The sequence below is a fragment of the Enoplosus armatus genome, chromosome 5 (assembly GCF_043641665.1).
Source record: "Enoplosus armatus isolate fEnoArm2 chromosome 5, fEnoArm2.hap1, whole genome shotgun sequence".
Taxonomy (NCBI): domain Eukaryota; kingdom Metazoa; phylum Chordata; class Actinopteri; order Centrarchiformes; family Enoplosidae; genus Enoplosus; species Enoplosus armatus.
The window spans coordinates 6,578,432-6,650,520 of NC_092184.1; the positions used below are offsets into that span (position 1 = coordinate 6,578,432).

The following is a 72,089-nucleotide window of genomic DNA, read 5'->3' on the forward strand; positions in this document are numbered from 1 at the left end:
TGACTCTCAAAGACAGACGCACACTTAGCACTGTTCAGTTCTGCTTCCTTACATCAAAGATGAACATAAATACTTGCCCCTAAACTATGTTTGCTTCTGAAATGTATTATGGGTGTTAATTGACCGTGTACGAATCCACTTCAAGGTGCTATTGACAAACTAAACATCTTGTCATGGGGGTCACAGCTTTACCCCTCCTTGAGAATAGACTACAAAATGCACACGCAGCTACTGCTGTTGATTACCAGCCGCAACACGTGGCCGGTTTTGTTTTCACCTTGTGAGTCTGTGTGTGGTGTTTATATGTCTGACTGTCTGTGGACAGATTTTGTCAACGCAACAGCGTCACAACCGTGAAAGATCCAGTCACGAAACTTTAGAGGTGTGTAGTTGAGATCAAAGTGCTATATTTCTATATGCACTTTTTATGTGTATCCTTGTACTGTTGGCAGCGGGAAGAACGTTACCCTGCCAGGATCATCAGGTTTTTGGTTATCAGATCCAATATTTTATTAAATCAGCAGCACTACCATTTTGGCCTATGTTACTCTTAATCGCAAAACTTGTTTTTGAAATAGAGATCGTGCCTCTTTAGCTATTGAAGAGGTTAATTGGTCAGAACTTATTTTATTTACATGACATTTATCATGTTATAAGGCTTCTGTATGGTGCTACTCACAGTTACTTGAATAGAAAATGAAGAGCTACAGCCACAAGTATTTGTCATTATTTAAGTAATAGAGTTTATTTACTCCCACAAAAGTGAGGGACTTCCTCTATAGGGTGCTGGTTGTGTGCAGGACAAGTCACTGTTAAAGAACTTAAGTCTCACATCACATTTATATCATCCTGTGTTGTTCACATTAGAAACGTTTTAATATCAAGTAAAGAATGGCAGAGATTTTAACTTCTTTCCCCAAACAATATACAAACAATTGTTCAGGTACTGCTTGCTTTTTTCCCTAACAGAGGTAACTGCCCAAGATAAAAGGAAAAAGATGCCTGAAGGCTAATATTCAGACCCCCCCCTTTTGAGTGAACTAATTAGTGTGATTAGTGTAGGGATTACTTGTCTGTGTGTCATTTGAGCGTTCCTGTTTCCCGTCTCGGTAGCTCTGTAGCTCTTTAGCTCCTCTGCTACTGCAGATAAGAGTACAGTGCGCACATAGCAGTCTCAGTCAGTCTAACCCACTGAAGCCTCAGCTTGGAGAGGCAATGAGTTCTGCAATTTGGGCAAGAATTGTAATTGCGCTGCTTTGCATCAACAGACTGATGCTTGCTGAAGGGTCTGGGTCCCATACAAACTCTTTCTGGCAGAGCTAAAGAGGCAGATATGCTATCTGGAAAAATCTGCAGGCTCTGGAGCTGAAAACAGTTCCCATACTGTCCCTCCTCGACTTGGCTAAAGCTTCAGGGTAAATGGCCATTTGGACTGTCTGGTTTTCCCTTTCTCTTCCTGGCCTTTTTACAACAACAAACACAAATAGATCAAAATGAAGAAAACAAGAAATGAAGGCAAATGATCATCAGTTGTAGGTTAAATCAGGCCATGTCTAATAAATCTCCACAAGACACTTTTGATTTCTTATTCCTAACTTCTAATAAAAGAATATACAGATTTAGTTTCTGGTCTCATCTTGCTGGGATCTGCATTTACAGTTTTGGCTGGGAATCATAAGTAAAAGTGTACATGTGAATGTGCGCGTTGTTCACACACAACACAAATCAGAACATTTGGAAGGCAACTCGGACTATTTAAATGAAACTCTCCAGAGATTTATGGGTCAATTTACAGCGCTGCATTTTCTTATACAGAAACAAAACAGATGTAACGCTATCATGATGGCTAATGGTTTTATTGAGAGTAGACCCCGCAAGCAAAAAACCTTCCAGCCTGAGCCTGGACAACTGCCACCAAAAATGAAGAGCAGCAGTGCAGTTTGGCAAGACATTTCTCATGACTACAGTAGGTGTGTTCATCAGAACCATACAGCAACGTCCCAGAGACCCCTGGAGCTACGGCCGTTGTGTGCAAGGTTGATTTAAGATGATTCCGTTTGTTTCCAGTGTTATTTCTCTGCATGGCATATTTGCTGCCCCACTTACTTGGATCAAAATGTCTGTGTGTTTCTTCCACATTATGTTGTATGTTTTTGATTTTCCAGCAGTCCTGACCCATGCAGAGACAAGCAGCAACTGCTGAGTGACTTAAAGCAGGAGGTGCACACAGGAAGGAACTTCTGATTGATTGAAATAATGAACAGTTCAGTTTGTCAATGTTAAAGCCAAAGGGTCAAAGGGCAATGCTTCTCCAAGAACAGACAGGAGTTGTCTTATCTGCTAAAAATCAGCCTGCTGTGGATCTGTTGCATGTGCGAGTTTGCTCTCTTTGAAGCTCTGCGCTCCCGTAGGTGTAGCATGGCGTGACTTGAGCCGAACAGGGTGAGGAGACCTATGAGGGGAGATGTTCTGGTTGTGGTTATCGGTGTGCTATGCTGGCATCCAGGCAGCACAGCATGTTGGAGAGATAACAGGCCTTCAGGAGGGAGAGCGGGGGAGAGAGAGTCAGACCATACACCTTTTAATACAATGTGACCAGGCCTCCACCCAGGTTGCGGACAATTGAAGTCTGAGCCAGTAATGCACATCTGTGCCTTATTTTATTGCTGTTCAATTTTGCGTCGGTATGCGCAGAGGGCAACAAACAAAGCACAGTTCCACCTTGTTCCCATATCCCGGACTGAAACCTCCCTACCCCCCCCACCCCCCCGCCTTCCTCTCTCCCCCTGTGTGGAGACCCATTTGGACACACATAGGCATGCATTACAGAGAATGCAAAGGTACAGATCTTATATTGAAGTAGCATTCCAGCGTAGCCCCCACAGGGTAGATGACAGGGTTTTACTTAAAAGAAAAAAGGCATGCAGGGGGAGACTTCAAGTCTGAAGAGGATATTAGAAAAATACATTGGAAAAAAGTCCCCTCTGGCAATCTTTTTTTTTTTTTTCACTTTCAGGAACAATTTTGTACCTTTCCTTCAGAGGGAAAAGTGTGTTCAGTTGAGAGGGGGCAGGAGGAAGGGAGGGATGCTGTTTTTTTGTGTAGGTCTGAAGTGCAAAGGACGTAATGAAAACCAACTGGCAGGCCGTCACTATCTATCTATCCTGGTGCAGGAGTGCATTGACATGGAGAGGAAAAACAGGCCCTCTCCTAATCCAGTCAGGCTTGCACGTCTCTTTTTCTTTCCTTCTTCTCTCTCTCTCTCTCCTTCTCTTTCATTTTCAAGATAGAAAACAGTTCCCAAACTGAGTTGATGTTTTTATAAAACAAGAGAACAACTTAGAAGCAGGATGATGATATGAGCTGATGTAAGCTAAGCTGATGTGCAGCTGTGCTACGGTTATAGATTTCTTGACACAAGATTCCCAACAACAGGATCAACTCAATTTCACTTGTTTTCCTCCAAACATCAAGCGCAAGACTTTGACTTTAATCTTATTTCTGCTTTTTATTTGTATGAAAACAAATCCCCCATGAAGACTTCAGATGTGTTGAGTCTTATATTTTACTTTGAATATTGAATCTTGGTTATCTGAAAGGAAGAAACACATCAGATTCCAGAACATAAAATACAAATGAACCAGGTGGGATTTGTAGTCCTGAATCTCTGTGTGTTTGTCATGCAGGGGTGCAGGACTACATAGACTAACTCCTCAGTTATGTTGCATCCCACCTGGTTGCATAGTGAAAGCGGTCTTTGGTTTGACTCTGAAGGTTGTCCTGCAGCGGGGGGTTCAGTCTGCGGGGCGATAACACTCTGAAGAGAGCTCTTTCACACCCACACTGCTTCCTAATCCACACCGCGCCACCCAAACCACCAAGCCCAATATTAGCTTTCCTGCAGCTGGCCAGTCCAGGTAACGAACATGAGCATGTTTGTTTGATTGCGTGTTTAGTGTTCCTGAGCTATGAAAGGCGTGTGGCTCTGCCTGTGGACATTTTTACTCTGACGCAGATTTGAGATTTGAAAAAGCCAGGAAAACGTCTCGTTCACACCATTTTTCATGTAGTTTCCAAAGGTTTGCTGTCTACCTTGGATGAGGGCACCAATTAATTATTCTTTTCATTATTTATTGATTATTTAATTTTGTCTTTTAATAGCAAAAAGCAGTGAGAAATGTTCACAAGCCCAAGCTGGCATCTTGCTTGTTTTGTCTGACTAACAGTCCAAAACACAAATATATTCAATTTACAATGATATGAAACAAAGAAAAATTTGTCAGATGTGAATGTTAGCTATTCACATCTGACAAATGTCCGGCAAGAATACTTAACACTATTAATCTATAATCAAAGATTTCTCTCACTTAACTAATCATTTCAGGACTTTCAAAAATTCAAGCTTAGTGTGGGTGTCAGCCCCCCAAAAAGGAAGAAACACAAGTGAATTGCACAAGCGTGGCTATGACCTCAGTTTTCATTGTGGCTGCATTAGAGCCACACACTGTATAACTCACTTTTACAGTGAACACCTTCTTTGGTATGAATATGAATGTAAGAGGATTTATTTGTCAGGCTGATGAATAGAGAGACTGGCTTGTCCATTAGCAAACGTCTGTCAAAGTCTACCAAAGAAAGCCAAAATCCTATTAAAACAACTGACCGTGACATTTAAAAGCATAAACACTCTCCAAACTCTAATGACTCAGACATGACATTAAAATCTGTTTGAGTAAAGTTGAAACTGATGAAATTGTTATTATGAATACATTAGACATTATTTTTATGCAGTCAAAGGAAGCACTGTGGTGCCTATTGTCGCTGTGAAACGTTTATGACTGCTGCTCTGCAGTTAAACGTTTGTTAACACTCCATCTACCCTTTTCCTAATCATCAGTCATTAGTAAAGTCCAACAGGCTCCTCTCATTAACCAGCCCAGGCTGACAGGTAGAGAGAGCCTTTCATTCTCTCCACATGTATTATTGCCTACTTTAATGAGCACTTAGGACCATCACCTCCACTCTGTGATTTATAGCATCTTTAGTAGAGATCAGAGACCCGGCCCTGTTACTCGCTTGTGAAGCCGCCAGCCTTTCCTGACACCCCAGGCCGGCCTGGGCACTGGGGAGACACAGCTGGGCCCAACATGGCGAGAGGTGTGAACTCCCCAAGCTTAATGAGCTGATGGGAGAGGCGGATTACAGAGGGGGTCAGAGGTGATGGGACCGGGGCTGCAGAGCCTGGTCTTAATATCCATGAGCCAGATTAAAACAGAAGAGATTAACTCCATCAATGTGTAGTCCCAGAGAATTCCTCAAAACCAAAATGCTCATTCTGGTACAAGCTGACTCGTAACCTGTGTGTGTCCGCCTCTACAGAGCCTGTGTGTGTATCACACTCAGAAATACAGCAACATAAAAACAATGAGAATGACCTATGCAGGATAATGAGGCATATCAGATGGGATTGTTGTTGTTGGGGACTGTTAATGGGTGAGTTCACCCCAAAATGAAAACTCATTATCCTCTCACCTTCACGTCCAAAAAGCAGGAACATTTTCCGAAAAGCAAAATCATTTCTCTAAACAAACATAGCAGCATAATCAATGTCCTCTGCAGCCAAACGATTGCACTGTGGGTCCAAAAGACTAGGTATTTATCTCATTATCTCCTAAATGTTCCTGACTCAACAGCTCTCTGATTACAAACAGACCGTACGGTGGCAAGCAAGTCTTTCATTTGAGTAAATATATGTGTGCAGCCGCATCATAATCAGTAAGCAGAGTTAATGCAGTTGTGTGGCTATTAAATGTTTGTATTACACAAGCTGCTTGGAGAGACTGAATACACAGGTTTTTTGTTTCATTTTTTAAAACTCTAAATGGATGATCTCGTTGTCTTGAATAGTTGTGAAGGGGGCAGAATTGGATCTATGAGGGATCATCTGTATGTTTGGGCCAATTAACCTCAGTGGAGTCTTGACATACATCAAAAACGAATGATGACCCCAACAACACATTTTATTTCTGAGATTCTAAATCTCATTTACAAATGAGACCCGCCATGACAACAGCATCAACATATAGTTACACACAAGAAAGAAACCAACAATATCACACAAACATTAAATGATATAAAATGAAAAAAGGAAGAAAAATAATGGTGCCATGTCCATTTTCTTGAAACAGCAACATGTCAAAGACTCCTCTACTTAAAAGACAGTTTCCAAAAACATTTTGTTTCTGAAATCTGAAACATAAACATATCTGTTTTTATTGTGTTTACTGTGTTCAGTCCGATTCTGCACTTTGAAAGGAAAAGTTTATTTTGACCTCAGAAGTCCACAGACTGGAGCCCATAAAGCAACGGCAGCTGCTTTGCAATATTAACAGGAACATTTTAGATAAGATTAAATAAAAGTAATTGTCTCAAAGTGAGTGGAGGAGCACGAGGCAGATGGTCAAACCGTTGACGTCACATGAAGCTTGTTTTGACAGTCACGATTCTTTGAGAGGTCAGGGTCGTGTTAGCCTCGCTCCTCTGCTGCCCTGACCCTGTGAGCAGATCTACACCTGGGGTGACATCAGTCATTATCAAAGCAGCCATGTTAAGACCCAGGGGGCTGGGATGACGCTACCTGTCTCAGCATCAGTTGGCACTCCGCTGATTCTCTCTCCCCTTGACCTTAACCTGTCCAGTATCACAGAGGCGAGCCTGAGCTGCCTGACTGTTCCCTGTTGTGCCATCAATCCACCCTGAGAGCTGGAGATTTCACCTGCCCTGACTCCCTTTCAACCAATTTGTCGCGGCTGCTCAGTTTTCCTTCATAGCTGGCACTCAAAACAAAACAAAATTTATCATCTTGTCTTCTTTCTCATGTTCTCTGATTCTGTCTATAAATCTCCACACATCTTCCCTCCATTCGATTATGTTGTTGTTTTTTGTTTGCCATGTACAAGTTTACGGCCTGCTTACTTTTAATATGTAAGGTTTAAAGGCACGGCCTCTATTTATTTTTACCATATAGATATTACATATGAACATGGTTGAAGAATTAGAAAACAAGCATGATCATGATACTGTATATAGTTTGTTTCACAGATTTGTTGAAAAATATTAAGGATAACAAACATATAGCAGCCTCAGAAAAAAGAGCAGTTTTTGTCTACTGAATTGAAAATGCTTATCAATCACTTTAAGAGTGACAACATGTTCCAGAGCTGCAGTTTGAACATTGTTAATTAGGAAGACCCCTTTGTTTATATGTGGATCACAAATTGGGACTTTAAGTTCACCAGAATAATTCAAAGAAAATCAAATTTGACATGTTCTCCAAGGTTGTTTGAGACGTGACTCCAGAGCGCCTCAGAACAAGAAAATGAACCCATCACATCACATAACATTGTTGTGCATTTGCAGAGGAAACTGTCAGTAAATGTGGCCAGTCGGCACAGTCCGCAGCATTGAAAAAACCTGCAATTTTTCAAGCGTGGACACACCAAATTTCGTTTCTCCATTTCACTGCACTCCATTTCATTTTGAGTATACAACTCTGCAGTGACCTCAGTCCATCAGGGCACAGAGGCAGAACGAGGGAGGAAGTCCAGCAAACTCATGCTGGGCTGGGACATTAACTGCGGGAGCACACAGGCCATGAAATATATGCCTCTTTAGAGAGAGCTTTTTATCCGTCTTTAACAGGGCTGTAAACTGCCTTTCAGTGCCCTGATCGGTAGACCACAGGCACAGTGACACCAGCTTCATCAGTCCTCACACCTCACACCTTCCACCGTCCGTCCACAGCGCTAGATGAAACGGGATACAGGAAGTAGATATGAATTCCACTTTGGGGTCGAGGGGACTTTTGTCCAGCAAGCCTAATTTGAAACAGGAGTCTTTTCAGACAGCTCTATCTGGCTCCCACTTGTACTGTCTTTCCAGTTGTCTCTGGGGAGCTGCGATTTATGGAGCAGAGATCGGAGCGCAGCCTGCGGGATGGAGCAGATTGTTCACGGATCTAGCTTGTCTCTCTGGCATGAGGGGGAGAAAAAAGAGGAGACGGGCAGAGCTGGGTGAGATAGCATGACTTACAGAAGAAAAAAAAAATAACAGAGATCATTATGAAGACATCAGTGTCTTTTCTTCACATCTGCCCAAGATTTCCTCACAGCCCATCCTGTTCCGGGGGAAAGTCACTCCTCTGGGGTTTGATTGAACCAACAAATCTCTTGTGTCTTGTCACTGATTAGATAGTGGTCATCATCGCGATGTGGCTGGAGACAAAACATGAATCCATACGGCTACATATAAAAACAAACACTCATGATATGTACAGTATATCAGCGCATAGACACACACAAACATGCACACACGCTTTCTGTGTTTACTCTTAGTACATTTTCCTGCGGCTCCACAGTGATTATCTGGTGATATTCTGCCGTGATTGTGCGCCTGGCCTCTGGTGGGGGCTGTGAGGCTCCACATCTAAAAAAGCGGAAGAGAGATAGATGGTATCTTCCTGGATGGTGTGTTTGACCAGTGCGACGCACAAACAAAAGTGATACTCCCGAGATGAGGGTGCTGTCTGTGTTGGGAGAGACAGCCAAAAAAAAGATGAGGGCTGCGGCCGCTCTATCACACCCTGACATCCTGTCCTCGGCCTCAATTCTGTTTGTCAAATTCTAATCTCCACATCCTTGCTCAGATTCCTGAAAACAAACAAGCATGGCGGCATGGTGAAATATCCTCTAGAGGATCGCACTGTAACACTTGAGGCCTCTGCTGATACCAAAGCGCTCTGTTTGTGGATTATTTTAGCACCTGTGGGAATGCCAATAACTTCCAAAGGCCATAATGAGATAAGTTTAAACATCCAAACATCTTGGGCATGCGCTCTCCTCGAGGTTGACAAATGTGCTCTGCAAAAGCTGCGTTCAGGAATGCATGCTGACAGCTTCATGGCCTTCTCTAAAAGAGAGCCGGCATGATGGATGGTGTTCTTCTTGTCAATGCCAGCTGGTAGATGTTTGTGTGTTTGCGTATTGACATCTATATCTATATGTATGTGAGTGTGTGTGTAGATGAGGGACATTGCCAGAGATTCCTTTTCTTTGCCCCTCTGACCTCTTCTCAACAGTTTTCTGATGCATTCCCAAGAGCTGTGCGCATCCACAGATTTACACCCAGTGTAACCAATTTGTTTTTATCGTCTACATCCTGACGAAGAAGAATGTTTTTAACCACTAATATGGCTGACTTAATAAATGCCTATGTACTTTTTCTCCTTGCTCTTGAGAATTAAAAATTTATTTTTAGCAACCAGTTGTTCAATCCTCAAGAGCACCTTAAAGGATAGGTTCACAGTTTTGCAAATGTATCTAATTACAATATTCAAATGTTCTTGTGTTGTTTGAAAGGTTTATTGGTTGCTGTCGATATTGGCGTCATGGTGACACTTTTAAATGCTCTCTGTTTGAAGATTTGCAGGACTATGTAGAAAATGTATGAAAGTCAAGTATTTAACCTTAAAGTAATTGTTTACTTCAAATCCAATGTGCTGGGGTACAAAGCCACAAAAACAATTCTGTGTCAACATCCAAATACATTATTTCCTAGTCTACACTTGTGTGTGAATCCGTTTCAATAACTCTAACACTCTGAATGATGTCCCACTCAGATCATAATGGTGCCCTGAGTCCTTGAACTGTAATGGCAAAAAGAGGAGCACCACATGCACAGCTCGCATAACAAAACAAGGAAGAGAGCTCATTGAAAAGTCAGTACAGAAGTTACTTGGCAGAGAAAAAAACATGCTGAATGTGGAATTCAGGCTCAGTTTGTGCGTGTGGAGGTTATATGACCAGACGGGGTGCGAGTGAAAGAGAGTGTGGTGACCTGTAACAGCTCCATGACTCCAGTCTGAGGCTTTAAAATGCACACGCCGGGGTCCTGGATTGAACCCACAGCAGACCTCACTTCTGTATAGACAAGGCAGCCCCAATGGGAAACTGATTGTTTATTTAACTACTGTTTTATGGAATACCTAGTGACAGGAAGTCCTTAAAACAGCAGCAGTTACTATTTATATAGTCCCTTTTTGGAGTAAACACACTGGCTTGCCCCTCCTCCCTCCAGCAGACACCCTGCCGTTGAGGAATGCACCCATTCACAAGCTGGTGGCCATCTTGGAAGCTTGCCTCTCACTTCCTGTTTCCATGGCTACACTCCAGTGCTACGGGAGATGATAAGCACTAACAGTCTCGGGTCCTAATCCTCTTCATCTAGCTCATTTTCTACATCACTTCATGCCATTCAGAACGAGCTGCAAAAAGCCAGTTAGCGGCAACAAGCGTCACATTTTTACACATATAATCCCTGGATTCACAGACAGAAGCAAATTTACACAAAAGAAAAGAAATGCAGATACATTTGTTTTATTTTCTCTTTAGTCTAACAGCCGGAACACTTCCAGTCCAAAGCTACATTGATTTGTATGCAGACTAGCAGTGACTACATATGAGGGCTAAGGTTATGCATGAGTCTGGTATACACATGTTTGTGTGCAGCTATGGGGCAGCTGTATTCTGATCTGCTCCTCCAGCGCTGCACCATAAATCACAAGGTCACCACGAGCCTGTGGGACCAGAGGAAACATCAGTGTTAAACAGGAATTATATTTCACTTCAGTCTCTTCCTGCTCCACTACTCCCCAGATACTCACTACAACCAACCCCTGAATGCTTCATCATGACAGCTTCACGTCAGTGCTGATTCGGTTGTTGGGGATGAGACCGGAACAACACTTCCGTACGGTTTGGGACTCCATTATAAATCTGAGCTTGGTGGAAGTCATACGGTGCGAGGAGTGCATAGTAGCAGAATCATTTTCATGGCTTCACATCATCCTTCACATCAGTACTGCTCAGAAAAATGACTGATTTTGTTACACTACTCAAAAAAGAATGTATTTGGATTACAGATATGTCTACTCTAACAACATAAATGGCAGCAGGTGTTCTACGTTTTGACACAGACATTTTTTTGTGCACAGGTAGTGAAGAGTAAAGAAATTGTTACATATATTCCAGCCACAGATACGCAACCAACTATGCTTTTGAAAAAATCATGCTTTTGTAAAAATTGATCAGTATCTTTGTATAGCAATTGTTAATCGGATATATCCATTTCTTTAATATCATGTAGCTTTGGACCCACTCGTTGTGTACGAGGGAGAATATTTCACATTTCATCATGTGAAATATGATGAAATCAGAGCAATTTGTGTTTTGTTACTCGTTAAACTTTGGCAAGGTCACAAGTAACTGCAAAAACTTTGTATTAAACTCTTTCAGTTCAGTTTGGCTTTGCTCTCTCCTTGGTTAGTTTCGTTCCATCCCTGTAGGAAAAGCAGTAGCTGTGTTTATGTGAAGGAATATATATTGTTGAGCTGTTGACTTTGGCAAAACAGTGACTGTGTGAACGCTGGAGTTTCGACAGTTTTATACCCTGTACAGTTCTCACAGAGGCTCGATATCAGACTGGAGAAAGCTAAGAGATGGTCAGAGGATGTGCAGGGTCACTGCGGTGTCAGGAGGGACACTCAGGATTGTTCGACATGGTAAAGCCCAGTGAGACGTGTGAATAAGTGAGATGTTACAGACTGATGAAATTCCCAGAGAGCCTACGATGGATAATGTGATCCCACCACAGTGATGCAGAAACCAGATGGAGAGGGGTGCCTTCAAATATCTCTTTCTCTCTTTCTTTTACACATCCATGAACACACACACAACCGCAGGCGCATAGCCGAACCTACAGAAAGACACAACGCACACACACACACACACACACACACACACACACACACACACACACACACACATATTGCACACACCTGTCTAAGTCATGAGATATACAGCCCTCCAAGGGGAAATCCATTTAGTCCATGTTGTAAAATATTGTGATTTTTCTCTCTCTCATATATAAGTTTTCCTTGTCTTATAAAAACTTACAAATAAATGGACATTTCTCTAATTGTCCTACTCCACACCAAAGCACTCAAGCTTTTATTCATGGCACCCTCTAAATTTTACACACAACATCTGCTTTCAAGTAAATTAAGTAAAATTGGGTGTCACATCTGACAATTAAGCCTTGGTATTTATTCCTGCCGACGAATCCACAAACCCTGCCTGGCTCAAACAGAGAGATGGTACTCCTGTTATCTGAAAGTGCCTTTTAATAGCACTGGGAGTCAGGTGTCCCTCAGGCCCCTGCTGACAGAGTCAACACAACCCAGGGCTGCTTTGCAGGTCATAAACACTCTGTTGACAGTGGTCGGAGGCTTATTATCCTCAGAGCAAAGGACAGCAAGCTGGATGTACCAACTCCAAACAACCCCAGCCTGCGGATTTAGAACACAAAGCCCTTGTTAGCAGGTCTCCTGCCATTTCCTCTCATTTAAGCACAATCAAGCGTCACACGAGGAAAGTCAGTGTTTTAATGTATAAAGTGTAAACTGCTGTTGTTTTGCAGCCTCTGCATGATTGTCAACAAGTAATCTTGTATAGGCTAAATGCAATGTAATCTATAGATAATTGATCAGGACTGATATGACTAAGGACAGAAGCTTCATATCAGTTAAATGTAGGCCAGAGGTCACTGCTGCTTTGTGTGCTTAGTGTTTTTGTTGCTTCTGCTCTCAGTGAGCAGCTCGCTGAAGCTGCTGTGGCTCAACAGTGTGGAGCTGGCAGCTCTGCACAGATAAGTGAGTACATACCCCAGGGGGCCAGAGACAGCCGAACCCTCAGTGGATGAGAAGTGTCTGTGCTGTCAGCTTTGGTTCCCAGCGTGGCCTCTTCTCCTCGGTCGCCCCTCCTGCCCCCACTGAGCCCCCCCCCCGGCCCTTTGTGTGTGGACCCTGCACCCTGTGGACTCGCCGCTCTCTGGCCTTTCACATGCGACTGTGTCCAATCACCCAGCTCACCCCCCTCTGAACCCAGAGCCTCCGTCTCCATCTCCAACCAGCTCCTGACCCTGAGAGAGAGAGGGAGAGAGAGAGAGAGGGGGACAGAGAGAGAGAGAGAGAGAGGGGAGAGAGAGAGAGAGAGAGAGAGAGAGAGAGAGAGAGAGAGGGAGAGAGAGGGAGAGAGAGAGGGAGAGAGAGAGAGAGAGAAATGGCTATCACTGAGTTGAAGAAAATGAATCACTTGTATTAAAGACGATGATGGTAAAAGTGGGCCGTACTGTCTAATGAGATGTACTTTATAAAGTGTTCATAAATTGTAACTTGTTATTGTTATTAGTGGTTAATTAGCCATGTATTAACACTTAAATAAAGCAGCAGTAAGACATGCCTCCACTATCAGGCCTGCAGATATACGTGTTAATGAATCATTGATAAAGGGTTCTTCCACCACAGTAATCCAGTTTGATAGTTTTTCCATAACTGTTTGACCAAGAAAGGGTATAACAGTTACTAACATTGAAAATAAATTATAATAGCTCTTAATAAATGTTTTTTGGCCTGGACGCGCTAATGTCGGGAGGAAGAGGTTGAACTGTTCGGTCTTTCTGAGAAATGAATTAAGTGAAAAGGATTTGTTACAACATACATATTAATGGCTACACAATATTAATGGTTTATTACATTAGTAAAACCCTTTGAAGAGAAAAAAGTAGAAAGTAGAAAGAAAATCAATACTTCACAATGACAGGATACTGGTTCAGAGGAACAAAGACAGCAGGTCTGTCCAACTCCTGTGAGTGAAAACAGAGTGGAGGCATCCGTCCTTCATCAGTCCTGTCTCCACCACCTCCTCCATGCTGTTTTCCCTCTCCTCCTCCTGTGTCAGACGTTTGCTGGTTTGTTGGCTTTGGCCCTGAACGCCTGAAGGCCCGTCCTGGGTCGACCCAGCCTCGGGAGGATTGGATCACACCTTCCATAGGAGTCAGCTGTCAGATGGTGAGCTGCACCTGCTGTCTGAAGCAGGGTGGGCCCGCCGCCGCCCGGCCAACGCTGGAGCACATAATTACTGCCTCAAAGATGATTACACTGTTTACTCATGCCCATACGCACAACAGATGCCTGTTTCACACTCGCAGCTCCCTCTCCCCCGCCTCTCTGTGAAGGCGTTTCACCTAGAGATGAGGAAGTAGCTGCAGCCAACCAACATTCAGCCCATCCAACCAACAGGTCTGATGCCAGAAATGACCCGTGGCTATTAGCTGTTCAAACATCCCCCTCCCACCTAACTTTTATTCAATTCAATGGGCCCAGTGAGAGATGGTTTAATCTACAAGGCACAGTATACTCCACTGAAAAAAACCTGCCTTTATGGCTTCGAGGCAGTGTTGGGATTGAGGCTGGGTAGACAGGTAGATTTACTCACTGTTAAGGAAGCTTTAAGTATAAACTATATGAACTGTGGACTTGAACTTGACTGTTTTTATCCTAGTCTAGTCTTCCAGCAAACAGACTGTGCAGTAACAGAAATAAAATCAACTTTGTCAGACATTCTTGAAGAAGCAAAGCCATGAAAACACTTACATTCATGCATGCAGAGGATGGTAAATCTAAACTCAGTTTAATTCAAAAATTTCATCTTTAGTGTAAAGTTTTTTTTCCACTTTTTTCAGTCTGACAGAAGTTTTCCTTTGTGCTCATGTCAGATTGATGTCAGTTATGAAGATTAGATTCTGGACTTTTAGTTAGTTTTGTTTGCATGGATTTTCTAATGATGGTCACCTGCCTGTATGATATAACAGTTTATTGTAGATCTCAAATAAAACCTTGTTATCTGATCCCTTTCCTGTGTCTCATGGCTGCTAAGTTAAATGATAACTGTACAGGTGAAATATTTATTTGTAGCATTAACCAAATTCACAAAAAACAACACATCTTTTTAAAAAAAAAATTATTTTGAGTTTTCACTGATAATATATATATATTTGTCTGTCTTTAACAAGTTATCCCTCGATCCTCGAGTATGTAGTATATCAATAAATCAATCCAAACTTCAAAGAAAACAATCAAAAATCACTTTCAGTTTTGAGAGGCACTGATTAACCCCCGTTAAAGCCCTTAATAAATGTGCATCTATTACACAAAGCGAAGCGTGTGTTCAGGTGGGGTCACCTTTACACCCACAGATAAGTGTGCGCAGTGGAGGAAGGAGGACGTTTTTTCTTTTCCTCGTAGATTGTAAAACTTGTTAATGCTCAGTCTATATGGGTGACACCCCCTCCTCCCTCCCTCCCTCCCCTCTCCAGGAGCCGTATTGAGCTGTGGGGCTGGGACATTCCTGGTTTGACGACCAGCTTCGCCGCTGCCATGATTTGCTGAGCAATTCGACACTGGCTTCAAAGATGCGTGTGTGGAGGAGGCAGCGGTAGAGACGGAGACCGAGAAGTTACAATAACGGGTTAGACAGACAGTGTGTGAGCTCACCAAGCCGGGACGTAACGCTTTTATTCCAACACGCGGACTCCAAACCTCCCGGGAGACAACTCTCCACTACCTCAACCCGAGTTTAGACCAGGGGGAGTTGTCGCACCTTGGCCGCGAAGCCTGCGCTGCTCCGCGGGTCTGAAAACTCTCTTTCCCCCGTCCACCTCCGGCTGTTTTCATGTTCCTCCCGTCGTCTCGCACTTTGAGCCCGTGTCTAATGGAGGGCCCCGTACGGATTTGCCTCCAGAAGAATGCGTTTTGCTGCTAATTCACCCGACGGCTCGCAGCTTTTGCCCCCCTGCAAGAGAGGTAAGGACGGCAGAGAGGGGAGTCCCCGGCCGGCTGGCCGGGAGCGGGTTGGGGGAGGCTTCGGTGTTGCGCACCAGGCCAGCTGGGCTCCTCTGGAAATAACAAAAGAAAAAGTGACGATCAAAGAAGCGGAGAGCTCCACGGTGCCGCTTCAGTATGTTTCCCAAACATTGCCGTGTTTTCTTAACTTTGTGTTGTGGTGGAAGTGGAGACCAGCGGCACGGAGTGGCAGCACAGGCTCCGTCTGTGGCAGGCTGGTACACGGAGACTAATATTACGTGTGTGCATATCCACCAATGGACTTCCTACATTATAGATGATATGTAGCTGCAATTGCATATGCATTACATACTCTAATTAATTACTTCTATAAATTACATTTAACGTCCATTTGACCTAATCACAATGACAACTCTTGAATATTGAAAATGATATTTCCTACATTAGTTTGTCTGAAGTGTCAGACTATGATGTTGTAGTATAGTTTGGACTTTGTTGACTTCAGGTGACATCAGCTTTTTTGTGTGTTTAAAACCACAGCATTATTATTCAGCGGCTGTCTGTTATCTTTATGCATTCTGACACAGCTCAGCTATGCTGTCTCTGAGGCAAATGAAACAAAAGAATAGGCATAAATATTAGTTTGGTAAACAGCTCTGGAAGGCAGCGACACTTCACTTAACATCCCAGTTGAAAACAGATGGCCTGTGGGCCACATTTCTGCTTTGAAAGATGAAAGAACATTTATAGAAATGGCAAATATGTTCCTCCCTTGACACATTGGTGTCACAGTCATAAAAGGTGGAAATGGACTGGGGATATGTGAAGCATTGCTTAGTTCTAAAGTTATACATTATGGATCCGCTTTAGGAGCCAACTTTCTTCCACATTTACCACTGTGCAAAAACATGGTGGCTTAGACTAATATTTGAAGTCTTTTTTCCCTCTCTCCAAAGACAGAGAGCCTTTATTGTTTTAGATAAATTCCCTGAGGGTGTCATAAATGGTGGTTTGGTAAATCCACGTTAATATTCTTTAAAATTTGGCACATGCACAAATGACAAAGCATACAAAAGCAACTGTACCTGCCTGCTTGAATGACGGCGTTTACTGATTGGGAATGTTCTTCTAACTGATTTTTGATTTGGGATAAAGTATTAGTTTAGGGTTATCTCACTTTTCTTTCAATGTGGGAAATATTCCAAAATTTACCACTTTGATTTGTCTATAAAAAAACAGCTCAGAACCGACAGAGTGTGCATGAGCTTATTCTGCTCAGGTCTTTCTGTGTTGTGATCTGCACCGCTGCACTTTGGAGCTTTGAGGATGACAACTAAAAACCTTTTAGTTTCTGAGTCATAGGATTTCTTTTGGATTTTTCACAGTAATCCACATTGTTAACATTGAAATGTAATTTTTTTTATGATGAATAAGTGAAGTTAGTTTTGTCCTGTGTTGCTAAAAGAACCTTTTTTTTGTAAAATACATCAAGCATTATACATGCAGGTAGAAATGTAAGAGGCACCATAAATGTTGAGCATTGTAAATATACAATATTCAGTGACAATGCAAGATGAGAGTTTTGCTCTTAAGTGAAAAGGATGAGTAAAAGTGATAGTAATGATGTGGCTGCCGAGACAAGTTCCTCACTTTTTTCCCTCAAGTCATTTCCTCTGTCTGCTGTTCACCCTTATCATCAGAGCTTCACAGGGACTTATGTTACATAGGGGTGACTCTCAGAAAACTGAACACTTAAAAGTTATCGAGAACAAAGTCTCAAATCCCTCTCAAATGCATGACATCCAGTCAGTGGGACACACATGGCTGCTCTCAGATAAAACACTTTCAAGTTCAAACAGTTGCTCGTGCATTGTTGCGTCGGCGGGGGACAAGAAGACACTTCCGATGCTTTTCAAATCCTTTCAGTGCTCCCCAATATTGGGTGAGCTTTTGACAGGGGCAGAGAGAGATTTGCTCTTTGTGTTCAGCTGACGGCGTTCACTTTAAAGGAGAAATCCTCCCTCAGGTTCTGATACTGAGTCCGCTCCAGGAGGGTTTTTTTAGTAGGGTGTTTTGTAGGTTATTTTTTCTGTCATCACTTTCCTTCAACCTGCCTCATTTTAACTTAATTCACTCCCTGATTTCCCACATTTCCTTGAATACCTTTCTCCCTCGCTCTAACTACTACTGCTTTGGCTGCATTGCATTCTGGTCCGTCTGTGGAGAAATTGGTCGTCCTTTGTTGCTGGAAATATTTCAACACGGCACCATGGTATTGAACAACAGAATAGACCAAGAAATCCAAGCTACATTACCAATAGCTGGTGCATTTCAAGCTGTGGAGCAGTGGAGTATTTTTAGCATAACGGACCGTGTTGTTACTCTGTGGGATTTTCCCCACAGTAATTCCGTATTGTGAATGTGATTGAATCAGACAACGACAGCCTCAGAATCATTTCAGTTCAGAATCAGCTTGTTTTTGTGACTCTTAGGGAAATTAATAAATCATTAGTGGCCCGGCTCTTATCAGACGGACCTGAACAAAGCACAACTTTGCCATTAGGCGAGTTCGAGTAATGTTTGAGCCATTAGTGTGCTCGCTAATGATAAACACATGTTGCTGTAGGAAAACTATGTTAAGTGGGCAATTTGAACGTAAGCATGTGTAATGATACCAGCCCCTGCTCTCATAATGGCTCTCTTGATTTTTCTGATGTAGCATTATAATCACACAACCACATGCGCTCCAACAATGACAAATTATTGTTGAATAGTAGCAGTTGAGGTAACACTTGGGTTACCATAGTAACGATGAGAAGGTAAAACCAGGAAGTTAGGTCACATATGAGTTAATATCATCGTGAATATAATATCTGCGGGTTTTGGGCTGTTGGCCAAACAAAACACGCAATATGAGGACATCACTTTGGGCTCTGGGAGACTGCAATTGGCATTTTTCACAGTTTTTTCATAGTTTATAAGATGAACAAAAATCAATTAATCAAAAAGAATTGTTGACAGAGGAAAATAATTGTTAGTTGCAGTCCTACTTTCTGCTGTTTTTTCATTTTCAATTTCAATGATGGATAAGTAGATGGATGTCTATCGGAGGTGAGTGTGGTGGAGAGGGTGTGTCTAAATGGGTGACTAAAGTATATTTTGAGCACCTCCCACATTCTCTTGTTTTCTAGGCCTTACAGATTTGAGGCCAGGCAGCAAGCCTCAGCCCTGGCCCTGAAGCAAATGAAAGTGAATTTAAAACCTAAATCACAATGTGGTCTGGTTGTTTATTTGGTTTCATGTTGTGATCTGTCATTTTATTGCTCCAAAGGATCAACCTTTGGCTGAGAAAAATGTTTTGAGAGTCATAAAACAGGAGAAAATACCAGCATTTTGAGTAGCCACCTTATTTTTCATCATCATTATCACAATATTTTGGCAGCTAGAATTAAGTCTTTCTAATTTTCCAAATCTCTGATGGCTAATCCATTTCAGCTTTTTAGTATGATAAAGTAGAATTTGGTGGACTGTTGTATGGTTGACGTTTGACCCATTAAGAAACTATTCCCAAACTAAAACCTGGCTTGTTTTGAACTCTTGACATATATCCCTCCTTTTACCCTCATTGCTCAGGGATTGAGTCATGCTGCAGCGTTTTCCCCATTTTCTAATGCTGGCCTTTCCTCTGCGAGCTTCAGCTCCCATTTGTCAAGGACAGACCCAGAGCTCAGACCTCATTAGATGGACAGAGGGGAGTTTTGGGCAGAATGCCAAAGAGCCCCCATGTTCAAGGAGCCAGGAGTTGCTGATTGACAACACCCAGCAGCCATGAGCAGGGGGTCGATGGGAAAGATGGGCAGGTCAGAGAAAGAGTTTGAGTTCTTGTGACTGCTGGGTTGGTGAGTGCACCCTGCAGCTGCAGTGCTAACAAAAAAAGGCTTTACTTTCCACCCTCCGTCTTCCTCCCTAAATGTATTCTAGGAACAAGCCGTGAGTGGAATTGGATAAATTGAAGCCGTGTTGAAGTAGCCATGAAGGCAGTAGCTGAAGGTGTCACCCGTGTTTACATGAAGCTGTCATTAGCAGCACTTCTTATCTGCTCTGAGCTCACACTGTCATTATTTTAACCACACAACGCATATGTCTCTTAGTGGGACACCCCTCCCCATTTCTTCCATGTCCCTTTTATTCTGACAGATGATCCAAACAGCCCAGCACTGACTCGCTTTACTATGCAAGCATGTTACTCCAGCAGGTTACAGATAGGCTGCGTACAACTCCTCTGAAATGTCAAAGGTGAGCGGACTGTAGCCCGATGTATACACCAGCTTTCAACAGATGGTCGTATTGAGTTTCTGAAAATTCAAAGCCTTGAAGGACCTGAAACTGGATAATGACTTTCGAGAGATTTTAGAAATGAAATGAGAAACATCGGGGCCTAATTGTTAAGACAAACAAACAGTTTTTGGAGCAGTAGAAACAGATGTTCCAGCCAGCCACCGAAATGCAGCGGGATGAAAGCGTACAGGCTGGAGATAGGCAGGGTGAGGAGGTCTGCTTCTTCTCTGAAGATGGTTTGTTTTCTGCTAATGTAATGGAAATACAGGCCTCAACTAAATATATATGTCTGTGTTCTCAATATGATAAGGGAATGTAAACTAATACCACACACAGCGCTTTGAGGAAGAACACACGGTCCAGGCGGGTAGAGTTAATACATGAAAATACTTCAACAGCAGATGGTTAAGAGCAGTTTGGACATACTTTGATAGGAACCACGATATTTACTGGTACTGTGGGCTCGGATCACATTTACACGTAGCTGGTAGACTTAAAGAAAAGACCGAAAGACTATGACTGGCTGCAAAGCACTTTGTTGGTCCTGAGCCCGTTTGAAGCACACTGCAAGTCTTTTTTAGCCTCACGGGTAGAAGTTTGTTACTTTCTGTACGTGCCTTTTATTATGTGCTCCTAATCATTCGAGGGAGTGCTTTTTGGCCTGTGTGGCTATAATATATGTGCCTTTAACATGATGCAGAACACCACATGTATGAGAGGGAACACAAAGTTCCCCAGGAGGGTTTCACGTGGCATTTCACACAATACTCGCCTCGCGCCAAAAACAACAATTTTTCTCATAATTGTCAAGTAAATACACGATGAGACCCATTGTTCCGCAGCCTGTCTTGTGTAGTTTTCTTAATGATTCCTCAGCCCAAGGGAAGATTTCAGGGAGTGAACTTCTGAACCGGACCCTTGCTGACAGCTCTAACAGCAAAGTATTTCAGAACATGCGAGGGGATTTTTTTATTTTTTTATTTTTTGCATCCTCAGCGTCTTCCTGTTTGCAAGATTAATTTCTTTTTCCCTTCCTGAAACTGACCCTACTAAATATGCCTGACTTAGTCTGTCGCCTCAGCGCGGGCCCCAAGAGTTGGTCTTTCCTTCTTAAAACTGTGAGCGACCACAGCTTTCTATTTCAAATGTTGAACCAATAAGTCACATCTGACATGGGTTTTCTGCGAACCAGAATGTGTGTGCTGTTGAAAAGCCAGCGCAAGGATCAGCAAGACTATATTAAGGCAAGACTAGTGGCTGGCACTCCCCTCCGGCTGACAAACAGGCTACTTGTTTGAAGGGCTGTTTTTCTCCCAGATCAGAGTGTGAGGCAGCGTGGGTACTGCTGCTGCCTGCCTCCGGGCCTGTGGTTGTGGGTGCCATTTTGGTCCTTCCCTGCTCCAAGATGCAGCCCCCTAGGGAACATTGGAACCCCTTATTTATAGAAGATATTCAAAGTGAGCGGAGGAATTCAAGTCAGGAGGATAAAACTTATGGTTGGCTCAGCCTTCTGCATTGTTCTGGCAACGCTTTAACATTGTAGCAGAGACTCGGCATACCGCGGGATGTATTTCGTTAATCAAGGAAAATAAATTTCTGTCATCTCTTTGTGGTGCTCTTACACAGTAGCAAACCTACACAAAGAATGCACTGATTTAGCATACGCCATGGTTTCTGTATTATTGCTGTGTTTTGCTGTTGTCATGAGGTTGTGTTTCTCTTGGCGCCATCAGAGCACTATGTCATCTGCCAAAAGCCCTTCTCACCTCCAACTCTGCAGCAATGAGCAGCCGGGATCCTAAATATGTTGGAGAGGTTTTTACGATTTGACCAAGTGCCAGAAGTGGAAACTCCGATGATCTGTGTGTTGACGTATCACCACCAAGTTTGTTTTGTGATCACTTGATTGCCGCACAACAAGCGTGGAGTGTTACAAGGCGAGACGGATAAACATTTAGACAAACTAAATAAAGCATTTACACACTCTGTTTGGGATTGTATATTTATCTTTGGGTCTTCAAACTTATGTAACGTACGTACAAGGGAGCTGGTTTGTTTGTTTGGGTTTTTGCAAGAGATTTGTGGATTTGTGTTTGTTTTTGTTCTGCTGGCTGGCTGTGGAGTTCAGGTTTTCACAGGCAAGGTTTTCTGTCCTCCTACACCCCCCCGCACCCCCCCCATCGCTCCATTATATTTACAGAGTCAATTTATCATTCTGAGAAATGGAAATAATCGGTGTGTACTTTCTTTCTCACCCCTCTCAATTGACAAAGAAAGAAGAGGCAAACACCCGAAAGCAGTTGAGTTTTATTTCTGGTTGGTTTTAAACACTGACTTAGCAAAACTGAGTTTCTTGTCAGCATTTATTTGGACACCCTCTCATTTTGTTTTTGTTGCACATGTTTGAAATTACATTTTTCAGTATATGTTTTAGTTTGAAAGTACTTTTGGTCGGCAGCCAGGGACCTATCAGGAGGAGACTGAACAGAAACTGTTGTCTGCGTCTTTGCTGCTTGTTGCCGTAGAGACACAGCCAGTGATGGAATCCAGGAGAGTTGGGGAGGGACGAGAGACTGCACAGAGGGGAGAGAGGGTGGGGACAGCTGGATCAGATCGCTTTATGCCCATATTTCACAGCCCACACAACAATGTTTCAAAAAACACAGATAGTGTCTTTACTCCCCCAGAGAAGGTGGACCTTTTCAAGGCATTTCTCAAACTTGATCATTTTTTCCTCCCCTGCATCAGTGTGTTTTCCCATCATCTCTGTAATCAAGGCTGATATTGAGGAATGTGAATCTGTGGCCTCCTCTGCCTTGGTGCCACGGCTGCACAATCCCAGCTCCTCTCTCGCCTGGCGTGATGAATCAGACTCTTGGCACATGTTGGAGATCAGTGTTATAACACACCCTGCGGGCAAGACGGCCTTCTTGTGCATTCCTCCTTTCCATCAGAATTACCTTTTCGTCTGAGCAGACGTTCCCCTGTGGGCTGAAAGGCCTGTGAAATCAGCCGGAAGGGCCCAGAGAGCTCTGACAATGGGGAAGGGTTGTTAGTTACATGCGCTTTGCAAAAGGTCTCGAGGTGGCCTTGTATGGTGGCGATACCCGGGGATCTGTTTCCAGTGTCCGAGGCCGCTATTGAGTTTCGCCCCTGTGGTTAATCCTGCTGTTCAGGACCTTGGGAAACAACCGTACCTCCCCACCCTCCTCTCCTTCCCCCTCACGGATTCCCAGGAAAAACAAGACATTGCAGAACAATCTCCAATTAAGATGGGTCTTACGTACTGTACCATTCAGTCCCCACTCTCTCTCTCCTCTCTGTCTCAATCTTTCTACCTCCCTCCCTTTCTCTCCCCTCTCAGCTCTCTGTTTGTGTCCTCGGCCAACAAGCCTGGGGGTAGAATTAGCGCTGTCTCCCAGGTCCCGGCCCTGGCACTTTGGGAGGTTCGGGCTTTGGTGAACATAGATGTTAGGGGGGAGGAGGGGGGGGGATGTGTGTCCTTAGTAAACAGGGCTTTGTGGGATGTGACTGTCTGATCCCCGGGGGCCTCTCCTTTCATTCCTCCTCTCGTCTGATCCCACACCACAGCGGTGTCGTCGGGGCTGCGGCGTCGCTGGGTTCTGGGACCCGTTTGGCCCCGCTGTCACCCTGCGCCTCCCGGATTGCTTATGCTCTGTCCATCTGCAGGCACACACAGAGAGACAGCAGTGTCTGAAAAGCAGACTGTCCTTGAAGATGTGTCTCATTCGTCTTCTGCAGTCACACTCAGTTTAAATGATTTATTGAGGAGACTTGCATTAACTGTCTGCAGGATGTCAGGCTCAGACAAGGGCAGTCATTTTGTATTATAGATCGACTAAACCCCTTGAATGTGATTCTCTCCTTACTTCTCATTGTAAAACAAAAATGACCACTCTTTTGTCCCCTCCTAATTCCCTCATTTGATTCCAAATCATGTCTCTCTATCTTTTTCTCTATTTCTCTCCTTTCTTCTCACTCCCCTTCTCTAAGTCTGTCCCTCTTTTATTAACGTCTCAGTCTTTAATCAGACAGAGTTAGGCCTTACCAGAGGCCCGGTGTTTCCACTCATTAGTCTTTCTGTGGCCCTGGGCTGCCTCGGTGGACTCACCCAGACCAATAGAAGAAGCCCATAATGGTCCCCTAGAGTCTCGTCTCTTGGGAGGCTCTTCCCAAGTTTCTGTGCTGAGCTTAATGTAGTTAAGCTGAATCATCAGTCAGTTTTGGCAGACGTGGATGTGCGCTCAGCCATTATCTGTACGTCTCTATCTGCAAGCCAAGTAAAGAGGGAGGAGAAATGAGTCGGGACTTGGCAACTTTTCACCTCCCAGTGAATATTTCACCTCTTTATACCCCCATCTCCTTTTACTCCTCTCCCAGAGAGCTTTTCTTTCTATTTTCTCTCGTATGCTTTTCCCCCCATTGCCTCTCATCTCCTTGTTTTGCATTTATCTCCCATCTCCTGTGTGTGTGTGTGTGTGTGTGTGTGTGTGTGTGTGTGTGTGTGTGTGTGTCTTTCTGTGTGTCCGTCTCTCTCTCTTTCTCTCTGTGTGGAGCTGAGGAATGTGTGTGCTGCAGATCCTCTGTCCGTGAGATGTGGGGCGAGTGCAGACAGGTTTGGGGTATAGCATGTGAATCAGCTTCAGCACACAGGTCAGATTAGACCATCATACCAGAAAAGAGTTGCTCTTTCTCTTACACCCCACTGCTCCCTTTCCCCGAACGTCTTTATCTTGAAGTCTGAGCTTCGATCAGTTCCAGGTAACATTTCTTAAAATTGAAGATGAACCTTTCTGTTTTGTTGGATTTGTACCACACTGGTATTGATTACCAGAGCAGTCAGTGTTATCGAATCAGCATTAGAGCTGCTTCATGTTTGCTGTTGGCTTTTATTCAGCTGTGCACTCTTGTGAAGTGGAGAGGCCAGGCCCCCGCCACAGTCAGCAGCACCAGTTGTGACCTGTTCTTCCTTTGCCCTCCAGGTCTTTGATGCTCCGCCGCGTTGCTTTTGTCCCTGTTTACCCAATATGACAGGGATATGGGCCAGCCCCACATGCAGGCAGATGGGGCTTTAAGTAGTTCCTGCAGAAAGGAGGCCAAAAAGTGCAGGTGCTTACCCCCCCAGAACTCAAACCCCTTTCCCTTCCCTGAGGGCAGCCTGTCAATGTGTTTATTTTCTCCTGTGTCATCACCAGGGATCCCTCTTGTCCTACAAGGGGATGTATAGTGCTATTCCTGTGTCTGAGTTTTGTATTACTCTCAAGATGGATAAATAAAGGTGCTGTCTCTCAACAGTATATCTCTGGAAGGGAACTTGACAGATAAAATACAAAAAAAGAGTTACAAAGACTGAATGAGGGACACACGCTGTCTAAGAAGACTGCTGTTTTTTCTCGCTTTCACACTCTTAAGCCAGGTGTCAGTCAAACATTTCCCAAACACACATGGGTCAACCCCCCACCCAAAAAAATAGGAACCTTTCCACTTGAACTCACTGACACTAACTTCATTTATTTTCATAAACTGTCCCTGTGTCTGTATATCAGCTTTCAACGGCGCAGAGTCTGTTTTCTACGCAGGATGTCTCTTCAATTTATAGCTGGTCGATCCGGCCCGAGAGCGGCCGTGCATCTACATCATAAGTACAAAAACAGAGAGTAACACAAGATCAGATTTGGGATAGGAGTAGGAAATCTGGAACACAGGATTTTTTTCCTTTAGTAGTATAGTCTGGAGTTTTGAGAAGGAGAGCAGAAGAGTGAGGGAGTGGGCTGGCCACAGATCAACATTGGACCAGAGGAGACGGCTCTCAGGCCGATCAGACTTCATTTGACAGGGACTTCCCCTTTGTCAAAGGGCCACTCCAGCTTTTGTCTGGGCGTCTGCTCAGGAGGAAGCAGGACTTGCCTTTCCATGCAGCCAGCGCTGCCAGCATCAGGACGACTCTCCTGTGATGAGGGATACAAGATATCCTCACAGTGTCTGTCTCCACTGAGGCGGTTTCATGGTGGCGGATGTCAGAGGAAAGCCAAACAGATAAGAAGCAGGAATGATGCCCCTGTGTTTCCTTGTTGCGCCAGATCGATGGGCCAGATAGGCAGCTGTGTGTGTTTACACAAGGGCACCCAGTCGGAGCTGTAGTGCCCGATCTGCTACACCCACTGGGAGAAAGTAACTGGTTAAAATAAGCGAGACAAAGAGAGGTGGATACAGAGAGAGGGACTTACAGATTCAGCTCCGGTTTCTCATCATACTAATGTGCCCGCGCTTGGCTGTGCATTTTTATAGCGCTGTTGTTATTATTGTAATTATATATCATTATTCCGGCAGAGAGAGAAAGATAGTTTCCACTGATGACATGGGGGCAGTGTGCAGGGCCTGTTGCAACTCGTGGGATGGAGAAGCGCTTGCCTGCAAGATGTGGGTTTGATGTGCCTGAATGAAAATGCACACGCTTAAACTGGAGCCTGAGATGCAGAGCGTGCACCACATACATAATGTAGTATGTTCAATCATGAAGTCAAAATTACTTGTTGTTGTTCGTCGTTGTTGTTGTTGTAGCAATTCAGTCAGAATCAAGCTGACACGATTGAGAAAGCAGATTGTTTATACCAGTTTTTAATGTTTCTTTTAAGCACTGATTTGTGTGGAATGTTTGGTAATGTGTGTAAAAACAGTGAAAATGTGTGTGTGTGTGTGTGTGTGTGTCAGTGAAACAGAGAGAGCTGGAGGTGACCTCTGGGGGCTGGTCCAGGGCCACCAGACACCCGCTGGTTCACCCTCTCTCTCTGCTCTTCCCTGACCTTTGACCTCAGGGTGAGAAGGGGGCGTGAGCCAGGAGCTGGGAGAGTTTATTATTTCCTGCCTCTTCTCTCCTCCTCCTCCTCCTCTCAGGATACCCTCTGAGAGAGAGAGAGAGAGAGAGAGAGAGAGAGAGAGAGAGTGAGTACATGAACTAGTACTGAAACATTCAGTCAATCAACAGAAAATGAATTGCCAATAGTTTGGATAGTTGACTAATGGTTCGTTATGTGATTGTAAATTGAATGTATTTGGGTTTTCGACTGTTAATCGGACAAGAAATAGCAATTTGAAGAGGTCACCTTGAAATCTAAGAAATTGTGATGGACAATCATCACCATTTCTTTAGAGAACAGTAATCAACAGGTTAATCGATAATGAGAATAGTCGTTCATTGCAGGCTTGTGTCAATGTTGGTGTTACTGTCACTGACACCAACTTGTCATTTTCTAGCCATACTGCAGCCTTGAGAGGAGGCTAAACAAATTGACCCGGTTGAGTGTCGAGCAGATGAAACAATGTTTAGGTTAGAGAATGAGGGTTAGAAACCTGTTCAGCTTCACCGATCGCACCCAGACATCATCCCTTTAATTTGACCCACCCTTCAGCCCCGGTCGGCCCTTCCGCTAACGTCTGCGAGCCACCGAAGCGCCAGCGTGAATATCACAGCTGGACGACCATTGTCCCTCCGGCCTCAGGCTCAAACCCTGGTTACCAACCAGGAACCTGGGATCAAAGCTTGCCCGGATTACTCTTAGAAAAAGGAGGAGGTGGTGCCGCAGTCGGAGGGGGTCGGGTTGAAAAGGATAGAGGAATGCTCCTAATTACGTGCCCTCCAGTGTGTCTGGGCCTGCACTTCAGGCTACAGTGAACCTATGAGGAAGCAACACAGTGTGACAAGAGAGTGATATTAAGAGTGAGGCGACAGTCTCTCCACAGCCACTCCATTAGCGGGAGATCTCAGCGGCCCAGTGGGAGAGAGAGGCAGGGGGGCAAAGAGACTGGACATTCCAGCCTCCGTGGAGACACTGAAGTGGGTGAGAAGAGGGGTCAGAGGGGAGGGTGGGAGGTGGAGATCAAGGAGAGTGTAAAGAGGATGTGTCGTGAAGATTAGAAGGATTGTCGTACGGGATTCATTTGGAACCTAATAGATTTTTTTTCCCGCTTAGATGGGATCCTGCTCCAGCTTGTTTTGTCGTTTATTTCTGTCTCACCTCTTCTTTTGCTCATGTGGATGCTGTCATGTTTCCATGCAGAGCTCTGGTTTGATGTGTTTTTTCCCCTCTACTGTGTGTTGCAGGTTTGCTGAACAGACAAGTGCTTGCGCGCTGGGCATCACGGCTGCTGGCAGGGGTCAAAGTGCACCATGGACAGTGGCCTAAGGGTCCTCCTGTCCACTGTGCTGTGTCTCAGCCAGTCCCTGCTTATCAGCTGCTCATGTAAGTTGTTGTCCTACTCTCAGCTTGGAAGTGTTAAAAAACCACAAACAAACATTTTTATATTAACAAATGATTAAATGGAATATGAAAGGTGTCCCTCAAAGTGACGACCACAGAAAGATAATCACCAAGTCAGCAGCTCTAAGCAGCTTTCATCCATTCATTGATCAGTTTCTAGCCGCATCATGGCAGCTCTTTTTAGCAAAAAACTTCTGTTAAACCCAATGTATGCTACCTGCCCAGCACCAAACGGCAGACAGATGAGTTGGTGAAGAAAATGGTAATTACAGCACCTAAAGGAGGCAACCACGACTCCAGATTAAGGGCAATGTAGCTCTGCGTCTGTTGGATGTGTCAGGGCTGTGTTTTTCAGCTTGTTGTGGAATTTCCCAGCACAAGTGGCCAAAAAATAAATTACTGCAAAAAGTAATAATTTGTGACTTTTTAATATTCTTTTCCGTTCGAAACATCTGGTGTTGGGGTAGGTCTATCCTGTCAGCCAATAATACTAAAGAAGCAGAGCATGATAGCCATCACAGCAGGGGAAACAAGGGTTGGTGCCTCCGAAAAGTTAAACTTAATCAGGAAAAAGGATAAAGACGTGAGTGCTAGCCACATAGTTTTGGAAGACATTGCACATTTAAAGGGTCAGTTCACCCAAATTACAAAAAACAGAATATTTCCCACTTACCTCAAAGCCTATATGTATCTGTTGGCTTTCTGTGAGCAGCTTCATTGTATTGTTCCGGCGGAGGCAAAAATATATCTGCATGAGAATATGTGTTTTGTACTTGCTAACAACCATCTATAACAAAATGAGTGATTCAACCCTGTTTTTCTCTGCTCCCGTCTCCCCCCCAGCTCAATACCCCTCTTTCCGCTCTGAGCCTGCCTCCTTGGTTCAGAGTCGAGGCTCGGTTGCTCGTCTGCGCTGCTTAGTAAGTCCTCCTTCAGCTGTGGTTTCCTGGCGCTTCAGAGGCCTTCCCCTGGACCTGGACACCCTGCCTGGTGTGGAACTCAACGGGGGCTCCCTCACCATCTCCTCCCTCAAACCCAGCCATGTTGGCGTCTATCAGTGTGTGGCACACTTAGGCCACAGGCCAGCCATCGCCAGCCGCCACGCGCGTGTGGCCATAGCAGGTACGGATACAGAGAATTACCCTTCTGTGCAGACTTCCACTCACTTCAAAGCAGAGGGGCAAAGAAAGAGAGGAAGCTGCCTTGAGAAAAGGAAGGCCATTTTGTGAGTGTTGAACACTTAGGAAGAATGCCTGTCCTCGGCTGCCTGCTGCTGAGTGGCGGAGGGGAAGGAAGCAGTAGGAGTTTTTATTCGGGCACCCTTCCAGATGCCTCTTGACCGGCATCCTTAATGAGCCTTGGGCTTTCCTGTGTGGTGTGTTATGTTCCTGCTGGGATGCTGCATGCTGTTGGACACTACACTAAGGGGTTGACCCTGATCTGGAACAGTATCAGGCATGAATAGAATCACTCACTGCAACAATAAACAAACTCAGTGATCCAACACAAACAGCTCAACTCGAGTAGCGCCGTTCGCCTTTGGTCTTGACTGCTGATACTCGGCACATATTAAATGTTCAACATTCTGCACAGAAAGTGAGGAGTCCTCTTTTTTTCTGTCACTGCAGAAATATCAGAATATGAAGATGGCCGACGGCGGTCATTATCAGTGCAGGAAGGCAGCGCTGTTCTTATAGAGTGTCCTCTACCGCACAGCGTCCCTCCAGCCCTTCCAAGACTGAAAGTACGAGGGGAGTGGATAGAGGTGTCAACAGGTTTGTTTGAAACCAGCAAATAAATGAAATGTTTTCTCTATTGAATTTCCAGAAAATGTACCACTTCACAACATATATTCTACTCTCCCTACACAATCTTCACTGTCTTGATACTGTGGAAGTTTGTGTTATTACTGAAACTGATACTTCCCTCTCTTTTCAGATGACTATTTAGTTCTTCCGTCTGGAAACCTCCAGATTATCTCTGTTTCAGCCCAGCACCAGGGCATGTATAAATGTGGTGCTTTCAACCCCGTTACTGGGGAAACCGTCATGCAGCCTCATGGTACTAAGCTGTCAGTGAAACGTAAGTCTGATGACATTTAATATAAGATTTAGAATGTTTTTATGTCTGTCAGCTGTGTTTTCTGCTATCGTCTACTAACATGGTTCATTTGTTTGTTTAGATTCAGACTCGTCCCCCCCAGTGCGGATAGCTTACCCCACCGCCCCAGTGACTGTTTTGGTGCAGCAGTCACAGCCGCTGACGTTGGAGTGCATCGTGTCTGGTAGTCCCGCACCAGAAGCCAAATGGTTTAAGAACGGCAAGGAGGTCACACCGGGGCCTTCTCACCAACGACAGCACAACAACTTGGCCTTTGTTACGGTGACGAGGAGTGATGAAGGGAGTTACACCTGTGCAGCTGAGACCGAGAGGGGGACTGTGGTCAGCGCCAACTATACTGTGAATGTTCTTGGTAAGAAAAAGACAAGAAAGGGTGTTGGAGGGGTGTGGGGACTGTTTGCAGCAGACCTCATGGAGATGTTAATCTTTCCTCCACAGAGCCTGTGTCTATCACTGAGGGCCTGACCAACCAGCTCGTCTCTCTCGGCTCCTCCACTCGTTTTACTTGCATAGCGAAAGGAAACCCTTCCCCAAACATCACCTGGCTGTTCAACGCTGACCCCATCGCCCCATCCCACCGCTTTCAGATCTCTGGATCCTCACTTGTTATTTCAGACGTGACACCGCAGGACGAGGGCGTGTTTCAGTGTCTGCTGGACAACGCGATCAGCTCGGCACAGTCATGTGGAACGCTTACGACGCAATCAGGTATATATGAGTTATCTTAAACTAATTTGTTACTTGGCTTTAATATGGAGCTATCTCAACTCAACTTGCATTCATAATAAATTAATCTTTTAACCCACTGAATGCCTCAAACCCACTTTCTTAGAGGGTGATGGGGGTTATTTTCATTGATGAACAATGGTTTAAATCAGAAAGTCCTCACTTTTGAGCTGCCGGATCCAGAGCAACACTTGGCTTTTTGCTTTGTAAATGAGTTAATGGTTAATTGTCAGTTAATGAAGTTATTCAACCCTACAGTTCTCAACATTCCCCTTTAGTTTCCCGTTCAGAACACTCATATATAAAACTGCATCCGGTGCCGCATAGCCACTGTGTTACACTTTGAGATCAGGACTAACGTCATGAGTTTGTACGCTGACACTGGAGGGCTTGCAGAGCTCAAGAGTTTACTGATACAAAAGGGAGCCGTTTGAGAAATGCCACATCATGCTAAATTGTTACAAAAATTCTTGCTAGTGTTGGAAAGGGTTAATGCATCTTACCAGGTGGGATCGCTGTGGGCCTGCACATACAGTATCTGCGGGGAGTCCTTGCGCTCTGAGTGTGAATGTATGCGTGTGTGTGTTTTTCTGAGGGCTGGTAGGAGAGGCTTAGCCAAGGCCGCCCTCCTCCTGAGCCTTGAACTGAGCTTGAGCGTGAGAGTGAGCTTTGTGCACGCCGTCGGGGATAAGCCCCCGGACACTGGAATGTAAGGAGTAGCCGTGGAGGGTTATGACGAGGACCAGACCACCCAGCTGTCAACATCATACACAACTGCCTTTTATTTATTAACACATCACAACCCCCCTCCACCTCTTCTCCCGTCCTAGCCGCTCTACGCCAGGGCCCCATTCCTCAGCTCGCCCTTCTATCTGCAGAATGATTAATACAGCTACATGTGGTACATAGGGAGTACAAATCAGACAGGATCAGGGGAGTTCACTGCAAAACATTGGCTCCCCTTCCACAGGCCACAGGAAGAAGAATGAGATTTAATATCTTTTGCTGCAGACCACATTCATACACAATAACAGAATATGAAGCTGATAAGCGGGGTATGCCCAGCAGAGGTAAACACTCTGAGGTCACTTGAGTTTAACGATTTGCCCTTTACATTCAAAGTAAACAGTGTCATTGATGTGTGTAGACTGCTATTGTAATTCATCACACAGAGCAATCTGAAATATGTTTGCTTTTCTGTTTGGTATCGTTGTTCCCATCACCATGACAACCCCCTGCTTTCATCCGTTAAGTAGGATGTACGACAGGATTGGCTGTTTCCTCACTGTCATTCCCATCAACACCCACAGAGCTCCCCTGCTTCTAAATGACAAAGCTAGCAGCCCCTCTATAGCCACAACAAGTCCTGAAAGTATTATTTGATCAGTTGATCAGAAAATCCATAAATGTTATTTAATGAGCAAAAAAACTTTTTCACTATTGTCTGACATTTTTTGAACCAAATGAACCGATTAATTGAAAAAACAACCGATAGATGAATTGTTAATGAAAATAATTAGTTGCAGTCCTAGTCACAACTGCCACCTCCTCACCACATCAGGAAGGACCTATTGTGACGTCCAGGCTCTCTGCTGGTAATCCTTTGTGATTTACTGTCACATTTACTCACAGGTGTTCGTCTCTGATGGATTGATTCTTTTTTGGGAAGGACCTGCTAGCAAATCTCTGTCCAGGTGTAGCACTTACTCAAGAAATAGCACTCCTCTCCATCAGGATGGCGAGGCCGTGGCCTTAATTGCCTCCTCCTGTATCAGTGTGCTGGAGGAGGAACCCCGGCTGTGGTTAAGCTATGAGTCAGAGCTGTGGAGAGGCCAGAGTGGTGGAGGGTAGAGGGAGGGAACAAGCAGGAGAGTGTGGAGGACTGGATGTAGTGCTGGGGTCTGATTCTCGCCGGTATTTTAATGGTTGGCGTGTGGAATGTGTGGCAGCTGGCCGCAGTCCCAGGATCAGGTCTAGTATTACCAGCTCTGGGCCTGTTTGTTTTACAAAGTGAACCGGTGCCGCACACAAAACAGCCAGAAACTGGACCCAGGACCCTGCAGTGTGCCCCTGTGGCAAGCCTCACCGCTTTAACCTCCTTATTCACTTGTTTAGGTTTTAATATTCAATTATGGCGCTCTTTGACCTCAGTGGTGTGTCTCAGAGTCCAGCGGTCCCTGCTCTTGCAGGCTGTGCTCAGTGTCCTCCAAACGTCTGTGAAAAATTCCACCCAGGCTCTGCCAAACTGGTGTCAGCCGTAATAAGGCTCCCAGCTTGCATGATTTGCCCAGGTGGACCTCTCTGGCTCTGACCAAGATTTAATGAAAAAAACAAACAAAGCATGATTATGTAGTGCTGCAGAGATCCAGGTTTTTCTTGTTATTTTATGTAGATGAAAAGCCTTGTTCCAAATGTAAAACTTTCCAGTGCTGGTTGTCCTCTGTGGACATGTCGGGCCACCTCTGTTAGTCACTGACTGAGTGTCATTGTTGCCATTGCTTCAGCTTTTATTACGTTGTGCTTCCCCCAGTGACGGATGTCCAAAACTCAGCCCAACTTAGATCCAGGTTCCAAGTGCAAATAAAAATATACCCGTGCATACTGTTATTTTATGCAGTATATTGATTAGAATCTATTTTATTTTGCAGTTCATATGTGATGATGAGTTACATTTAGGAATGTAACAATATATTGTGGCAGCTTTCTTAAAAAAAGTGTGCATCTGACTGAACTGTGATCTGATTGGTACAACCCTAGTTATATTTCAATAACCTTTGATTTCTCTCGCTGACAGATCCACAGCCGGGCTCCACTGCCAGTGTGCTGCTGGAGGCTTCACCTTCGCTCCACCCCATGCAGAGTGACGAGGGCCATGAGCGCTTCCTGACCGAAGACGAAGGCGACTCGATCAGCCTGCCGGCTGGAAGGAGTGCTGACCGTCCTACTCCAGAGGCGCCGATCATCATCAGCCCGCCTCAGACTCACAAGCCTGATGTGTACGACCTGGAGTGGAGGGCGGGGCGTGACGCAGGGAGTCCAATCAGCGCCTATTTTGTCAAATACCGGAAGGTGAGGGGAAAAATACACGCTGCCATTTCACTTCTTTCTTGCCATCGTCATCGTCAATTTTAGTTTTGCACATGACCTTCCTCTGAAGTGTTTTACGTAAAACCAACTGAGACTGGGAGAATGTAATTTGCTCATTAAATAAAGAAGGTAAGGCCAGGACCTGAAATGACTGAAAGGTTGGTAATTTTCCTGTGTTTGCTTCAGTAATAAGCTCACTCTGACTATAAAACTGCGGCGATACTAGTTAAGACTTTGTTGGCAGCAGGACTCCAGTTTTCCTGGAGTTGGAAATTGTGACATAAATCTCACAGGGATTGTCTCCGAGGCCGTTCCCTGTCGTTAGTCAGGCTCGGAAAGAGACTGAACTATGGAGGATTTTAGGCCGACAGATGATTTCGTTTCTCTGTCTGTCATTTTTAGTCATGTGTTTGTATTTGTCTGTGTGTGTGTGTGGCCGTCTGTCTGTGTCTGTGTCTGTGTCTGTGTGTGGGTGTGTGTGTGTCAGGTCGATGAAATGGGAACAGTGGTTGGGAGTTGGCATACAGTTCGTGTCCCTGGCAGTGAGAAGACCCTACGGCTGTCAGAGCTGGAGTCCTCCAGTCTCTATGAGGTGCTGATGGTGGCTCGAAGTTCAGCAGGCGAGGGTCAGGCAGCCATGCTCACCTTCCGCACCGGCAAGGGTGAGTCCAACTGCTGCCTCTTAGTGAAAAAACACGATTAAACACACACCGTTACCATTAAAAACAGCTGTTATCAGCAGTGTATCTTCAATTCCTGTGTGTATTAGCCTGTTTTTATAGTTTCTTTTCGTATTCCTGGGAATAACTGACCACTGGAAGACACCACTTTAGCCCCTTTTCCAGCACATTTTCAGCTGTCTAAAACATCAACAGTTAATGTCAGGTTTGGGTGTCCGCTCCTCTGAGTTAAAGAGCATCTGGTGGTTTCTGGACTCAAGATTTTGCACTGACGTTCAACAGACATTCAGGAAGAAATTTAACGGAGAAAAGGCAGAAACATGCACCTTTTTCTCCATTTATAACTGTCTGATGAGAGCAGGGGTGTAAGAAAAAGTGCTATAGCTTTTTGGGGTGATGTTTATGTTTCGACCTTCAGAGCAAACTCATATAATCACATCATGTTTGTGATTTATCAAAGAGGAAGCATGATAAAATATTGTCATTACTTAATAACTGCTGGATGGTTGAAAATGTGTTATATGAAGACATAAACTGTATCTGAGGGTCGATTATTCCTTTAAATGACTGCTTCCACTACCACCAATTATAATCTTAAGTACAATCATAATGATAGTATGACTATCATAATCATAGTGACATATTTTTGTGTGTTTTGAGACAAATAAAAATAAGAACAACCGCAAATGTTCCAAAAATGAACAATCATGCTACACCACAGCAGGGTTGACAAAGTGTTCCCTGGTCAGAAAATATGTAAAATACTGCCAAAACCCACACATATGATTGTATCCCAAGGGTGGTTATTTTACAAAAAAATGCCAACCAGACTCTTATGTCCAGATGTGGCTCCAAACCCTGCTAGAACAACGCAACCTACCTATGAAATATTTGACTTATCTGTGAATTTTTCCGTCTAAATGTACTAACTGTTGAGTTATATTTTCTGTAAAATGTGTCTCCCTACGTGATGCTTGTATCAAAACCATGTCCACAATGTCAGAAATACAATTCTGGGGGAGAAGTACTAAATCCAAATATATATTTTTTTTGCCTACAAACAGTCAAAAGAATCAGAATCGGCCTTTAAAGCCGCCAAATGTGACCTCAGTATTTTCGGTGATAGCTACGCCCCTCTTTAGAAATATATAAACTACAAAAGTATTGTTTTCTTGTCTTCACCTAAGAATTAGTTTAATGCAATTAGCATGAGGTTTCATGTGCCTGATCTGTTTCTGAAGTGTTAAACTGGATACACATTCACATCACACACTCCCAAGTAACAACACAGCAAAGTGTAACTGCAGCGTTGTCAAGTGGAAACCTGAAACCCACCCTGATAAAAACCCAAACAGCTCCGGAAACCAGGAGGAAAGTTTAGATTTCAGAGCCAACATGCGGAGTTGTTCCATGTGCTTTTGGTGGAACTGATAGCCCTGAAGACCTGTTGGGCCGTGTTTTTCTTATTCCCAGCTTTTCTGTTTCCTCTCTCAGAGAAGAGCACCACCTCCAACAAGAATCCGTCCAAGCCTCCCGTCATCTCTGCGCCCCCCAAAGCTCCAGAGGACAAAACCCCCAACACACACTTTGGTGTGGTCATACACGACAGAGGTAGGTGTAGACACACTTGTCGACTGTCTGCAGAAGTCCTGTTTTGCTGCTGTAGCAGCTGGACTGTGTGCAGACACTGATTGTGGGGCTTTCTGTCGTGTAGATAGTTACTGTTGAGTTCATGACCGGACTGTGTTGAATAGATCTCCGAGCTTAATGTTTAGATGTGTTCTGCTTTGTTTCTTTCTGCCTCGGAGTACAAACAGTGAAACGATAGTTGACACCCTGTAATGACTCTTTGGTTGAAAGATGCTGTAAGCAGAAAGCTGTGAGATTGCGCACGGCTTTAGGGTCAGATCTAAGTGTGTGTGTGTGTGTGTGTGTGTGTGTGTGTGTGTGTGTGTGTGTGTGTGTGTTTGTATGTTTTACTCGCATTACAAGCAGGCCTACTTTGCTGAAACTTTTCACTAACCTCTTTTCTGTCTTTCTCACTCTCTTCTGCCCTCTCTAACTTTGTGGCTAAGAGCCCAGGCAGTAAGTACACATTACTCCACGGCACGCCGCTTCACTGTGATGTGTATTCTTTTTTTCTTTTTTTCTTTCTCTGTGAACTTGTTCCATCCTTACATGAGTTGGGATGCAGTGATGACAGCTGCCAGTTCTCTGTGTATGTTTTTTAATTGGATTCACGGAAGTTTGCACAACTCAGAGTTTTTTTCCGTATTTGTTTCTGTCCCAGTACCCGAGGCCCCCGATCGCCCCACCATCTCCATGGCGACTGAAAGTTCAGTGTATGTCACCTGGATCCCGAGAGCCAATGGCGGATCTCCGATCACAGCTTTCCGTGTGGAGTACAAACGCGGCCGCAGTGCGGAGTGGGTTGTGGCTGCGGATAATATCTCGCCTCTCAAGCTGTCTGTGGAAGTTCGCAATCTGGAGCCTGGTGAGCTTTCACATAGTTCAAAACGCTTCTCTACAGTCCAGTGAAGCATGACATGATTCCTCTGCCCAGATAAGGGTTTCTTGATCTTCCCCCCTGGTAAGAAAAAATGGGAAAAACACAGAAAACACCAAAAGATCAGTTGATGCTATATAATTAGTTTTATCTTTATTTTTCTATCTAGATTTGATCAGTCAGCCTTAATCCAGACTACTGTCTCATCTAGCCAGCTGATATTTGACTATTTTAGTTCATTTATTAGTGACACCCAAAGTGGCTACAGCATGCAATGATAATATACTTTTTGCAGCTTGGTTATTACTGTATCACAATATTTGTATAAAGTATGTAACCTACAGAATAAACCAGAATAAATAGAATAAAATAAGACCTCTCAGCACCACCCTACTGTAACGTTGCATCGTTGTATTTCTTTCTCAGGCTCCACCTGCAGGTTTCGCGTCGTAGCCATGAACATGTACGGCGAGAGTCCTCACAGCATTACCTCGAAGCAGTACCAGGTGCCACAAGCCAGCCAGCGCATCGCGGACCGCCCTGTGGTCGGACCTCACATCTCATCCACAGACGCCATCAGTGACACACAGATCATGCTGCGCTGGACTGTGAGTGCACCGCTGACACACAACATCCATAAGACCACTTCTTACTTCCTTAACTTTTTACATATTTTCCTCTGGGCATCATTACTATCAGCCAAATTTACATAATCGCTGAGATCTGGAAAAAAGCAGCATTGCTGAAAAGGAGTCCAATGAGGAAAGAAACACGAGCAGTCAGATTTGATACAAACTTATTTGGAAGAGAAAAAGTCAAACCCAATCATGAAGGTCACATCTACAGCTCTGTAGTAAAAGTATAAAATAGCATAAAGTACTTCAAAATGGTAGTATTAAGAACAGTACTGTTACAGTACCACAGCCACAGCACAAGACCGACTAGTGGCAGAATAACTTGGGCGACGCGGTGTCTTTTCCAGCTGGCTCACCTGTGTTTAAGCTGCCGGTGGTTCTTTGGCAGCTTGAGACTCAATCAGAGCTTTAATTGGGCGGTTGTGCTGATTAGAGCTCTGCTCTAACAGAGATTAAGAGGCCCTGTCCGTCTACGTTTTGATTCTGCTCCCTTCAAAGCTGTTTCTCCTCCTCACAACTGGGGCTGCAGATGGATGCAGATAGTTCCCCACATTTACTTAACCTCAGACAGTCTCATTATTTCCTGAACTTCAGACAGACAGTGCAATCACAGTCTTGCTTGCAATCCTGTACATCTGCTGATAACAAGGCCTGCCATTAGTTGCTGGAAAATTTCCTCTCTTTGTATAATAATTGCCCACCAGATTGCTGTAGTCTAACGTAATCTTTTTTCCATCCCCATCCAGTATAGTCCCTCGAGTAACAACAACACTCCAATCCAAGGCTTCTACATTTACTACCGGCCCACAGACAGCGACAATGACAGCGACTACAAAAGGGATGTGGTCGAAGGTAAGTGGAAGTGCTAATTGTAACGTCTGTGTGTCCACTACAGATTGAGTGTGTAGCTGGTGTAGATGTTGTCGGCAGCCCCGTCTCGGATATTAAGCTCATGCTCTGCAGATAAACTGGGAGTTGCAAGGGTAATGGATACTCAGTGCAGAGAGAGGGGTGTAGTGAGGAGGGCATTTCTGCTGTTTGATTTATAGAGAGTGCTGTCCCTGGGCAGCAGGGCTCTCTGAAATCTGTTTTTAATAAATGGTTGCCAGAGCTGAAATATGAGCCCAGGCAGAGGAGAGGGGCTCAGGTTGCTGGGTGGAATGCTAACAGTGGAGCCTGGTACAGGAAGGGAAGGAGGAACGTCCTTTCACTCCGCCCAACTCTTTAACATCTGAATGTCTAGTTTTCCCCAAACGCCTCACTGTCAGGGATATGTGTCTGCAGGGCAGGGCACCCAGCGAGCACTGTTTTGTTGATTTGAAGGTCAAAAGATGTCAATATATCTTAGTTAGGAATGGTTCTTTTTAGATATCTAGGCTACATATCACTATTTCCACAGAAATTCAATGATGTGTGCCGTTGAAAAACCAGTAATATGTAACATCTGAAAACTTTTCCACCAGTCCAGTATCAAAGCCACTTTTAAGTTTATGGTTGGCACCCCAGCATCAAAAAAGACACTGACACTGACTAATTTGAAAGATGTCCGGATACTTTTTTTTAAACCTGCAAATCACCAAATCTGTGTTTACTGTATCTTTTGAAAATGTTAGTGCCAATATGATACCGCAACAACGCAATACTTTGAGGAATATAAACAAGAGTACCTTTCTGTTCATGTCTTAACAAAAGGGGGGCCGTATGAGAACTTTGCCTAAACAAGACAAAACGAATAATCTGACAAACCACTCGATGCCAGCTTTCAGTTTGATTCTCGGTGCTCCCTCAGATAATCTTCTTGTGTCTTGAAATCTGTGATTGATCACAAACTGGTGTTTTATTTCTCTATTAAACTTTGGCTTCTGTATTGATTCTGATCCACAACACAGATTAGATTCAGCTTCGGCAGCAGCTTTCTTTTATTGTTCGACAGTTAAAATCTACCTTTGGGCAGCGGCAGCACATGTGCAGTGACTTATTATACTTCATATTAAACAAAACACAGCAAGGGCAGCAGCTTATTTCAGCCTCATTTGTTGGAAATGTAGCATTTCCATGTTCAAGATTGTCGTCTCATCTGTGATTTCGGAGCACGTAGTAGTGTGAATGTGTGTGGTAGTGCAGCCGTGATGTGTGTGTGTGTGTTTGAGTGTGTGTGTGAATACTGGAGGCAAGCCAGGACAAACATGAAGCTTCCATATATGGAGCTCGTCCAGAGTAAAGCAACTGTCGGGGCCCTCGTGGGACTGACGGAGTAAGAGAGAAGGGGGGTGGGGGGCTGAAGCAAAGAGAGAGATGGGGGTGAATGAGAGAGAGAGCATGAAAGAACATGACCCTCATGAAAGTGTGAGACATGAAGAGAAGGAGAGAAATACTGATAGTGAGTTTACACATGATTTGGAGCAATGTGAGTCAACACACGGCTCATAGAGGAAGTGATTTCTCACCTTTGTCCTCCTTTTTCTTTTCCTCCTCCCTCCCTCCCGCCTTCTCAGGTGTGAAACACTGGCACATGATTGGACATCTCCAGCCTGAGACCTCCTATGATATCAAGATGCAGTGCTTTAATGATGGGGGAGAGAGTGAATACAGCAACGTCATGATCTGTGAGACCAGAGGTAAGGAAACACAAAACTGTACCGCACAAGAAATGACTCACGCAGCAACCGAACCTCCACTTTATCAGAAGTCCAGGCATGTTTCTGTGAAGGCTGTAACTTTAATGACGGGTATGATCGTCATAATTACACAACATAAATATACTGAGTTTTATGAGACCAACAACAATGGTTTGCATTTTATAGTTTGGTACTGTGTTATTTTTCTTTGTTGCTGGCGGGTAAAAAGCTGTTCCTCATGTCCCCTCCTCCCTCTCTGCTGCAGCACGTCAGTCCCCGGGGTCGCCCAGCCAGCACCCCATCACCCCACCTGGCCCCCACCCGCAGGATCCGCCCAGCCCACCGGGAGGACTGCTGTACCTGATTGTGGGCTGTGTTTTGGGAGTGATGGTGCTCATCCTGCTGGCTTTCATCGCCATGTGTCTGTGGAGGAATCGCCAGCAGAACAACATGCACAGTGAGTTTATAGACAAACTAAACCCAAAGCTAGCATAAAACAGGTAAAGCTGCTGCTCACACTGTGAGATTTTGGATAATGTGACAAATATATGCTTGTGCAGCATATTCCATATTCGGATTCTGACTCTGATAAAACTAAAGAATAATCTGACAAAGTTTCAGTGCTTAATACACTGCTCACACTGACAAACAGCAAAAAGTGGCTGTTCAGGTGCAAAAATAGAGATTTAAAGATTTCAAACTGGTCTCTACCTCTGTCCTAACCATTCTGCCCCTCCACCACTTCCTCCCTCTCTCTGTCTCTCTGCTGTAGAGTATGACCCTCCCGGCTACCTGTACCAGCCAGCAGAGATGAATGGCCATGTTCTCGAGTACACCACGCTGCCTGGCTCCAGCCGCATCAACGGGGGTGTCCACGGGGGCTACGGGCACAGTGGCCCCATGTTACCCCAAGGCTGTCATCACCTCCACCACAAACTCCCCAACGGCTTGTCGCTGCTCAACGGCTCCGGCAGCCTGTTCTCACCCGGCCACCCACTCGGCCACGATGGCACCCTGCCCCACAGCACTCGGGACTGTGAGCACTCACACCCTCACCACCACCATAATGTGAGTGCGGCAGTAGAGACAACACACAGTACTCCAAAACTCAGAGACTGGACATGATATACAAGTATCAAATGATCAAGTGTGGTATTTTACATCAGCAGGTGCAAATTCAGTTTGGTTTGGCTAAATGCAGTGTTTGCATTCTCTTGTCAGGGTGGAAGCATGTACACAGCTCTTCCCCAAACAGAGTCGTCTGATTGTATGAGCTGTCAAAACCTCTGCAACAATAACAGGTAAGAGAAGAAGTCTTTTAGTCTTTTTAATCTAATTATTTCTGGTTTTTACTTTTCAAGAAATCCGACAATTTATTGGTGTTTGTTTTGATTAATAGAAAATGGGTGTGATCAGGAAAAAAAATCAATTATCAAACAATGTAATTTGAGACAACCCAAAGACACTCTTTGGTAAATAATTTATCCTGTTTTTACCTAATCTGCAGCTCAATTTCTATAACCGGAAAATGTTCTAAGTTGTGTTCGTTACAAGAGCACCTCAATCACTCCAAACTACCGTGATTAGCGTCGTCCCGCAGAAGGAAGCACAGCAACTTTTTGGCGTGTGGGAACATCGCTAGCATCGCTAGGAAATGCACATTGCTCATATTTCATAAGATGCAGCTGAGCAAAAGCACACACACACACACACACACACACACACACACATTTCCCCTCCTGCTAGTCCTGTTTATGTGCTTAAGGGTCCCCAGCATCACAGTTTACCCTGTGTGCACCCAGGCAGCAGACCTAATGAGCCCTGTGTTTATTTACCTCCAGCTGCTGGGAAAAGAGGGGGTGTGGTCACAATCCAATCATGTGCCAATAGAGAGAAGCTGAGTTCAGGGAAACATGGTGAAGCTCGCTGCGTGAAACTGTCTGCGTATGGGAACTTCACAGGAGAGCAAAACCACAATGTGTCAATGTGTTATTTAGAGGCAGTGAGACTGGACCTTTACTCTCTGGCTCTGTGCGAGTGCAGTTGTGTTAGAGCTGTCATTGTTTTGCACATTGTTAGGAGTATTAACACAAGGGTTTTCTGTGTCTGGTGGAAAACCCACAGATATCTGCAGAGAGGAAGAAGCAGAGCAGTATGTGAAGCAGCGCTGAGAGTTGTCAGTGGGTGAGCACTCAGCAACACTCGGGCACCTTATAAACGAATGTGTCCCTCTTTTCTTTCCATCTCCCTCTATCTCTGAGCAGATGTTACAACAAGACCAATGGCACTTTCTCCAGCGGCACTCTGCCTCTAATGCATCGCGTGGCGCCGTGCCAGCAGGACGGGCTGGAGATGATGCCTCTGGGCCAGGTTTCATCGCAGTGCCACGGCCCCGACAGCCAGATGCACTCTGGTGACCAGGGGGCCGACGCAGGGTACCAGCCAGATGAGCACAAGGAGTCCTCGCCCTCACAGCATTCCTGCTGTCTGGTCGGGAACAATGAAAACTGTCCAGCAGACAACACTGGTGAGACACATTTTTATACCAAATGCCCACAAAATCTTTCCATGTCTTTTTCCTCCTCCACCACTTTTTTTCCTTCCTCTTCTCTCCTTCTGGTGTTTTCTCACTTATCTGTTAAACAGCTCCAGCAGATAATAGAAAAATTAGATCCTGCCTGCATCCTTCCACATAACATGAATCAGTTGATAATATTTGAATCAAAGCAGCAATTAGTTAAATCATCAGGTTATAGAATAAAACTATACAAAATAAGATGTATAAAAACTGGGTCTGCTTTAGGCAGGCCTGACCTTATTCCCTGTGATGCTATTTAGCATTATGGAGTATAATCATAGAAAAATCTATTAATGTTGGGATGGTAGTAGTGTTTCTTAATGGTGGCTTGTGGCCAGTGAAGTATCTCAAGATAAATGTAGGAATAATGCAGAATAACTAAATTACAATCAGATTGACTAATGGCTTCTACAGTAACCTACATAAATATACTAGTTATCAAATATGACTCATTGTAATTTTAAGCTGAGACAGTTACAGGAATAGTTTGATATTTTGGGAAGTGTGCTTATTTGCTTTCTTGCCGAGAGTCAGATGAGAAGACTCATATCTGTCCGGTAAGGCGGTTAGCTTAGCTTAGCATAAAGCCTGTAAAAGTCTTAAGTAACTTCCTGTGCTCTTGTTGTCACCCTGGGGTTGCCAGGCAGAGTGTCAATGTGTCATTTTTAAACTTTAAACATGGATATTTAAAGGCTTAAATCTTTGGACAGAACCTGGCTAGCTGTTTCCCCCTGTTTCCAGTCTCTATGCTAAGCTAAGATAACCTCCTCCTCTCGATAGCTTCATATTTACCATGCAAAGTAGTATCAATCTTTTCATCTAACTCTTAGCAAGAAAGCCAATAAGCGTATTTCCCAAATTCAAATTCAAACTACTGCTTTAAGAAAATGGAGCTAAAAACAAATTCCCAGAAATTAAGTGAAAACATTAACTTCCAGACCCTTATGACTCAACACTATTGTGAAATCGAACTGACAGTTTTTATTTTTCATGCCTTACTACTAAGTTTTTATATCATTACCAATCCTTATGTTGTATGCAGACAAACTATGCAGCATCACCACAAATTACACTGTGGGCCTCTCCAGAATCTGTTCTTGTCTTTTTTAATATGAAGTATAAACCAAAGACACTCTCTCTCTCTCGCTCTCTCTCTGTGCAGCTGAGGAGGAGCTGGAGAGCATGGACATGGAGGGGCCTGTGGTGTGCTGGGAGAGTCTTGGCCTGCCAGACTTGGACTGTGACGAAAAGCCTGGGTGGATCTCAAGCAGCGGCCTGGCAGGAGAGCTGATCCAGCCCGGCCCACAGGAGGTCTGAACGCAGCCCACACACAAACACGGCATAGAGACACCAGGCAGAGAGACTGGACGAGAGACAGTGGTGGAAATATCACAGAGGAAAGAAGGAGACGAGCTATGGGATAGTCAGAGACACTGCATGTTACGGCGACATGGACACAAAACCTTCGATGGACTGAGCTGAGACGAGTGACGCGGGAAAGGAGGGCGACTACAAGAGACTGAGAGCAAAGCCAGATGGAGAGAAGCGCAAAGAGCAAAGGAAACGTTGCTCAAAGACAGAAACTGTATCCCACTGGAGGGAAGACTCTCATAAAAGATCAAAAACTCTTTAGATGACTTATTTATTTTTTGTAGTAGTAAAATATTATTTCATATGAATGTATCTGTTTTAAAGGAAAAAAGTTTGTCTTTTATATTATTTATGCCTTTTGGATGAGAAATACTTTTTATTTTTTGTTGTTTTGTCCCTCTGTGTTCCACTCGAGTGTGGAGATTAGCAATTGTCCGTGTAAAGTTTTGTAATAATATAAAGAGAAGATATGGAAGAGTAAACAACAACCTATGTTCAATGTCTTTCCTCCTTCATCTGCGGCGCCCAATGAATGATTGCCGTAGTGTATTTCCCGGCCTCGTTCCAAACCCATCGATATTTCTGGCAGGCCTTTGATGTGGCTCTGTGATGGGCTGTTCCACTGCAGTGACCCCTGAACGGGGTGAACACTCCCTTCACTGTTCAGATTAAGGCTGCTGCTCTTTGCTTCAGTGAATACTTGATAGCTCATCACTTTACGCCAAATGCACTGTTGCTTTGAGAGCACTGTTGACCTACTGGCCCCAATCTGTTGGAGAAGTGAAGTCGCCACATTAAAACAGAAAAGTTAAGTGTGAGCAGCCCTCTCACACAAATCTTGGTATGTTAAAACTGCCCTGCCACTAGTAACAGAATACTTCCCATCCTTTCTGATTTAGTTGTATCTGACCAGGTGAAATTCTGGTGTCAGGTGCAAATATCCAGCCACAGAAATCGCTAGATCGCTAAATCAAAATCTAAAACTGAGTCATTAATAGCAGCAAATGCTATATCCAGAGAAAACGTTCTCCTCTCCCATCATTGTTGTGTGCTTAGTATGAAAGGGTCAGATCAGCCAAATCATAAAAAATATGTTCTTTCACTTAAAGCTGGGGTAGGCAGTTTTGTTTTGGCATCATTGTGCAAAAAACACATAATACGCTTTCAGTATATTGTAATTCAAGTGGTCTGAGAGGAAAATAGACTTCTGCACCTCCTCATGGCTCTGTTTTCAGGCCTGTGACGGGAGATTTTGGCCATTCGCAGGTCATTTCAGAGAGACGCGTTCTTATTGGCTGTTAACCCTACCTCTACGAATGCAGATGCGCGTGCGCGGCCGTTCAGAGGGAGATAGTCTGATACATTGGCGGGAAATACAGCAGGAAAAGTTGGCAATTGAAGGTAACTTTATAGCTATGTAAAAAGCAACCTGTTGACCCGATGAACTCCTGGGCTGGCTCGCTGGTATGAAGCAAGTGGATGTGTCCATGCTCGCCTGATGGGCGAGGCGTAGAACAGAAAGGGGAGAGCTGTATTTTCAAATGTTTGCCTTTTCCAGAAAACTGCCTACCCCAGCTTTAACCATGATCAGCAGTGTTTCATTTTATCATACCAGCAGACGAAGTCTCAGTTAGCGAACATTGAGTAAAAGGGACATTGAGAAGACACAAGACCCTTGAGTTTAACATATGAAGCCCAAACTATTTGCATAACTGGTTACCACTAGGAGCTAAGTGGCAAATATATATATTATTTTGTGATTTGGATGAACAGACCCTTTTTTTAAGTAATTACAAACTGGCATGTTGGTAAAAATGGCCATCTGTCCCGGTTTAATTACATTACATTCCATGATTTCTGGTAACTTCCACTGGGTGAGCACTGGAGGTTGGAGGCGGTGGTTGAATTGCCAGTTGGAGCTGCTAACATGCAAAACTGTCTGGTGTATCTTGCTGGACAGAGGTATATTAGAAATGATAACAATAATAATAGAAGGGGGTGAGTTTAAATGAGTAATTCTGTCGTCAAAAATCGCCATGTGATCCTGATGTGTAAAAATACTGCTCATTCATAAAACAGTTGTAATATACTCTTCTCAGGTTTCAGTCTGCGTTTGCCAAACCCATTTTCTGAAGGCTTAAACTCTCCATTGGTTTTAAAATAATCTCCATGGTGTGCTGGCTGATTTGAGTTGATAGGATTGCAGCGGGCAGATGACAGGACTGGCTGTGCTTCACTGAGGATGACTGTGGTGCAGGCTTTCCATGCCTGGTGCCTGTCTGCCTGTGTTTGTGCCAGAGTCGGCTGCCAGTCCTCAGGCCCTGGCTCGCCTGGCATCTCTCCTCCCTCTGATGGTATACGGGATATTCCTGGCACCCGGATTTACTCGCCTGCTGCTGAGGCGTGGCATAGCCTCTTCCGGCTGTTATTTTTAGTCTCGATGGAGGCTGGCGGCATCCGTTCAGTTGACGTGACTTAAACTCAGTTCTTGCCCAGGAATAGCCTGCCTGAGTTTCTAAGCCTTGAAGTGTTTCAGATGTACGCAGATTTGATTTTGTTTTTGAGGTGTGAGTCCAAAACAAAAAGTGACTCATGGCCCAGAATGATGGGAAGAACTGGCCGTTCTCTGCACAGTCTCATTAACTTTCCTTTCATCTTTTATTTTATTTCTGTGCAGTAGCTCATTCGAGTGTCCATTCTGATTCTCTTTCTGCCATTAGGACGAAAAAGGAACAAAACAATGGGTAGGAAATGAAGCTGGAAACGAAAGAGAAATGGTCCGGGGAGGGAGAGGGGATGCTGACAGATGCAGGCTGGGCTGATGAGGAGAAGATAAGGGCAGGGTTGTCTCTAAATGAGCTGCTTCTCCATCTCCCACGTCTATCAGTCGGCACTCTCCCTCGGCCCTGCCCTGCACCCTCTACCCACGCAGCTACACCCCTTCATTAAGGAGCCCATGGGAACAAGAAAGCTCATTGTCCACCCTGGAATTTCTGCCCCTTGCTGCAGAGCCGACCTGTTAACGCCAGTCCCTCTCCCCTCCGCCCACCATTCTTCCTCTCTCTCCCCTCTCCAGCACACCCTGAATGAATGCAATTCTTATGAATCGGGCAGTGTGTTGTTAACTCGCTTGATTCAGCCCCGGGCGGTTTTATCCTTGAGATGTCACAAACCACAAGTGAAGCATGTTGTGGTTGGATGAACTCCAACGGCATTCCAGTGGGACCCTGCAAATGATGAGCTCACTAATAATCTATATGTTCCCTCAAGGATATCCGCTGTTTATTTGTCATCAGGCTCAAGTCTTGATGCATGAAGATGCTGATGTAACCACAACATTTGTAAACTGCCCCTGTTGGATATAATCAGGGAAAAAACAGAATCACTGTCTCATCTTTATCCCAGCTGCATCCATTTAACTGCCCCCATTTTCTCCCTGTCAACAGGACCTGTTGACATGAGCTAACTTTCAGAATGAAATGAAATGAATGGTATTCACATGAGTCTGAAGAAATCAGCTATGTAGTCATTTTTATTCACCAACCACTCTAGGATATCTGTGCACAGATATAAGTAATGTAATGTTTGTCTTATACAGGTGAATTATTTAAGAGGATATTTATACATACACACATTTATGTGCAAGGATTTCTGTCAAGGTATCTGTCAGTTCAAAGGAGCCAAAATGTTCCCCAGAAATTATTCAGGAATGAGAGTTTGTGGCCTCGAGCGTTGTGCCTTTTAGATGTTGAGATGTGTCAGTCTGCTCTGGAGTTGCCACAGTTTCCCACAGTTGAAAGTGACAACACACAGTAGTTCAATAACGAGCACAGTCTAATGCACTTAAAGAAAGAAAAACAACACAGCAGGGTGGCTATTAAAATTATGCAGAACAATATATTTCAAGAAAAGCAAACAAAACACAAAAAATTGTCTTGTTTAATGAACCCACTATCCAGATGGTTTTAATAATAAACACAATACAAGACAAGTATTTGAAATGGAAACCACAACCTCAGGTCTACATGGTGTCACGCTTCGTAAGTTTATATGGCTACAAAGATTGCAGGAGACAATAGCACAGTCTTCCACTAATCGAAGTGTTTCAGTGTACAGACCAGTCTGGTGCTAAAACGTCTGTTGACAAAAAGACAAAAAGATTTTCTCACTTAACTCTTCTAGTATTTAGCCCTCTAGTTGTGGGTTTATTTGCCCATGTTTTGAGTTACCTGTGTCAGATTTTTCCCTCCATCCCAATACAATGGAGGTGAGTGGTATTTTATTTTTGATGCTTACAGAATTGAAAAGTGACCTCCCTGTTACTCTAGACAATCCACAGAACACATTGTTTGTGTTTTTTAGGGACTATTTCTCTGATGAAATTGTACACAGCGAGGTCTGAGTATTATGCAGAGTGACCAGGACTTTGTAAAGATACACTGAAGGTGAATTTTTTCAAACTGCATGCCAAAACAGGCGTGTTGTTTGCTTTCACAAGTTGAGTTGTACCTTCCAGGATGAGTAAACAGACTTTGATGTGTAAAATTGATGTTGTTTCCCTTTAAATGTACATTTTCATTGTATTGTGGCGGGAGCAAAAAATCTAAGAGACAGATATGTCAAATCCTGACTTTAGATTAGGATAAATACAGGAAGTAGTCAGAAGATATAACATGTTAATGCTATTGAGCTTTAGAGGTGCTGGTAGATGGATTTCTTTTACCTTTGGACAGGGACAGGCTAGCTGTTTCCAGTCTTTATGCTAAGCTAAGCTAACAGGCTGCTGGTTGTTGTTGTTTACTGGACAGATATGACAGAGGTGACAATTTTCTCATCAAACTCAACAAAGTATTATTACAGCATTTTCTATTAGGAAGGCTGCAGGATTGCAGAGGTTATCTATAGCTTTGCTGTAAAACAATATTTTGTGCCTGTGTGCTCCTGGGGCTAGATACCACTGGAGATAAGTTTGAGAATCTGTTTTGAAACTCTTTAAAGCAGATGGTTTGAAGATACACACAGTGGTCATAAATCTTAAAAGTAGACAATAATGCAGCACACTTTTGAAGTAATGTAAAACAAAATACACCAGAGAGTTTTCATCAGTCGTCCTCCACATCCAGCCGGGTGAAGTAGAAAGTTATCCTGGCCCCTTCGTCTGTATCATACAAAGCCTGGCAGGTGTACATCCCCTCTGCATCCCTCTGAAGCTCCTCTATGACTAAAGCAGAGGTGTTGACGGGCACTTGCATATGGCCCAGGCTGCTGGACTGAGACTGGAGCTTTGGGCCCTGGCCGTAGTTGTAAGCCACAGCTACGTTATTATCAGTTCCTGATTTGGTGAAGCCCCAGATGAAGATGGTGGGCATGGTGGAACCACAGTCCAAGGTGACTGAGCCTCCCACTGTCGCTGTAGCATGGGAGCGAATGTATTCCACCTCCTCAGGGTCAAGTATCTCCAGACCTGTAACACAAGACAGCCAGAGCCAGTTACTATTAGTGTAAGGAAAGGACAGCTCTTGTGTCGCTTTGTACACATTGACACAAAAACAGCCTCCACAAGCTCACTATTGACAGATGTTTATTAGTAAATGTCTTCAGAAAAGTTTTACAAGACCTCACAGTTCGCTGGGAATGGACTGCGTCAGCTCTTGAACAACACATAATTAAACACACTCGTAGTTTATCTGCCTCTGGCCTATTTGATGGATCCAATTTTATGTCCCTCCCTCTGGCTGCACTTAGCAATTTGACACAATAATGACAGCAGTTTGTGATAAAGTCTACTTGCCTCAACTTGTCTTCAGCTCAACATCTTTGTTGTTAAAGTACAATGAGCCTTTACCTTGAAGTGGAAGAGCCAGCCAGCAGAGGAGCAAGCAGAAATAAGGAGTCATCCTCAGACTCCCATTGGTGCCACAAAGCTTCAACTGGAAATCGGAAATCATCACAGTGGTGAGAGCGTGTCTCCTCTCCAGTCCACACTGCTGTACACTGAGAGTGACTGAGCGAGGCTGGAGGACTGACAGGGAGAATTCTTTTAAACTACACTGGATTCACTTTAAATTATTCATCAATCCACCTCCCCAGTGTCGCTCCATTTTGCCTGTCTCTCCAGCTCTCCACTCATGACTGGGCTAATGGCTAGACCTGAGAGTGAAAGGTGTAGGGTGTCAGGATGATGCCATCGCTTCATATATTATTGAATAAACCGGTGGAGATAGCCTTTTTAGAAATTCCATCATATGAAATGAAAACCAGGGCCAAGCAAGGTCGGAAAATCGGCGCGGTGGCTCCCACGCAAACACATGCAAGTTATTATTTACCCTATGAGAGGCATGCAGCCTGAATAAAATCACCACTGATTCATGTCATCTACTGATAACTGGTTTTCTCATGACTCAGTGGAATGCATTGTGTCGTCTCCAAGCTTAGACGAGTGTGAATCATGGAGGCAGTGCACATAGACACTTAAAAATGCATGGGTTTTTGCATAATTCATATGTGGATATTAGTCCCAAAAGCCTTAAAAGCTTGTTGAAGTAGGACACTCATGCAAGTATCTCTGTTGTAACGAAAAAAGGCTCTGTTTAGACTACATTTAGGAGGAGACAAACAGTGAGCATCATTAGTGGTGCCACGCAGCAGCCGCCAGTAAAACCTCTGTTTCCCAGAGCCTCTGGCTGGTGTTTGGGCCTGCTAGCAGCAACAGAAGAGGCTGAAGCTGAGCAGCGCTGCCCTGCAAGCAGCTCATAAACCTGTTCTTACTGGAGGCAGCCCCAGACTGAGGAGAAGGCTCTAATTAGTAAGGACTTAGTGTTCAGCTGTTTTGGGGGGGGAAGAGACTATATTTAGAGGGCTGCTGGAAGACAGACAGATGTAATAAAAATGCAATATAAAACAACATGGTTTCTGAAGGCAGAGTGGATTGGCAGATGAAGTTCAAAGATGTGTCTGAGAAACACTGACAAGCTAGTAAACATTGCACAACGATGTTTCTGATAATATATTGCAATGGAAAATATTGACTGGGAGAGTATGTACGAAAGACCAAAACGTTTGCAAATGAGCAGCAACAAGAGAGGAAGACAGAAAAGGGGGGCATGTTTGGAGGTTACGAGTGGTTTATATCAGTGTGGAAGTCCAAACAGTCCGCAGCACGTCTTGTTTTCCTTCTCAAAATACAGCAAAGAAAGACAAGTTTATGAGGAGTTAACAAATTTGGGAGACTTGTAACTTGGTGGGTTTTTTTGGAAAGAACTATCAACTTGTTGGAAGGCAGTTTTAAATTATTTGCACTCCACTGCCCGGTACCCCAGGATATATAATAGGCATGGCTCGCAACACATACTATTAACTAACTATTAAATCTATTAGAATAATAATAACCACCTGTTATCATGTGGCTGAGGTCATGTGATGACACCTGAATAAGTCCCATTCGCTGAGGAGGGCTGTGGGATACGGTCGAAAGCTCGGTGAATAGCTATGTGAGTTGACCTTGAATTATATGCATTGCACACATTTGAATCTGATCTGAATTATTAAGAATCAATATCCACAATATGATACACTGATTTTGTGCACAGTGAGAATTTAAGCCCATGCCAGTGCAGCCAGGCCGCTGACACAACCGTGACACAACGTCTTGCAGCTGCAGCTATAACATCCAAGCTATGACAAAGGAGAGAAAGAGTGTGATTTGTCATTAATGGGACCAGTAAGTCCTGTTCTGTTAGTGCAAGAGCTGACCAAATTCTTCACTGATGAAGCACATCCTTTCTAAGCGCTGCAGTCCTGCACACGAGGGCCTGCCACATCTGCTGGCTTCCTGCCTGATTTGCTGCCTGGCTGCTTGCAACTTAAAAAAAAAAATGTGGAGGAAGACCAGGCTGGAAAATCTGAGTCGTTGAAAAACAAAAATGTTTTGGATGGTGGTCAGTGTGGGGAGAGTTGGCGACAAATGGAAGGTTGCATCTTATCTGGACCCTCTTAGCCCTGTAAAAGCTTTCAGGTGCAGTGCCCCATTGAGTAGATGCGGCCAGGCCAAGCTCGAGCAACTTTTTTTGTTCTTGGCAGAAGATGAGAGAACAGAATCAGACCCAGATAGCTGGGACTATATAGGGATCTGGGTAACACATTACTGCCACCCCAACATGTGCCACCCGCCCAGACTGTGAGCGCTTGGCAACACTGCACTTTATGTGAGAGCAAAGCTGGCAAAACAGGTGGGTTCCGTGAGTGTGCCCTATGATTAGATCAGTCATTACCACTGGCATTGTTGAAAGCAAAGCTAACCTCTCATTTCAGAGGACCACCTGTATTGGAATGTGTTACTAAATCTTAACAGCAGATGATTCAATCTCTGGATGAGAAAAAATCGTCTGTGTTGGCTTACAGTGAGGATGTGTGTTTCCACTTATCATCTAATGAGATTCTTATTTTCTTTTATTTTACTTTTTCACAGTACTGTACAGCCACTGTGTTTATTTTTCTCTCTTTTATCAGAGTTGTCCAGTGTCCAACCATGTTGACTTCCTCTTATTTGTAAGTGTAGCTGTCCTTTGTGCCCTGCCATCCATGCATCTCAAGCTTGCTGCAGCTGGGAGGTGTCCTCCTCCTCCTCCTCCTCCTCCTCGCTGCTTTTTCTTCAGTTGACAGTTGTGTCAGGGACCACACATTGAGGAGGTGGAGCGAAGCTGTTGTACTATTCTGGTAGACAGGTTAACATATATTAGTCAGCCTATCGTATATTTCTGGTCTATCATCATTTATCTGCCAGGCAGGCAGAGCGGAGGTAAGCAAGGCTGCGTGGAGGCTTGCGCTCGTAAAGCACAGAGGCCCACCCCCATGACCTCCATTTCCCTCCTGGCTCACTCATCTCATAGCCTCAGACCTCGCATTGCTGGCCTCCTCTGCAGAGGGCTCCCTGTTGGGCCTCTACCTGAATCACAGAGCAGAGCACAGCCACAGCTGACTGGCCTTGGGACAAGGGCAGCAGGAAGGGGCCTCCCTCCCCAACTGAGCCCCAGGAGCACACAGGCACAAAATATTGTTTTACAGCAAAGCTACAGATAACCTCTGCAATCCTGCAGCCTTTCTAATAGAAAATGCTGTAATAATACTTTTTTATGTTTGATGAGAAAAATGTTACCTCTGTCATATTTGTCCAGTAAACAACAACAACAACCAGCAGCCGGTTAGCTTAGCATAAAGACTGGAAACATACAGATGTGAAAGAGGTATCGATCCTCTCATCCAACTCTTGGCAAAAGTGTGAACAAGTGTATTTCCTAAAATGTAGAAATTACTACTTTAAGGCAAAAAGCAGGGTGAGTACTTTAGGCCAATAAAGAAACATATTCTGTATGTCTGAAATAATTCTTCTTTTGATTAGTCCCCAAAACTAACGTATTCAGATGGACAAACCTGAATGAAAAAGCCAGAAACTTTACAGACTTCAAATTTCAGTGTTAAGTGTTGGACAGACAAAATGGAAAATGGTGGACATTGCCATCCTTAGATAAAAGTTTAAGTAGAAGATTCAACTCTAAATAATAAGATGAATGTTAATTGCTGAAAACAATGACACTGCTCTGTATTTGTTACATGGTTTTGTGATAACTGAGAAGACTTGTTCTGGTTTTGAATGGATGAGCTGAACTGGCTAGCAAAGGCCTGTAGATAAATTTGCTCTCCTTTAGTTTAATGTTTAGTGTAGACATCTTGTTTTTCTCAAAACAAGATGGAAAATCTGTCATTGAGGTAAGATTATTTAACTTGTTCCCAATTAAAATCAACTTGTGTAAACAATTTACTTGAATCAAGTGTTGTTCTCTTGAGACTAGTGGAGAGATCTGCTTATTCTGACTTGTTTCAAGATGTTTACACTCACAGAGTTCTGTAACAAGAGAGCCCACATTGGATCGAACAGGAGTTGTCTCACTCCACTGACAGACTTATTTTGGTTTCAGAAGGAGACAATGTTGAGACTCAGTGTAATGCTAAACAGGGTCTGGCTGTGGTCATTTCTTACAGTGTGCTGGTCTGAGTGGAGTTAGCGACATGCTAGGTTGGGTATGGAAACCACAGGGGTACAGAGGGCCTGGCACTCTGCCCTCTTGTGAAGCAGAAAGCAGGTCCATGTCAGAAAACGTGTGTGAAGTCCTGGACAAGGTGACCTGGAAAGAGCCAGATGGGGATTGGCGTTCAAGCACCATAGAGGGCTTCTGCAAACAACATATGGAAAGGCTTTGGTGGCTAATGTAGCGTGGAGTATTTATGTACTGAGTGCAGACTTGACCACTGTCCATCAGGATTCAGGAAGCAGATATGCCACAAGCAGCCACGACCTCAGCAACCATTTCCACAAGACCACCTCATTTGGACCAGCCTACCCACAGCCCCCTTCTCTAGCCTTTCTCCCCACGGGACCCTCATACTGCTCCTGGTTCAGCTGTTTAGTGTACAGTAGCTCATACCCACAATCCTCTCTTAGCAGGTGGTCGGTCATAGGCCTCTTTGTTTTCCAGAGTCTCCCATGGCAGCTGAGGGCAGAGAACAAGAGGAACATGCAGGAATCCAGCGCTTTTGGATTTTTTGGCTGCACTTTCTCTGGTTTAACTCATTTAGTCAGAATATCATCATATCAGATTGGGAGAGTGAGGTTGACTCAGTGGTTTGCTCATTCATTTGGTGGTTTTTCATATGGTGTTTTATAAAGCCTATAGGGCCATTTTGATTTCAGCAAGTTCTGCTTTGACGTTACTACAACGAACTCAAGTGTGTAAGGTGAAAAAAGGGACAACACGACTGATTTAAACATATTCCTCTTTACGATCTTGCCCTGTAACTACTGTAATTTATGGGGTTTGTGTGGTTGTGAGTCAGTCTGAAGTTCCCAAAACTCTTTATTAAATCCCAGAAACCAAATACCTGTGCATGCTCACAAGATGCTTAAGAATCAGATGACATCCAGGTTGTCAGAACTTTTTATGTGACAGTTTGATTTTCTGTGTACTTTAAAGTTGTATTATTAGGTTAATTTAATGTGTAGGGCAGTGGTTCTTAACCTTGTTGGAGGTACTGAACCCCACCAGTTTCATATGCACGTTCACCGAACCCTTCTTTATTGGAAAAATAAAATGTGTCATCACGAATCATATGAGTGAGGTGTGTGTCTTGACCTCCACCGAACCCCTGAGACTGACTCACCAAACCCCTGGGGTTCGATCGAACCCAGGTTAAGAACCACTGGTGTAGGGTATTCATTTAAATGTACTACCCTTGTGTGAGGTTTGATTTAAAGAAAAAACAAAATTACAAACATAACATGACCGACTTATCTTAAATGCCACGAGAGAGACCTGGCTGGCACCCCTAACCAAATAATACAACTTTAAAAGTTTAAAAGCATTATTTTGTGTAAAATCTACTGCCTACATGTAGGCTCATTGACAAGAAATGGCCAGGTTGACACAAAAAAGTACTCTGTTTATTTATAGTGAAGCACCTTGATAGGGAACTGTCTGACTAGTGGGCATGTGATCATTTAAAGGACCGTACCAGTGGGGCATGTTTTAAAGGAACAGTTCGACATTTTGGGAAATATGCTTATTTGCTTTCTTGTGACATTAAAAACAGACATAGTGTTCTATGTGATGGATTAAAACAAAGCGTTTATTGATTAGCAGTGATGTTAAGTGTACACTATGTGATGTGACGTAAATGGGCTGAAACATACAGAAACACTGGTGTTTAAATTGCTTTGGGCAGATGCTAACTTCATTTTCTTTCTTCAGTGTCAGATGACATATTTCACTGTCACTGTGACCCTTGTTTTCTTGTTCAGACTGTTTATATTGCAGCATTTGGGGAACACTTTGTATTATTATCCAATTTATCACCAGATGTATGACAGTAAATTATCAGACTCCCTCAACAGAAGCCAACGCTGTGGCATGTCGACAATTTAAATGTTGAGTCGTTTCCCTAAAACCGAAAATTAGCTTAAAAATGCTTCAAACATGACAGTGAAATTACTATTTTGTTTCCACTGGCGTAATGGAGTTGTCAAACATAGTTTAACTCCTTCGTCTTCAAGAACATACCGTGTGTGTAATTTACGAGCGCACCACTAATTTGTGCAAGCCGGGGTGTGAATGTGCATGATGCTGGTTGGCACTCGCTGACAGAGTGGCAGAAATCTGATAGTCCTTCCAGTAGAGTTTCTCAGCCTTGGTCAGGATCCCACATGAGGTTGCTTAATATGCAGAGATGTTTTTTTTGTTTTTTTTTTACATTTTACAGATGTTTATCCTTTACAGCAAAAATGTGGTTTAAAATGCAGAAGAAATTCTATAAAATCATTAAGAGCTTCTTCCATTCTCTTAAATGGACTGAGCATCAAGGACAACTTAACACTAAGTATGGGTTCATGTGGATTTCTGGACCTGGCAACATGTCTTCAGGCTTCAAGTGTGGAAACCTTAAATATATCTCTAATCTAAAGAGACTTCATGGAGTTCATAGCTGCCAATATGTACATGCTGCTAGCTGCTAGTATGTGTATATGTTACGCTAATGAAATCACAGTTTTGCAACAAAGAGAACAAAAGAATTTGATCTTTTCCACTCAGGCTTCATGGTCACTTTGAGTGAAAGCAGGATTAATCCTTCAAGCTTTTTTTTGTTCATAAGAAATCTTGCCAGCGTAAGTGTGTTGTTAACACTGACGTCAGCACACTTTGTTCAACTTGTTGGTGACTCAGGCTGACAGAGGTGCCTATAATTCTGCTGCTCTCTGCTGTGTAATTGTCCTGTAGCTGCTAAAACATTATAAACTCAGAGGCTGCATGTTTGTTATCAGTGTTTAAAATATGAATGGCTTTATAGCTGGCTAGCTTAAATTTAGCCTCCAGGTTATCATTTTCAACTATAAGAGGCTAAATGCTAATCAGCCCTCCATCTATATAGATTCTGAAACTAAATTTATTAATTAATTTATTCATAATAAATAATATTGTCTCCCCAGATTTCACTGTTACTTTTGTTCAACACCAGTACACAATGAAATGTGTCTTTAAGTGAGTTATGTTTGCACTACAAAAAGTTCTTTATACAGTAAAGAAATGAATGTATTAATATATATTAATAATTTATATATATATATATATATATATATATATATATATATATATATATATATATAAAATATATACATATATTACAAACTTTCTTTTCTTTCTAACTTTTATGATTTGGCTGGACCGTTTCTTAGAACCTCAAACACCTCAAAGTAACATGTGGCAGATGTTTCCATGCAAGACAAAAGTAAAAACCCACCATCAGCGAGAGACTAATTCTTCTCGTCTTTCTGTTCTCTTCAGCTACTTTACAAGCTTTTAAATGGATACTTGCTCATGCTGAAGTGGTTTCTGCCATTTATATGAAGGAGGTCACGAGAGCTTTTTGGGTGGGAAAGGTGACTGTAAAGTGGCCTGTAATTCTGTCCAAGTAACTGTTGCCTTTGTTCCAACTCTCATTATTTGGACCCTGAATATTACGAGTAGAGAGAGACTTAGAAAATAAAGTTATGTAGATGTGCTATGTCATATCAGACATATATGAAGTGTTCAATATAGAATGGAGTCAAAATGATGGCAGGTTTTACAGTACAGTAAGTACTGTGTGCCGTAAAGATGAAATATAAAAGGAAGCAAGGTCATACCTTTTCCACAATGTGAAACCACTGACAATGACATGACAATGATATGCTTCTATTCACACATTCAGTAGCCATGTAAACAAACACCAACAAAGGTAAACAAAAACTATCTACAGTACATGATCTATGAATTTTACAGAGTGACACAAATCAGTAACAGGCTCATGTAGGTTTCTCCTCTTGCTGCACGGTTTTTGTAAGGTAAAGACATTAAAGCATTACTTTTTTTTTTCAAAAACAAACTTGAACCCTGGAGTGCCTTCCCCATCTGGAAGCAGTAGAGGACTTGTCTAAAAGATAAAAACGATATGAATCGCTGGCAACTCAAATGTCCAGTCTGGGATCAATTACATAGACAGGATTCAGAGAGAGAGGAGGGGAGCACAGATTCTATATCATGGTCTGGTCCAGCATAGGCATGTAGCCCACATACACCCTCACACAAACACACACACACTAAACAAACTGCTCTGTGACCTGCAGCTTGTGCGCACAGTTCCCAGTGTCTGGTTAAGGATTGGCTGAGACCGCATGCTGCCATGTTCCCGCCCCACTCGCACACTGCATTTAACAAGCGACTGATGGCAGTTCCAGATGAGGCCACTCTCAGCCAGCTGCTCTGTCATGTGGGTTGGGGCAGGGATTTCTGCTAGGATCAATAGAGTAAGCTGGTTGTCTCTTTTACGGCTCTGTGTAGTCTTGTAGTACAAAAAAATCTCATACAAACATATTAATTATTCAATTTCAAGGATTATTTCCCAGCTTAATGTTCAATGTCCAAGTTTGTCTAACATTTCTGTATTCAGAATTCATATGGTTCAGCGCCATGAAAACATCTGCCTAGCAGTCTCAACGAAATGCATTGTGGGATGCTTAAGACGGAGGGGAGGAGGGTTGTAGCGGAATGAATATGAATAACACAAAGTAAAAACAGACAGCACAACCAGGAGGGGAGAATGGAAGAAAGACAAAAGGATTTAATGGGATCCAGACTGTCCTGAGCTCTCACTGTTTCAAAGGGAGACGCTGCCATATGGACGTCTACACTCACTGTGTTTGTTGGAGACCTGAGCAGGCAGGGCCAGGCATTCAGAGCTTTACAAAGGTCACAGCAACACCTCCAGTCCCCATAACCTTTTTTAGGGTCAAGCTTCAATTCACAAATAGTGCAGGACCTCACCTCATGTGGCCCCATTAAACTGCATAGGCATGGCCTGCTCTGTGTCTCCCATTACCCTCACAAATGTAAATACACACGGTTGCAACTGGTCGGATGTTACACATCATTGTACCGTGGTGTTTGGATTTGTAGGCCTCTTACATGTAGTATCAGATTAGTCCAATGAATTCACTTTCATGTCATTTTACTAATACATCGTAATTATAGCTTTCAGTAACCAGTACCTTTTCACTCAAATTGTTTTATTTTTTTGTAGACTAGTGATTAGATTTATCCACAGAAGAAAAATATGTTTGTTCACTAACCCAAGACTAAACAATTTTGAGCAGTTGGATTGTATTTGAGAGGATTAGGAACTCTATGCCAACATGGCACCCAAACGGCAGTTTACACAAAATCTGGATCTGCCAGATTTTGAAAGACGTCTGGAGTCTCATGTGAATATTCTTCACCATTGCTTTTTCTTCTTCTGCTTTTCAGTGAGTCATACCTGTGTTTGTGCTATACAAAGCTGTTACTAAAGGAACAGTGAATGACTAAATGATTAAAAATCATTAGAGTAACTCTACTGCCATCTACTGTCCGCTCTGGTTTTCCACAATGAAAGGTGCAAATTTTCTATTCTGTAGTGAAGCTTCATGTTGAAGCAGGAGGAGATTACTCTCTCCACAAGTGTGATAAAAGAAGAGCAGCTAAGTTTTCTAAAACTATTTAATTCTTTTAAACTGACTACAATGATAGAACGATGTGGTCGACACAGGCTTACACTGATTCAAACATCTGGATATTGTCTAAATCCTGTGCCGGACTGCTGTGATTTCTCTCAGTGTTAATCTAAGTCACTTTGGAAGGGCCAGCTCAACGTAGCTCACCTGTATGTCTAATGGAACATGGGTATTTTGCCATCATGGGGACAGTTCCCTTTAGAGGTTTCAGTTAGCAGCTTCATGAAGATAATCTAGAAATATAATATTTCTGCTAGAAATAACCTAATGTTTGTATGATTTGTTTGGGTTTATATTTGTACAATTAGATTAATTATTTGTCTACCTCTAGTTGTAGTATTTAACCACCTCATTCAATCCTATCTGAATGAGGGAGACAAAATTTGAACCTTTGTGTTATTGGGTTTTGATGAACACTCTGCAATCAGTGTGATAATCACTGAACCCGACCTACCCAACTAAACATCACCTTGAGTCACCTCCTACTTGGACCTAATCCAAGAAAACAAGATGGCCATCTACTGCAGAGAATTGGCCACATAAGTATTTAGGTGTGCCAACAGCCTTGATCATAACACAAACTAGACTATGGAGATTAAACTGACTTCCACAAGAACCCAGATGCTCATCTCCCCCTGGTAGTCAACAATAATACATTGTGCACACAGCTGAGTCGATTAAACACACCGAAACCCTCAGGTCGGATGAAGACATGGCTGGCGGCATGGTGGCGCAGTGGTTAGCACTGTTGCACGGGACGTAAAGCTGGTTAGAGCGGGTTGGGGGTTTGATCCCCAGCTGCCCCTGTCATGTCGAAGTGTCCTTGAGCGAGACACTGAACCCTAAGTTGCTCCCGATGGAGACCAAGACCAGCACCTTGCATGGCAGCTCGGTTGCCATTGGTGTGTGAATGTGTGAGTGAATGGGTGAATGAGACTGTAAAGCGCTTTGGGAACTGTGAAGGTTGAAAAGTATATACTTATATATATATATAAGTGAGATCATTTATATTTCCAGTTTGACTGAAAGATGCTCTTCCTGTCTCAACACCGGCTGCTCAAACATGTCACAGCAAATTCTGGCCCGAATTCTTATCAATGAAAATCCGCTCAGCATCCATCACTGCTTGGTCTGGCTCTGCCTCCACCTCAGTTTGTCATTTCTGTGTCTGCTGGCTGCCTTCCATCAAAGACCTTCATGATTTTAAAGTAAGGGCAAGAGGAAAACATGATTATTGCTGACTTTTCCCATCTGGGAAACCACCTGTTTGAGATACCGGTCCTGTGCATCAGTGCCTGCACCAGCCGCCACGGCAACCGCTTCTCCCCAATCACAATTACACTCTCACCAAAGACACATACACACCACCGTCAGACCGTCAGACTGACTGAACAAACAAACAAATCTGCACAGGGCTGCTAGTTATTAGATTATTCAAGCTATTTATCAATGTCAGCCACTAATGCATCATTGCCACTCTGTTTTGTGCTTCACTGCACTCTCAAGTTGATCCTTTTCTGTTTGAGGTATTTAGGATTATGACTGATAATGACAGTATTGTATGTTAAGACTGCTGCAGTATTTGAATGTAGTATGTATTTTCAATGTAGTTTAATTGTGTCTGTCAAGTCCTGTATTTGACATGCACCTACTGTGCCAATTCTTTTCTTTGTTACTGTCTTGTATGTAAATGCATGAAAATCATACAATTTCACCCAATTTGTACACTGTGCACAAACACAAGTATTGCATAAAGAATAGATTTCCTTTATGTGAACTTAACATGAGAAAACGCACACACACACACACACACACGCCATTGTCTGTTGAGGACATGGTGTTCTCAGATGCACTCGGTGGTAGAGATTGTAGGTGAGGGACTTGACTTCCTACATTGCTATACACAATGGCAGGGGTAGTGTTTGTCACCACGGAAACCATCCGTTTCTTGGCAACATTCCTATCATCTCTAGCCGACTCTAAAATCAAATCTAATGATGGGATTCCAGCAGTGGACTGAAAGAAGACTGTTTGCGAGCAAAGTGACGGCAAAAGCTTTGGCAGTGTGAAAAAGCAAACAGGTGAGAGGGAAAATAATGAGGAGGTACTGAAAACTTTTTTCTTTTTTGGCCCCTACCCGATAGGTCTGCACATGCTTCTTGCATCAGGTGCTTTCTAGAGATGAAAACCAGACTGTTGTTTGAATCCTTGAAAGATACACGTGAGAGGGCTAACATGCATCTCCATCCCTAAATGTCAACCTGTTCAAACAATGTAATATTCCTGGCATCCAGCAGTAGCCGAGCCACGAGTTGTTTATCCACATTAGTAATTCGCCCACTCTGACTGACCTCTGCACCTCCCAAACTGATACATTTTTAATTAGTCATTTGTAAGTAACTGCGCAGCCTAAAGAAATGGCCAGTGATGCTCCCAACTACCACAGTCTCCATCTTCTATTTAGTAGATGCTTGCAGTCAGTAGATTAAGCCTCTGCATTTAAAGATCCATAGTTTTGTCATCATCATTACTATTATTAATGTATATTTGTTTCAGATCTCTTTATTTGTATATAATGCCATAGAAGGTCCTCCCTTAAATACATCTCCCTCATTTCTTATTTCGCTTATTTCTTCCCTGTAGCGCCATCACATTCCCTAAGGGTAAACCAATTTACATTCTTGTTTTGCTCTTCAGATCCATGCCAGTTTCCATGACAACATAGTTTCACTTTCTCATCCTCTCTGTCTCACTCTCTCTATCTCCCTCCTCTCCCTCTCCTGTTCTCTCATTCCCCACTGCTTCTTTCTTATGTTCTCTTGACCTTCCTCCAATGTTTCATTTTCTTTCTCCCCAAATACTAGGGTCAAAATTCCTCCTCTCCTCTCATTTCCTCACCTAATTGAGCTCATTCCTCTGCTTGCCATATACCAGCGGAGAATAATGGAGTTAGATAAAACAGGGCGGTAGGATAGAATTCACAGCATCCTTTTGCATTTTCATCATGAAATACAAATGCTGCATACTCTGTCTGGGGGCTGTTTTATTCCCTCTTAAATATCCGCAGGCTGGTCTATTTGGCAGGAGTGACGCCTAGAGCCTAAAATTATTGAATCAAAACAATGTGCAGCAGAGTATTCTTCCCTTTGATTTAAACAATACTCTTGTTTGGCAATTAGTGTGTCTACACAATAGCATACACAACTCAAAGGGAAAAAAGGACAATGAGAAAAACAGGATGCATCTATCAAATAATCATATACATTTTCTTATCCTTTAATTTAGTCGTTCAAACAAGAAATAAAAAAGCTTTCATCCCCAATCCAGTCTGAGCTCCATTCTGATTTGGCATATAATGACAGAATAATGTGGAGTGCAGATCTCCACCCAATGGCATAATTAAAATCTCAAGCTATTTAATTACTCAGTGATTAAAAATGTCTGATGCCAACAGGTGTGATGGCGCTTCCTGGGCTGATTAATGCCAGTCCGTTCTGTCTTGTCTGAAAAGAGAAGGTCATGAAGAAGGTGGTCGGTCTGCCCGCTCCCACTCCATGTCTGCAGGTCGCAGCAAGCCACCTCGGTGGTTTGTGATTATTTTCACTGCTCCATTCTGACCTGTAGCCATTGCAGATTTGTGTTTTATTCCTCTCCCTCTCAGTGTAAATCATTGCAGCTGCCTCCTCAAGGATTTCGGACTTGTACTGTATGTGTCCTTCCCTTATATTCAACTGGTTGCCTTATAAATAAAATCAGAGTAGGGTTTATTAGTCATCCTTTCAGCAAAAAAAGAAAAATAATTCCCTGCATTGTGGGTGGTCTAGAAACCTACATCCTAGAGGCTAGAGAAGCAACTGTTGCAGGTGCAAATCCCTGCACCAGTGGAAACATCTGGACAAGGACAGCGTGTTATGAGATGTGCTCTCCTCCTGAACAATGTCTCATGTTCCATTATTTATGGCAATTGATATGATAGGGCTAAATGGTAGCCAGTACTGGAAAGTGTTAAGACGTCTTATGCTGCTCCTAGATACAGCCTACTGCAAGTGTTTTTAACTGTCTAAATGTGAAACCAGCTGTACTCTGTCCGACTCACTAGGTAACAAATTGTATGACACATTACTTATCTTAATTTTTAAAACACAGTCCGGATATTTGCAAGAGTTGCCTTTACCCAAGTTCACTTGAGGGTATGTTGCCAAGCCTACTTCTGCCACCCATACCACCAGAGGGAGTATTCAACTGGAAAAAAAGAGCAGGTTTAACAGTGCAACAACTGGAGTAACTTTACAATGGTTTCCCCAAACCTGAAGTGTCTGAGCTCAGTTTACAGTGTTTCTGATTTACTTCTACTTTTGATTTGAAATCACACGGCTCTCTACTGCAGGATGGGGTCCATCAGAAATGTGATCTGAGATTTGAGATGGAGAGGATGATTTGCTGGATCAGATAGACCTAATCAGATGGAAACAAGACGCTTACTATCTGCTGTTTTATTCATTTATCGATCGCTTCTCCCACATTTCGGGAGAGGCATCCACAGTGCATTTTGAGTCTGCAAGGCAACACTTAATTTCAGGGTGTTGACATCATCATCGTCTGAAAATATTACAAATATTACTATGATCATTTTGAAGAGAGTGAAAAAAACAATCCGACTCTCAGCACAGTCCAGTATGACATATCAGTACAGTGACATACGGATGCCCGTGTGGCCACACTAATTATTGTCAGCGGCTGGGAGTGATATGGACTCGCAGAGAAATGCAACGTCCTGCCCTTCTACATCTTGAATAGTGGGAGTCATGAACCGCTGCAAGGTGACGCGTCCTCTGATTTCAACCGAAACTTCAACCTAGACACGCCGTGTTATTTATCACCATCTGAACCTCCGCCAAACTGCACCAGCTCCTTTATTATCAAACATCGGGATCGGGACCATCTTGCGCAGTGGTACGGCGAACGGAGCAAGCGGTGGCGGCGGCCACTCCGGGGAATGTCGACTGGCCGTCAGTCCTGACATCGGCCTCTTCTGATCTCAGACACCAGGTACAGTACACAGCATTTCAAAACACTGTCACTGCCGAAGCATGCTAGCTGTTCGCATATTTCGGAGCCGCCTTCTTTACGTGTGGACTCGTATAACTTTCTCTTCTTTTTATGAAGTCTTCGGGTCGCTAGCAAGCCATTAACAAAGTTCAAATCCCGTTAGCTAGCATTGGTTCGCTTGCAGATGTGTGCTACGGCAACGTCAGTTTACAAGCAAGTAGGCTAGCGAAGACATGAATTAGCATGCTAAGTTAGCCCGTGGACCTGGCTGGCGCAGCAAGTCACCACTCATGAGCGCTGGGGTTCACACCAGGGGCATGTGTCCTTAAATTCTCCTAACGAGAATGCGGTGCTTGCTCAACTTTATGTTTTCACGGTCTCGGTCTGCCGATAAGAACATTTCAATCCAGATGTGTAATTTACTAATATTAGCTTGTCAGCAAGCTAATCTGACAGACGCAGCCAAAGCAGCATTTGAATGGTTTTGTGCTAAGCAGCTAAACCGTGTTCAGTAGGTGACAGACTGCGTATGTTAACGATACCTGTCACATCAACACAGACTCAGCGTGGGCATGTGGAGACCGACATGCAGTTAATGCCGCCGCTGCTCGACACTATCCGCCGCTATACCGTTACCGTGGTCAACGTTAACGCAAATGTACAAAAATTACATCTATTTAAATATATTAAATTAAATAGGCATTTCCTGCCCCGCTGTGATTCAGTTTAACACAGACAGGCGTACTGTAGCTGCACGTCAACATAAGTTTATACCTGACAACTCAAACCTTATGTAGGTTGGTTACTTAGTTGTCACAATGAATGTGTCGGTACCACTATTAGAATTGTAGTTATTATAATTTAAAGCTAATTGCTGTCTTACAGCCTGTGTAAAGTGATGTTCTCTTTCACACACCCTTTTCATCTCTCTCTCTCCCTCCCTGTGTGTGTGTGTGTGTGTGTGTGTGTGGTCTCAGTCCAGTAAACTTGTGATGACCCACGACCCTGCTAGTTCAGCCTGTTGAATATGGTGTGGTAATGCTGCACTTAAACCTGTTCACGGAGAGAGAGATACTACAGCTTTTCTCTTTCCGTGTGTGCGCGTACAGGCGCTTCATGCTGTTTGTGTATCTACAATATCCTGGTGAGCTATATATAGCACCTAACAGAGTTTGCAACTTGATCTGAAATTGTCTTTCAGAGCCACAGTACACTGTGTGTTGCTTTCCACTGGAAGTGAAATATCTCTTAGTTCAGAGCATCTTTTTCTTTTCTGACTTTTTTTTTTTAAAAAGACATTCCCCCGCCTACCTGTAGGCCTTCATACAAGCCTATTTTATTTTGTGCTCTGTTTTTTGTATGTATGTTTAATCCTTTGTGGTCCCTGCGAATAAATTTTGTGTGAGACAATTACAATGATAATCTAGTATGTCAGGGCTTATTAGACCAAATATTTTGTTTTTAATCCATCCAGTGCTAAGCACTGCCTGTATATTTTAGCAGGCAATTGTGTACACTTGTGTGTCACAAAAAAGTGTCAGAACAGGTGATGATGAAGCAGTTGTCTTGTAACAATAAGGAGGCTAATGCATCTTTAATTGTACAGTAAGTTCCTGCCTCTTTTGTCCAGAGTTGATTTGAATGAATAAGCGCGTGGGAGCCACTGCATGTCCACACAGACTGCTCTAGTGCAAGCAGAGACAGATTTGGTGAGCTGCTGACAAAGTGTTTCTTATCTGGTTAGGTGATCTGAGAACTTTGGGGTGAGTTACAGGGAGCACTGCTAAGGTGAGCTATGAAAGAATAATGTGATATTGAGAACGTTTCCACACGACAGAATATACTAAGACACTTAAGTACTGTGCTCTGTAGGCCTAGTGAAAAAAGCAAGGCCCCAGTCTAATCCCTAAATAGAAAGCAATTAGGCTAAGCATTTTTATGACACTTAAATGAAGGTTCACATTAATGTTTCAGTGTCTGTTGTGCTTCTGTGCCTATCTGTGGGCTTATCCTTTGCATATTTTTGCATACTGTCTTTGTAGACAAAAGTCTCTCTGTCCACACTGCTGCTGGTCCTCAACCTGCTGCTGGTCCTCAACCTTTCAAATGACATTCATATATGTAGTCACACTATGCCTGGCAGAGTCAGAGGCTCTTCAACTTTAGTTTGTTTGGTCAGGTGAGAACAATGCCATTTGAACTCAGGTGTGCACCAGATAGCAACATGCAGACCTTGTGAGCATGCAGGTCTTGATCCATTTACAAGCAATCTGTGGTGCTGTTTGTGAGAAGTGAGAATGTAATATGAACCAACTACAGGGTTTAACCCCCGGATACTGTACACTGTTTCATGGGTGCAAGAGGACAGATGTTCACCTCTGTTAATCAGCACTTACTTATGCTTGGAAAGTCTTGAGTAACAAATTGAGTGTCAGTGGATGCTTATATTAAAATATTTCTTCACATCTTCAACACTGATGTGAACCCAAGAAAATGTATGTGTGTCCAGTTACAGGGAGAGGAATCTTGATACTGCCAAATCCTAATATCCAATAAATTAGATACTTGCGTGCCTGTGTGACTTTTGTTTTCGAGCCTGAAACGTGTCTGTGTTAAAGTAGATGACTCAAACAGGAAAATGCATCAAAGTAAACTTTTCCAGATACAAAACCAACTGCAGGTGTGATCACAGGCTCGGTGACCAATGAGCCCACATTCCTCCTTTACCATGAGGCCTGAGCTCTGATCAGATCTAACCAATCATCAAAGCATTTTAACAATATTACAGAACAGAATAAATGAACGAGGTAAGCTAAGTCTGGTCTATAAAAGACAAATGTGGGAACTGTGTGCTGCATTTTTCACGTTTGAGATAATAAACGCAAGTCTTGTTGAGGATGTAGCGGATTTCATGCGTGCTGTGACTGCACGTCACATTGCATGAAAAAGTGCCCCATACATGTCAAAATACTTTGGTTTGGTAGCAGTTTGACTTTTAAAAACACCAAAGGGCTGTTGGAGAATCAATGCACAACATTTGAATTCATGCACTGACTGCAGAAATCACCAAGTGACTTCCTGGTATGTGAATGCTGAACTTTTCACGAGTTGGTAGATGCTTGTTTGATTGTACTGCCTTCTGCATGAATGCACAATAGTATTTTATCTTTGTGCGGGTCTCATGGACGTGTGGCTTTAACAGTGCATACCATTATTCCCTCTAAGCAGTCTGTATTGCAAGTTGCATGGCATACAAATGCACAAACAGACAGGCTGTAACTGGGATTCTACATCCGGATGCTGCATCTGTCACCACCTCTGTCCTCTTAAGCTTCTTGTCCTATGCTGTTGTAATCATGCCATTACTTACAGTTCGTATGCAATATTGAAATTTGTAATACACTCTCACTCTTTTACCGAACAAATAAGTTAGAGAACATCACTTTCAAATTATGGTTGGTTACTTTACAAAGTGTCTGTTAGCATACATTCTGTTGTTTAGCCAGCAAAGGCCAAGCTTGTGCACTTAATAATTTCCCACCTTGTTTATATCCGTTGCAATAATTATAAGTATGCTTGTTCAGTCCAGGTGAATTTTCCTTTGGCTTTCTTTCATCTGTTTTCCATCATAGGTTTCTCAGAGCTTGCATCATTGCTGCAGCTCAGAACACTTCCCTTTCCACTTGTACCGTCACCACTTTTTATGCAGTTATGACCAGCTGAAACTCATAGGGTCATTTCTAGGTTGGATGCCCAACTTGTGTCAATTTTGACGCTTCTCCAATTGTAGCCCTTCTGTCCCCACATTTGGCTAATGTTAAGTTATTTCAGTTAAGGTCAGTTTATGATTAGGTTAGTCTCCCGTAGCCAGACCTGTCTCCACACTTTTGAGAAAGGTCTGGCTCAACCCATCGTAGTTCTGTTTTTCTTTAAACCAATCACAATCGTCCTAGGCAGCGCTGAGCCCAGGATGCAGCGACGGTGCCTTTGCTAAATAGTCTTGAGGGGAACTTGTTTTGGTGGAACATTTGCATGTGGGGAGGCAAGCCCTGGCATTAAAATGGTTAAATCCCCGCTAAAGAAAATGCTGCATAAAATAGTAAACCATGTATGTAGATTAGATAATGTTACTGTAAAATAAGACAAACATGATGAAACTTGATCATCAGTGTCCTAGCGGTGAAGCCTACCCATACTTTAATTTTGGAGGAACTCACTGAACCCGTTACAACCACAGACTTTGAAAACAGTAATGAGTAGATAGTGGACGGGGAGCAGAATGGCGACTGAAATAGTCTACATCCGGTGAGTCAGACTATGTTTAGGCTAAAGTTTTGGTCACTCTTTATGGTTGGTTCCGTTCAAGATGCTGCATGCAACCCCTAACGCTCCACAGGGGAACAACAGTTACACTTTTAGTTCTACTTTGGTAATTCACCAAATCTGAAGAAAGTGTCAAAGAAATTTGACAAACCCACATATTGTATGATAAACCATGTGTATCCTATGCATGTATTTGTGTGTGGGCTAATGAACGGTTTATGTTTAGGGAGGATGACGGGTACAGTAGCCATATTGAAATGGATTTTACACTTACACTCATTTTCTATGATGGTGATCTTTGACCTGTGGTATACACCAAGACACTGTTGGACATACTGGTCGTCCTCTCTCGTGCAGACTGGTAGGTGTGTGTGCAGCTTGACACTGAATGGCTTCTGTCCATCAGCCTTTCGTTTTCCAACTGCTTCAGTGCCGTAATACCTGCCGTCTGTCTGTACCGAGGCTGCAGTTTGGTCTTTTTCCTTGCTCTAGTTGGCGTTCTTCCCAGAATGTGTTGGAAAGGATACAACCCTTGACCCTCTGTACAAAATGAGACCAGTACTTCCCTGTCCCTGAGCTGAGGCTAAACCATGGACTAGGTGCCTACAGTCTTTTTACCACTTAATTTTCAGCCTGTTAGGGAGGTCTTTATCAGCCAACAGCCAACAGATCTTGTGTAAATTGCCCATATTTCCATGCATTCTGCAAAATTCCCCCAGTCCAGAACACATATAACACAAACACATGCAACCTCCACCCTGATTGTAGCACATATAAATCAGAGGTTGTCATGGCTTCATTGAATCAGTTAATATTTTAGCAAAAGTTTCCTTTTTCCTCCTCTGCTCAACTCCTTTTTGTACGGTTCATAACGTTTTTCTTTGGTGTAAAAAGGAAGGTACATGGTCAGGTCATGTCTTTTGTCATCACTGTGCAGTGAGGCCTGTTACATCAAACAACAGCGATGTTTTGAGATCTTCACAAATGTCTCAGTTTTCCTTTTTTTCTGTGGCCTTTCCTGTGTTGCAGGCCCTTCTCTCTGCACATCGCCTACTGGTTAGCCTATATTTACTCAGCCCCGTGACATGTTTTGTTGCCACAGCAACCCTCCACAACCCCCCTAGTGCGCTGTCACCTGTGTACTGTCCCACAATGCACTGCAGTTTACCCCCAACAAGTATTATGAGCAGACTGAGAACTGTGAGTGCAAAGAGGGAAGCTATGCAGATCACAGACTTGTAAACAGAGTTAGTGGATTAACTTCTTCCCCAAAGTAAACCAACCTTTTTATCAAAGGTTTAACATGATAGGTCATTGGACCAACTGCATCCTTCTCATTTTTAGATGTTTATTCAAATGGATGCTGACCTGCAGTAACCTCTTGTTATGCTTGCAGACATTCCTACAACACCAGGCTGCAGAAAAACAACGTGCATGTTGGGAGAAGAGAACGAGCATGTGATATAGGGAAAGAAAAATATGTTATGGCAAGGATTATAAAAAGCAAGAAATAGAAATGGCTATAGGGCTGTATGTGGTCAATAATCTATGAACAGGGTTTCCCCGTCTGTTACACTCTGACCAAAAATGCCAAACACGCAGTACACTTTTTTTTTTTTTTTCCTGTTGCAAGACTTTTGAACAACTTCCAGTTGTGGCCTTTGCTTGCCTACAGCCTCTGACAGCATACAAATATAGTCTCCTCTCTACTTGAAAGTTAAGTAAGAGAGTTTTGAATCTACTCCCTCTGTGCAAGCACCAAAGAGTCTCTCCAAGGTGGGTGGTAGTTTCTCAGTTCATAATCTGGAATCAGTTGCTAATGTCAATATGACCTATGTTACCTATATTACTATTATTAAGTGACCTTTAAGTGGTCACATTGTTAAGAGACCCAGGAGGGGAATCCTTTTTTACACATTGGTTCTTTATGATTCCAACAGAACCATGCAAAATCTGAAACGTCATTCATCAAAGAGAGTTTAAAGGCTGTATTTTATTGGGTGCTGGCACCAGTGGTCACTCAAAATGTACTGATGGCTGTCACTTGGAAGCAGTTTCACACTACTGGTCTCAGTCGATTTTCCATGAGTGAAAATTGGCAGGGGTTTGACAGATGATTCAACATCTTTAAACCCAGCAGAGCTCGTCTGTCATCATCCTTGTTGATTTTTCTAAAGTTCCTTGGCTTGCAAATCAGTTCAGTAGCTGACTGAACCTTTCTGTTTTTTTCCCCTCAGAAAGAAGTGTCAGAAGAGTTTAGTTTTTTTTTTTTAAATATAGTGTTATAGAGTTTTATGTACCACTCGAGCATACTTATTTAATGTGCAGTAACGTGGTGAGATCTGAACCCCAGGAGACAGTGACAGTACTGCTGTATTCTCTGTCCACAG

At 43.5% G+C, this 72,089-nt stretch overlaps 2 protein-coding genes across 2 annotated transcripts in view; both read left to right on the forward strand.

The window, feature by feature from the left end:
* Window positions 1–15,699: 15,699 nt before the first annotated feature.
* cdon (cell adhesion associated, oncogene regulated) lies at window positions 15,700–45,178 on the forward strand. Its single transcript, XM_070905794.1, is given in 21 exon segments — window positions 15,700–15,757; window positions 26,836–26,897; window positions 26,900–26,932; window positions 28,218–28,356; window positions 29,218–29,496; window positions 30,003–30,149; window positions 30,313–30,456; window positions 30,557–30,847; window positions 30,934–31,203; window positions 34,016–34,290; window positions 34,796–34,970; window positions 36,483–36,599; window positions 37,279–37,482; window positions 37,921–38,102; window positions 38,876–38,981; window positions 40,625–40,747; window positions 41,013–41,204; window positions 41,520–41,815; window positions 41,969–42,048; window positions 43,012–43,274; window positions 44,488–45,178. Coding segments are annotated over 21 exon segments (3,591 nt in total). The 3' UTR covers window positions 44,643–45,178.
* A 20,027-nt stretch (window positions 45,179–65,205) lies between these two features.
* Window positions 65,206–72,089, forward strand: part of bcl9l (bcl9 like) — a 22,986-nt gene continuing 16,102 nt past the window's right edge. Inside the window, exon 1 of the mRNA XM_070905822.1 lies at window positions 65,206–65,376. The gene's annotated coding sequence lies outside the window, so the exon portion shown is untranslated. The remainder of the gene's footprint in view (window positions 65,377–72,089) is intronic.